The 71442-nt window shown below is 45.1% G+C and overlaps 2 protein-coding genes across 2 annotated transcripts; one reads left to right on the forward strand and one right to left on the reverse strand.

Moving 5' to 3' along the window:
• Positions 1 to 8426: 8426 nt before the first annotated feature.
• On the reverse strand, positions 8427 to 42088 carry ONECUT1 (one cut homeobox 1). The gene is made up of 2 exons (XM_025390556.1): positions 40856 to 42088; positions 8427 to 8763 (listed from the first exon to the last, which is right to left on the reverse strand). The coding sequence occupies exons 1-2, from the start codon at positions 41958 to 41960 to the stop codon at positions 8471 to 8473; spliced, it is 1398 nt and encodes a 465-aa protein (XP_025246341.1). The 5' UTR covers positions 41961 to 42088; the 3' UTR covers positions 8427 to 8470.
• A 460-nt stretch (positions 42089 to 42548) lies between these two features.
• Positions 42549 to 44755, forward strand: LOC112627488. The gene is made up of 4 exons (XM_025389813.1): positions 42549 to 42697; positions 43020 to 43223; positions 43333 to 43729; positions 44668 to 44755. Exons 1-4 carry the CDS (start codon positions 42549 to 42551, stop codon positions 44737 to 44739), a joined length of 822 nt encoding a protein of 273 aa, XP_025245598.1. The 3' UTR covers positions 44740 to 44755.
• Positions 44756 to 71442: the final 26687 nt, after the last annotated feature.

Consider the following 71442-nt stretch of genomic DNA (forward strand, 5'->3'; position numbering starts at 1 on the left):
ATCTATCTATCTATCATCTATCTATCTATCTATCTATCTATCTATCTATCTATCTATCTATCCATCCATCCATCCATCTATCAATCATCTATCTAATTTGCTGATAATGAATATAGCTAAGATTTATTGAGGATTTATATACCAGACACTGGGCTAAGCTTTACCTACTTCTAGTGTCTAATCCTCACAACCACCCTGTAACGTAGATATTTATGCCCATTTTACAGATGAAGAAACAGACTGAGGGAAGTTAAGTAATTTGCCCAAGGTCTTGCAGTTAGTAATCAGCACAGCAGGAAAGCCAAACCTGGTTTCCCTGTTGCCTGAGCCAGGCCTCTTGATCGGTTACTACATTCTACTAAAAAGGACCTTAATTTCCCTGCCCCGCCCCCCAGCTTCTGAGACACACAAATACCCACACAAGTTATTTTACTGGAGAGGCCTTTTAAGGACGATCCTCTCTAATTATAATTTTTACTTCTTCTGAGAGTCAATCAGGTTAATATAAATGGCTAATCTCTAGAAATAGAATGTTCCACTTTCATTTAAAAGCATTATTTTGCTCCACTAGACAACATCTCTTTATTTTCCCTGAATTAAACTTTCTTTGACCATGGCACTGGCTTTTGTTTTCAAGTGTGTTGTCCTCTCCGTTTCACCCTTCCTGCAAAGAAAATCGATGAGCTACTTGCTTAGAATTTCAGGTAGAATAAAAACAAAAGAAGGCAAGAATTGTCTAAATTTAAAGTGCTGGAAAATCCAACATTTTATTTACTACATTTTGGTGACTACATAAATGCTGAAACATTTTAACACTGAAAAGCATGATGGCATCATCACTTGCTTTTTTTTCTTTTTTTCTTTTTTGCTTAGCAAACACAGCAGATGATATTGCACGGCATAAAGTGAGAACAGTAGCGAAGCTTAAAAAAATGGAAAGAAACCTTAATGCAGTACAGGAGATACTCAGAAACAAACCAGAATAATGCCTAATGCATTACACATTTTTGTTGCTACACACAAAAATACAGAAGAAGCATTGGACAGAGAGAAAGAGAGAGAGACAAAATATTAGCAAACAACCATAACTGGGTACAATAATCATTTAGTCTGAAATGTAGATGCAACGTAGAAACTACCACTGTTTTCTAATTGACAAAGAAAATGACAGCAACATTTGTCTTTTATCAAAAAATCTTCTAAGCCCCTCATGGTTAGGGTTTTAATTAATTATTTAATTATGTATTCACCCTTTTTTTTTTTTTTGTCTTTTTTTTCATTGTTAAGGAAGAACTCCCTCTGCTCTTGGAAGATTTTCTACTCTACTGACCTTTTTTATTTTATTTTATTTTTACCTGATGATTGTCTTAGGCACCCTCCTTACGTAATAAACCATCAAGCTAACTTGAACAGGGAAACTGAGTCACACTCAAACAATAGCTAAGGTCAAAAGTGTAGTGAAAATAGAAAAAGGGGGAAGGGATAGGTCTAAGTGAGTGACAGATAGGCTGATTCAGACAGGACAATAAGCACAGGGAGATATGAAGACAACTACCAAAGCAAGTGGAAGACAAGGTTTTCAACTTTATTGTATTGAAAAATACTTGTCACTTGGTTCAGATAGCAAATCTAAAATGAGCCCACAATGATTATGTAATAAATGCAGAACATACCACAACAAATCGAGACTAACATGGAAACGGATGTGACCTTGTGAATACAACGCCGCTCAGCGCTTCACTGCTCAACAATTGTCCTAGGTTTCCATAACTCATCGCACAGCATTGGTATTAAAAACAAATAATTGGTCAATGCTTTCCAACAGCACACTGAGTGATCCTGCAACCCAAAGCAGATTTATTGCCCTATTAAAACACATAATGAGTATAAAAATGTTCCTAAGAAAATGTAACATTTGACCTGAAGTCTAAGCCCTCTCTTTCCTTCCCTATCACAAACACCCCTGTGGAGGGGGAAAAAAAAAATAAAAAATAAGGCAAAATTTGTATGTTGAGAGGGAAAGTATTTACATCTATGGGTTTATGACGTGTAGTCAGAGCAACTTCTTTCAGCAAAATAAAACAAAATAGTGGGCACCGACTCTTCTGAGGATGCCACTGTCAGTTGAGAATTCCGTGTGTGTGCTCATCACAAGTAGGGCCAAGTATCTGAACTGCCTCCATGAAGGGAGCTGAGGGCAGGGATCATCTCTAGTGCAGAAAAGAAACCAGTCGGAAGATGAAGAGTGAGTGGAGACAAACTCAGAGAGGCATGGAGTACATTCACCCCAGGACCCTGACATTTGAGGATGACTCCTGTGACTTTGGTAGGGATGTGTGGGGAGAGGAGGGGCAGTCGTGAGTAGCAGATTCCAAGAAACTGATGTGGAGAGGGATGTGTAACTTTGATTTTTCCCTTAAATTCTATTGATAATTGAGGCCAAGCAATCGTGTTTTGCATCTACTGTGGACTGGCCAGAGGGGAAGGGGCTGGGTCAAGCTGCTCCCCAGCCTTGACTTTCCGTCTAAGGGCATGAGGCCATTACACTCTCCTCTCAGCTTTGCAAAAGGAACTGTGTCTCCATGCCCTGCCCCCTGCCTTGAAGCAATTCAGAAACTTGGGAAAACCTAGAGGATTTCCAAATTCAAGTTAGCTTGTCTTTTTGAGTTTTTACACTCTACTTCTCATACCCGTGAGAATGGTTAAAAAAAAAAAAAAAAAAAAAAGTAGCAAAGTATCTCACAAATGCCGGTGCTTTGAAATATTTAAAAAGTCTTAAATTCTTTGGAATTTCAGGTCTTACCTGCAAAGTAATCTTTTCTAAAAAAATTAATAAATTAAAGGAAGAACACGAATAATGCCTTTCTTTCTAAATGACAAAAAGGACTATCTTGAAACACTCACTTTGGCATGTACAAGTTTCTGAGGGGGGACCTGGCAGTGTTTACAGCACACATTGAAATACCTACTAAGAAAAAGCTAAAGATACACCCTGCAGTTAAGAGAAGCTCTTGCCTTCAGCTTATCTTAGCATCGAGAACAAAAAGATTGTAACATAAAGCTTTGGCCATTTTGATTCTACTATATACATTTTAAAAACTACACAGTCATAAATTAAAGCAATGATTAAATAAGCTCATATAAAATGTAATTAAATAAAAAAAAATCACAGCACGTTATAGAGAAAAATAGGAACCAGCTTCACAAAAAAGAGATTTTATATATATATATATATATATATATGTATTTTTTTTTTTTACCCTGTGGAAACAAATTTTCTACGGAACACAAAAACTTCATAAGTAACCATCAAAACAAAAATCATTTCTTATTCCATTCTTGCTTTTTTACACAACCCTTAACTCACCGGGGGGAACATTTCCAGAAATTAAGTCTTCCTTGAGCAACAGAGCAGTTCTGCCAAGAAAATAAACCCCAAACCAAAGGGGAGGGGGGACATCCCAAACATACAAACTACAAAATAAATAAGAATTATAAAGTTTTTTTTTAAAGTAACCTTAACAATTATCAAACTAGTAAGTTCTGCCTTATCACATAGACTCTCTATACAACATAACCCTAAAACGTTATTACTATGAGGTATTTGGAGGAATTGGTAAAAGTTACGCACGGCCTGCCTGGTGGAGGGACAGGTGAAGTCAGGTGGGGGGAACTTGAGAGGGAACGAGGAGGAGGAGCTTTGGTTTATCAGCAAGAAATTGGGAAAAAAAAGTCATCCTTTGGTATCAAAGAAAGTTTCATTGCATGGTTGCACGGAAAAAGCACCACGGTGAATAATTATTCCTTTTTTTTTTTTTTCATTAGTGGCCTTTCTAAGAGGCTGAGGTATTCAAAGAGTATAAGGTGAAAGAGGTCAACAGCGGTTTAACACTTTGGTTCAAGCAAGGCACTCGTCCTAGGAGTTTACAAAGTTTGCAACATGTTTGCCTAGAGATTTACAAGTAGAACTAGCAGTAATAAGAGTAGTATTTCCTAATGTTGTTGTTGTCATTATCGTATCATTATTAAGAATGAAGACAAGTTTACACACTGAGTGAAGAGTGAGGAAGGGTGGTGGGGGAAGGGAAGGGGCGGAGTTCCCTCTGCAGACTGAGACCGTGCATGAAAATATCTTTGGTATTCTTTGGTATCATCAATGTGATTAAAATCACCAATGGAAATTGAGTGAGGTAGCGTCTTTGGTTCACACTATAAATAGTAGATCTTTACACTTTTTTTTCTTTTTTTCTTTCTTTTTTTTTTTTTTTGTTTGTTTTTTGTTTTTTTTTTTACACGTGGAAGTAGCTATTTTTTTTACCTTCTGCTTCTTTGTCCTTACTATTTAGGAAGTAGTTACCAAATGTACTGTAAAGCTAACCACACCACAGTAATAACCCAGAAGGCCAAACACGTCTCAAAACAGCCTCTGGTGTTTGAATGCACCCTAAACAACTAGATAGAAAAAGGAGAAGTGCTTTCTCTTTGTTTGCTAAATGCATAGTTTTCATCCTTTATGTACAAAGAAGGGAGGACCTTTCTTAGGGAAAATGCCTTTACAGCTCATGTGAAAATGTCCTAGGACTCTTTGGTATAGCAAAGTTTGCATTTAACCTGCAACTACGGTCATTCACCTGGGGTAGCAATGGGAGTGGAATGAATCCAAAAGTAGTGTAGTGCTTTTATATTTTCCTGGAAAAATAATTTCGCTTTTTTTTTGTGGGGGCACAGTGAGTGACATGTTCATTTAGAACTTCTGGATTTCCCACACATTTTCTTTGGTCTTTGGAGTCTATTCCAGCTGCATCCGGGGACTGGAATACTCAATTCCTGACATCCAGAGCTCTTTTACCTGAACATTTATTGACGTCTGGGGTTTTGGGGTGTCCAGATGTCACACCTCCCTGCCCTCTACAGGAAAGCTTCCAGTGATGACAGGACCTGAATGACTTATGGCCAGAAACAGACTAACTTCCATTCTACCAAAAAAAAAAAAAAAAAAAAAAAAAAGGATTACTTTAAGTGCAGTTTTGGAATAAACACACATACAAATAAAACAGTAAGATAGATACCTTTTTCTGGTGAATTTTGCAAAAGAATTGAGAAATGATGGGTGAACAAATGGCACATGATTGGCTCTGTGGAATGTAGATTAAAAAACTCAAGCCAGAAATTAATGTTACACTCAATAGGAATGGAAGCATTGTGTTTTTTTTCTATATGCCAGTTCAGGAGCAAGTAAAGAATCGGTCATACATGATGTAATAAGTGTATTGCTTGTGAGAAGCTGAGTTTTGTCCATCACGATTTCTAAAAAGCAAACGATGAGAGTATGCTTAAACAGTCGAGTAAAAAAATTGCTTTTCAGGCTCTGATTTGTGCATCTGTTTATGAGAAAATATATCTCTAAGCCCTGAAATTGCATAATGGGTGCAAATTCAATGCTGGTATGAAAGTTATCTTTGGTGTTAGCAAACAGGATAACTGGTGAGTTTCTTAAAAAACCATTATGGTGGGATACTGAAAATGAAGCAATATTCTATGAGACTGTGCCTACACAGTACCAAAATAATTGGTCAAAAATGCAACATGGGCCAGGTGCAGTGGCTCATGCCTGTAATCCCAGCACTTTGGGAGGCCGAGGCGGGTGGATTACCAGAGGTCAGGAGTTCAAGAGCAGCCTGGCCAACATGGTGAAACCCTGTCTCTACTAAAAGTACAAAAATTAGCAGGGCGTGGTGGCGCCTGTAATTGCAACTGCTTGGGAGGCTGAGGCAGGAGAATCATTTGAACCCGGGAGGTAGAGTTTGCAGTGAGCTGAGATCACGCCACTGCACTCCAGCCTGGGTGACGGAGTGAAACTCTGTCTCAAAAAAAAAAAAAAAAAAAAAAAGGTAACATGCATGTTGGATTGATTTTGGGGTTAACACATAGTAACAACAAATAAAAAACATGGTTGTCTGAATTCTGCTTTTCTTTTCTTGGAGTATTGAATTTGGTAAGATTGTGTGTAGACACAGCTTGAATTTCCCTGCATTTAGAATTATCACGTTTTAGATAAACAAGGCTTTCCTCCCTCCTAAATTATAAATACATTATGTAGCTGTATCCCCGGCTCCCTCCATTCCTGGAGAGAGAGAAAATCTTAATCAATTTTTTCCTTTTTGTTTACGTCATTGACAAGATTCTATTTTTTAGTAAATCTTGAAGGTTGGCCATTTAAACGGTCTCTTTCAATAGCTGAACTATAATTGTGCCATATTTAGAAGGGAAATTTTTAAGCTGGAATTGTGGGTGAAATTTTTTAAAAAAGACAAAACATGTCAAGGCAAATGCAGTATTTCATCAAAAGAGAAGTATATGTTGGTTTCCTCTTCTCATTCGGCAGCAGACATGAAGGAGACACAGATAGATGGCTTGTTCGTTTTGCTTCACCTCTCTAGTTGCCTGCCTGTTACAGACCTAGACAAGGTGCTGAGATTTGATGCTAAGGAGTTATGTTTTGTGTCAAGATGGTTCAGTTTTATTCTTTGGCATTTTTAATGAATCTCAATAAAACAACTTATCATTAGGATAACATTTAATTTTATAGTTCTAAGTAGGGGTGGTAATTAACTAAGAATATCCAATTCTTTACCTAATGGCATAATAGGCATCCACTTACATAAGTTACAGTCCAACTGAATTCAGAGAGAATTTTTCTGGGAATCTAGTGATTCACTGGGGTACCACTAATACAACTTCTTTTTTTTTTTTTTTTTTTGGCTTTGATTTCTACAGTTCTGGTTAAGTGATTTGGAAAAATAGAGATTTAAAATTTTGTATTTGTAAGCTCAGGTCTAGTTTTTAATCTGTCCCTGTTAGAGAGCAAAATCTATATTATAAAATTTCCAGCTTAATGCAGTAGCAAGAAAGAATGCAGAATGCTTTGGAGGCTATTCTTAGTTCAATAAATTGATTAATACCAATAGATCAAAAGTCTTGTCATCCACCAGAACACTGGCTTTTTCTATGCAGTTCCACCAATTCTACCATTTCTGCTGTTTTACTGATGTCCAAGTGATAAAATTTCTGGAATTGGCAATAAGTTAGTTTGATTACTTTTTAGGATACTTATAAGTACTGAATAGTTCATTTGAATAATAATTTTTTTTTTTACTTTATTTGTATTTGTAAAGTATTTAAAAGAGGTTTTTGGTGCCAAATGCATAAAGCAAATATAAGTCAATTAATCTAAGGATAGTTCTTCATTTAGTGACCTTTTATAAAAAGCATTACTTTGAACGAATTTTCTAATTTAGTTACTTTCCCTGTTAAACTTAGTTTTCTAGTGTAAAAATGGGGTCCTACTTTGGAAAGATCCTCAGGTTTTCTCAGCTAGGAACAGATTATGGAATCATGTCTATCTCTCTACTTTAGTGACATTTATGGATCCTGAAAAGGAGTGTGCCATCTGGATGTACACGTGTACTGCATCGACCTCTCTGCCATGATATTAATTGCTTCCCTGAAGCTACATTCTTTCTTGCCAGTTCTGAAAACTCATATTTCAAATGCTTCAAGAGTCATAAATAATAGTCATGATTCTATGTGGCATGTGTATTACAGCTAGATCAGTTCATACGTATAACTTTACATAGTATCTTGTGTAAAAATAGCTTTGGTTATTAAAATCATTGCAATAAAATACCTGCACTATAATATTAAGTGTGTTCTTTGGTACCTAGGTGATTTTTTAAATGGATGGACTCTTGTTTCATTTCTTAAAAAATATCTGAACATTCCTTAACAAACAAAGAGAATGCACTGGTTTAGGTGTCATTCAAATTTTCTTTGCTGGGTTTGAATCTGCATTTAGGTTGCGGGCCTGGCAGGTTCAAACGCTAGGCTAGACGAGCAAAATCACTAATCCAATGAACTCAGACAACCCCATACCATGTTGGTTGCACTCCTATAGCACAACCACTTCTGAAGACCAGCTCTGCCTAAGTCTCTAACCACTGGTGGTGGTGGTTGTGTGTGTGTGTGCGTGTGTGTGTACGTGCACGCACACACACATGCACACACACCCACACACAGTACTGAGACATCATACACCTTCGTGGCATGGTAGAACAGATGAGAAAGTTCGATCTTAAAAGATGTCCGCTCAATGGCTCAAAATCACTATGCTCCAAACCACTAAACAGCCAAGCACAGCGAGGATGGTCATGGATTGAAGGTGTGAGATCCAGTGGTGTTTTCCTGCTCATCATTTGTCTTGCCAAGTCGCCGCCCCGCTGAAGTGTGTGTCTCCAAACAAAGTCAGAATGCAGGTGAGCTAAGTCTTTGGTTTCTTTGGACTATAAATAACACTTTTTTTTTCTTCAAATATTTCTAAGTATAAACCTGCTATCTTGAGGTCCTGGTCTTTTAAAAATTTTTTTTTAAATTTAAAGCTTTTCCACCGAGGTTTTAGTTTGTGGTTCTTCCTTCATGCTTTGGTACAAGTGCTTGATGAAGAAGATGAGTTGCCTGAATTGGAGCTGCCCTCATCCTGCCACTTGTCCAGACTCCTCCTCCTTGCGTTCATGAAGAAGTTGCTGACAGTGCTCAACTCCAACCCCAGCTGCTGGGAAATGGTGATTTGCAATTCTTTGGATGGACGCTTATTTTCCTTGAATATTGCATGTAGAGTTCGACGCTGGACATCTGTGAAGACCAACCTGGGCTTTTTGGGTGTGTTGCCTCTATCCTTCCCATGTTCTTGTTCTTTCCTTTTACATGCTGTGAAGAAACACAGAAGATGTTAGAACAAATGATCTAGGGGAGAATCAAGAGGAAGAAAGACAGAGCTCATAAAAATTTGTTAGCCATTCCTCATGGCCTGCTTTCTGTTTGCTGACCTCTGCTTTAAGCACCATGGGGGGCTGGGAGGAAAGTGTAATACGAGAATGGAGAATTGGGATATAGGTGAAGTTCTGTGAGGCCTGGGCGTGGGTTGTGGCTTTGATGAGTATTTGCTCTTTGTCCTGGGTGAGTCAGTTAACTCCATCTGGGCCTCAGATTCCTCACCTGTAGAATGTAAGTTTCTGGCTAAATGAACTTATCACTTTGAACTTTTGTTTCTTTATCTGCAAAATGCATACAAGAATACCCACCTTGCCGTGTTGTGGTATGAAATAGTGTACGTAAAAGTTTATGCTAACTGTACAAATGCAATGCCTTGTCAGCAAGAAGCAGTTATAGCCCTCAAAGGGTTTATAGTCTGCTGCCCATAGAATATTAAGAGCCTAATCAGAGTCTGAAAACATAGTAGAAAGGAATTGCATTTGTTTCCCTTCTGATCTTTTTTATTTTCCAGGAAAATCTGTATATAAGAAAGTTCAGTATATAGTTTTTTATCATGGCCATCAGTCTTCTACCGATTTTCTAGTGGAACCGGGAACTGTGGAGGTGTGAACCACTCTTCCTCGACATTGAGACTAAACCTGCCAAGTTAGCCATGTTCATCTCTGGGTTCTCTCTGTGCCTCCTTTTTGCAAGCCATGCTCTTGGAGTCCCCCTCATCCCTTACCTGGTCTCCCACTGAGGGGCCCATTCCCTACCCATGCATGTTTGGTCCTGTATTACCAAGATGCTTTTTGGCTGCTAGAGCTGTTCTAACATATCATCCCAATGCAGCCCTCAGGCCCCAGGGTTTGGCGCCAGATCAGGGTCTCTCCTGATTTTAGATGCCATAATTCTCTTTCCATCCTAATGCGGCTCACTAGTTTCCACCTGCTAAAGGACTCTCAGGGCTGCACTGGTAACAATGCACACCGCCCCTCCGCCCAGTCTCCACCATCAATCAATCCCCACAACCATCCACAAATAACCACATAACCCAGGTGCTCTGATATGCATATGCAGCCTTAAGACAAGGCTCCTATGCCCTCACTGCCATCAGATTGCTGCCTCCTAGCCCCGTATGTAGGTGTTCTAGAGCTGCCACTGCCACCTTTATATCTGGCTGACTGTACCTCTCATCCCCACCATAGTGGAAGATGGATGGAGCATGCTTTGTGGTGGAGGGAGGGATTGCCACTCTTCCATATCGCATCCCTCCCATTGCTCTCCTGCCTGTTGCTGCCCTCTGCTTCACCACATGCCTCTGTGTATTCCAGGTTCTCAATTCCTTACCTGATGGTTCACCAGCTCTGGCTAGATTCAGCCTCTGTGCTCTCCTCAGCCTCCCCCTCCCTTTCATTCCCAGCTGGGTAGATTCTGGACTTCAGAGTTCCTGTAAAACTTTAGGTGCCCATTGGTAGAAATTAGCTCAGCAACAGATCAGCTGCAGAGCTCATAGGTGAAGGCTGGAGAGGGCTCAAGGCTTTACAGTCCAATCCAGAGGGCTCCAATTTTTTAAAACAATGTGCTACTTAGTAAAAAAAAAGTTCTGAGTATATATTCCCTTATATTATTTATTTATAAATCATATACATGTGTTAGTAGACTACTGTATTGTGCACATTATAAAACATACACAATACAAAAACATTTTTTTTTTTTGAGACAGGATCTCACCCTGTTGCCCGGGCTGGAGTGCAGTGGTGCAATCTCAGTGCACTGCAACCTCTGCCTCCCTGGGCTCAAGCGATCCTCTCACCTCAGCCTCTGGAGTAGATGGCACTACAGGTGCGTGCTGCCACACCCGGCTATTTTTTTTGTATTTTTTATAGAGATGGGGTTTCACCATGTTGCCCAGGCTGGTCTTGAGCTCCTGGGCTCAAGCAATCTGCCCACCTGGGCCTCCCATTAGAGGTGTGAGCCACTGCCCACAGCCCACAATATTAAAATTTTTAAAGGGATAAAATAAAAATAGACATGAAATTCTCTTCTAGAGATGCATCTGCTTGCCCAGGCTCCGGAGTGTATTCACCCCACTTACGGGGCCACTGATCCAACTATTAGTAAATATAGGAGTGAGAATTTCAGAATGAACATGAAGGGAGGGCTCAGTCATGAAAGAGAGATTTGTAGGCAAGGCAGGCCTTATGGCCTTTTGTAACATGTCCTGTAGGTCACTTGCTATGCTTCTTGCCCACCATGGGGGGCGGCATCAACCTAATGGGCAGGGTTATTAAATGCCCAACTCCTTCAGAGCCTCGCGTTATATACATCCTGAGCCAGGTGAGAGTCTCCAAATAGAGTTCCTCCTCACAGGGGCCTACAGCCCTCACTGGGCACCCAGATTAAGTCCCAGAAAAAAATGACTAAAGTCAACTCTAGTTAGTTTGAGTCAGCCCCTGTAGACACAGCCTCATACAATACTGATGCCGATGGCTGATTCATTGACTTAAAAATGAATACAAGGCCGGGCGCGGTGGCTCACGCCTGTAATCCCAGCACTTGGGAGGCTGAGGAGGGCTGATCATGAGGTCAGGAGATCAAGACTATCCTGGCTAACATGGTGAAACTCCGTCTCTACTAAAAATACAGAAAATTAGCTGGGCGCGGTGGCGGGCGCCTGTAGTCCCAGTTACTCGGGAGGCTGAGGCAGGAGAATGGTGTGAATCCGGGAGGTGGAGCTTGCAGTGAGCTGAGATCGTGCCTCTGCACTCCAGCCTGGGCGACAGAGCGAGACTCCATCTGAAAAAAAAAAAATAAAATAAAATAAAATAAAATAAATAATAAATAAATAAAAAGACTACAACGCAGGTTTTGCTCTTAAGGATGCCAGATTTAAGCAAATAACTGCATATAAGCAATTAACTACAAGAGTGTAAAAAGAGTGTACAGAGTCTAATGCTTGAAGATATTCAGGAAGGCATTATAGAGAAGGTGCTTCAGATGGGCCCTAAAGGATAAATGGAGGCTTGCTAGTGAGAGGAGTGGGAAGAGTGGGAAAGCTCGTTCCCTGCAGAGGGAGAAGCACTGTGAAGGATTGATAAGTATTAGTAGATTGGTATTTGTGAGGCAAGAGGGCACACAAGAAGGAAAGGCTGTGGGAGATGGCTTCGTGCTTAGACAGAGATCAGATATGAATCATCTCGTAAGTAAGGAGGAGGTATGGAGAGGTATGAGTAAGGGTGTAGTGTGATTACATTTGGGCTTAGAAAAACCCCTCTGGTGGCGTTGTGGAGGGAGAACTGGAAAGCAGCAAGATTAGGAACAAGAATGCTACAGTCGGTGCTGTGGTCTACCACCCAGATCCCCCTTCAGGACTGAGGCACTCGTTCCTCCAGCTGCTGGAAGGGTTTGGTGACAGGTGGCTCTCAGGTGAGGTCCATTCTTGGAATCGCCCTTGGCCAAAGGTTATGCCACCCTGGGGTGGGGTGGGGGTTTGCCCATATCTAGTGGAGGTGGGTGGGGGGGGGTGTAGGAGATGGGGTTATGGAAGGTGGTGGTCTAGGAGAGTGGAAATGAGTTGGTTTAAGGACCTTCAACCCAACCCCTTGCATCAAGTGAGACAACTCTAAAGAGTCATCTGGTTCAAGAGCACTCCATATAATTGGTTGAGGGTATTTTTGCACCTACATTGCTGTTCAACTCCTCCTTCTGCCCAATCTTACTTCCTTCACCACCCCCAGGGGAGTTATTCTCCTTAACTTGCTCCAAAAACCTTTCTGCTTGCGCATCTCAGAAACTCAGAGTCTGTTTTGCAGAGAAACAGACCTAAAATAGAAGTCAGAAAACCACCGTAGGGCCAGGCACAGTTGCTCATGCCTGTAATCCTAGCACTTTGGGAGGCCGAGGCAGGCAGATTACTTGAGGTCAGGAGTTTGAGACCAACCTGGCCAACACGGTGAAACCCTGTCTCTACTAAAAATACAAAAATTAGCAGGGCATGGTCGTGGGCGCCCGTAATCCCAGCTACTCGGGGGGCTGAGGCAGGAGAATTGCTTGAACCTGGGAGGCGGAGGTTGCAGTCAGCTGATATTGCACCACTGCACCCCAGCCTGGGTGATAGAGCGAGACTCCATCTCCAAAAAAGAAAAGAAAACCACTGTAATGAGGACCCATAATTAGACGATGGCAGTTGAGAATGGAGAAGAACTTCTTGGGAGGTCAAATCAAGAAGACTTACTGAGTACTTGGCTAAGAAGGTGTAGTCTGGAACACCTGCCGGGTTTCTGGTTGGATGATAGCAATGGGGCCATTAGGAAATACAGAGGGAGAATGAGTTTTATGAGGGTAGTAACCACTTCTATATGGAACAAATTGCATTGGATGTGTTTGCTGGACATTCTGTTAAAGATCTCCAATAGGTGGTTGTCCAGCAGACAGCAGGATGTATGGGATCTGGAGTTCAGGGAAGAGGTCTGGGCTAGAAATATAGACTTGGAAGTCATTAGGTCTCTAGATGGTAAATTACACAGAACACACACCCACGGGAAAGTAAATAACAGAGCACTGGGTGCAGACTTGACTTATTTATCATTCAAAAGGCAGAGCTAAGGGAAATCAGAAAGAGATATTCATCTTCCATCTAGCCAGATTATATGTTTGAATGACTTCAGTCTGGTCCTTGGCATTTGGCAGGACTGTCTGCTGAAGCTACCCCTGAGCCAGCATTTCCCAAATGGCATCAGAAGAATGATACTCTCTCAAACACGGGTTCCTTGAAAAGATGGTTTGCAGATCAAGGACATTTTAAAAAAATCTATTATATATTGCCTCTTCCTCAGGATTCATAATATATGTAAGCACACCTAATTCTGTTTCTCAAATTTGTTTGACCCCAGAACCCTTTTTGGTGGAGACTGTCAATTAATGTCTTATACAATATTAATGTTGGGGAAATGCAGTTTGGAAGTTCCTGCCCCGGGACCTCAAGTACCGTAGACGTTACAATACCAGAACCTGGGGAGTGAGGTTCTCTTGGAGCAGGGACCCTGGCTGACTCACTCTGTATCTCCAGGACACCCTGGCCTAGGGCCTGGTTGTAAGGGCAGATCAGTATCCATGTGGGTATGGGACAGAGGTATGTCTGCGAATAAGTGGATGTGATTAGATCTGGAGGAAATGCTGCCAAAGTTGGAGGTGCTGAAAAAGAAAGCAGAGATATCAGTAAAGTGGAGAGTAGACTAAAGCTTATTGAGAGTCACTGAATGACCAGAGGAGGCTAGGAGGAGCAACCTATAGAAACAAGTCATACTTCTAGAAGCTTTCACCAGACCATAGCTGTGAGAGCTGAAATTTCCACGGAGTTGATTTCAGAGTAGAGATTACCCATCGTAATTCCTACCTTACCATCGTAAGGTAGGAAACTCCCAATTGGAGGTTATGAGAGTCCATGTGAGTATATATAGTGTCTATAGACACTATATATATATATATATATATATATATATATATAGAGAGAGAGAGAGAGAGAGAGAGAGAAGGAGTATGACAAGAAGTAGTGCTGCTTGGGGAACAGCAACACACATGTTTATGTGAATATAATATTTTTTATGGAGGGGTACGGTTTCCATTAAAAATAGAGAAATACTTGTCAGTGAACTGGATTAAGTGGAAGGAGATGGCCCTTGTTGGTGAAAGATAGTACTGATGATGAAGACCCATTTTGAGTCACCTCCATGGGGGTGGGCAAGCAGACAGATCTATAGGATGCACTGGCAAAGGGCAGCAGGGGCTCGTATCAGACTTTGATGTTTATGGGTGAGGTCACCGGAAGTGAGTACTATGGAGGAGGTAGAAGTAGGCCTGAAAGATGGTAAAAGTCAGAGCATGACTTTGTGTGCCACAGGATTGGCAGACCTGTGCTGGTCTGTGAACCATTACTGACCTGCAACAAGGTCAGTACAAAAAATTGAGAATAAGCAATTAGAAATGTTTATGGCAGTTTGACATTGCTGCAACATTCAAATGTGTGATTATTTTTCTAGTAATATATTTTTTATTGTATTATCAAAATTATTCATTCAGGACAGATGGAAGTTAGAAACAAACCAACAAACTAGTCCTTCACTACCTAGAGTTTAAGAAGCCCTGTCTTAGAACACACTTTATAAAACATAGTATGTAGTAACATCTTAGGATCAGTTGTCACTCAAGCATTTGTATACCAACTTATATCCATTTTCCTGACTTAACGATACAAAGGACTTTACAACGTATAAAGTGCTGATTGAATTATGCAAAAGTCTGCCAAGAATTTGTCTGGGAATATGTGGGCACAGACATTTTGGCCTGGGAGGCATTAATAAAGCCAGATGAACTTATGATACAACTTCTTAAATGAGCCTGGACTCAGAAGATGCAAGCCCTGGCCCAGCTCCGTGGATATGCACCTGCAAATACTACCAACTTTATGAATTTGGGGATTATGTTTCCAACACAGGAAATTTGGGGGACACATTCAAACCATAAAAGATATTATCTTACTAATTCCTAGTACCATTTTGTGAGGTGAGAGAAGCCATCATATTCCATTTTGCAGCTGGGGACACTAAGCTCAAAGAAGGTGAGGGACTTGGTCAAGATCACACAACTATCAGTGGCCACAGAGCTGGGCTTGAGCTGTGTGCCGGCAGCTTATCCACTCATCTGTGGCTTGCTCTCTGTGAGTCCTTGGACTCTAGCCAAGTATTTTCTCCCTCGAAATAGCTGCCCTAGAGTATGTTGTCCTAACATCATCGCAGAGAAAGTGGGCTAGAAAGCAGTAAAGGGGAAGGGCTGAGATGTCCAGGACACCATGAAACTGCCTTGACATCTAAAGACAACTTGGCATTTTCATAAGGGCCTGCTGGAGATGCAGCATCTTCACCCTAAAGGCTGATGTAGATGCTGAAAACCGCAACCCCTCAGCAGCCTGCAGGGCCAACTGTTCTTGCACAGGTAAGCCTGTGATGTCTGAGTCACGCAAGGGGGGTCTGGCCTGGATTTAGAAGAGAAACGTCCAGGCGGCCCTCAGCCCCTTTGCTGCTCCAGTGCCTCTGGGTCAGATGGGGGTGTGCTGGTAAGGCAAGACACATCTTGAAGTTCTCAAGAGCCAGCCCAGGGCTGCTACCCAGATTCCTGATGGGCTTGGCCATGACATCCCTGCCAACCCTGCTCAGGAGAGCTTGGGGCTTCATGGGTAGGGAACAAAAATATCAAAAAGCATGTGGGCCAGAATGTGAACATTCATAGGGATAGAAAGCAGTCTGGTGGTTGCTTATGGCTAAAGGGGTGGTGGTGGGAAATGGGAGTGACTAATAGGTAAGGTGCTTCTTTTTTGGGGGCTGATGAAAATGTTCTAAAATTGACTGTGGTTGAAAAGTTCTGTGACTGACTGGATAATTTTAAATGGGTGAATTCTATGGTATGTGAATTACATCTCTATTAAGTTGTAAGAGCAGCGACAGCCAGGCATGCACACGGGGTGAGCCCTCTGCTCTCACCCCTACCTGCCACTGAGAGAGACCGTTTTCTGGGCTGTGGCAAAGGACAAGAGGTAGTTCATGTGCATTCAGCCCCGAAGACCCTCTCTTGTCAGCTGAAGCTGTTTTTCAAAGTAAACTCTTAGAGACAATATATGTGGACAAGTGAGCACACAAATAAACAGATTTCAGTAAAATGCAGTGGGGGTGGGGAGAGACACATGAAGGGGGAGCTATGCAAGTAAACGTGGCAGGACTGTTCCTGAGCCTGTATTCCAGGCCAGTACCTACACTGTGGAGATTAAAGAGCCATTGGATTGACTGAGACAGTCAGGATTAGAGCTGAATGTTATCTGCCTTGCCTTGAGTGATCTTACTGTGCTGTGTATGTTTTTATAAGCTGCATCCCCAGTTGTTTGGGGGATAAAGGAGCTCTTAAGTGGCAAATTCAGAGGGCACAGCCCAATGTGCCATTCGCAAAGCAACACCAGTGAGCTCTAACTGATATGGGCAAGGACAGCCTTTGCATGGGAAGCAAAGCCCCGCACAGATTGTCTGGAAACTGACGGCCAGCAGAGGGAAGTGGAGCCCAAACAACCCGCCGGACATGAGCTGTGTTTGCTGTCTCTGTGGGTAGCCAGAGCAACTAAGGAAACTCTTCTGGTCACACACATGGAAGGCCTAACAAGAACATGCAAAGAGTAGACATTCCCAGTGGGGAATAATCACCGTAACTCACCCTTGTGTCTTGCTTTACAGTGGTTAAAACACCTCCATAAAACCTTACCATGTGATCCCCACAAAACTCAGGTTAGGTAGAAATGGGTATTCTTTCTTTTTTTTTGTAGGTGAAACCCTGTCAGAGAGGTTAGGCAAGTTGCCTGTGGGCTGGTTAGTAGGGGACTTGGGCCTCCAGCTTCACTGGACCCTGGAAGCAGAGGGCAGCAACAGTGAACACATCATGGAAACTTTCTCCAGGATGGTGAAACGGGGGCAGAACCTGAAGCAGCGGGTGAAGTGGAGCTCAGAGGACTCACACCCAAAGAGCAGCAGCAGTTGGTCAGCCAAGCAGTTGTCAGTTGTCAGCCAGACCTGTCTTGCTGTGGCTGAAAGGACTGCAGTTTGGCCTTCCAGGAAAGTGGGCTGGATGGAAGTTGAGACAAAGGGAGTTCTGGTAGCATAGCAGACAGCACACCCATGCTGGCCTGGGAGAGGGGCTGGAGTAGCCTCATGTCAGGAAGGGTGCAGGGGAGCATGGGATGGCTGTTTCCTTGTGTGTATCAGCTTTGAGAAGAAGCTGAAGGAAGCAGCTCAGCCAATGGAAAAGGAAAGAGCGGGAGCAGAGGGCCTTGGCAAAAGCCAGGCCAGGGAAGTCACTGCAGCCTCTCCCTGCCCCTGGTCTGCTTCCCTAGCGGAGGTGTCCAGGACAGAATCCTGTCATCCCATAGTCTGCTGCCTGGAGTCCTTCCTGAGTCAGTGAATCAAATGTGGTGATGGACCTGTCTTCTCCAGGTGAAGCTCCACAGCTGCATCCCAGGAGAGATGGGAACCCTGGACAAGGTTGCCTGGGCCTGGGAGGGGTGGACAGCATCTCCTGAGCTAAGCCCCATTCATGAATCACCTTACCAGACCTCACAATAAGGGCACGAGGGAGATGCTGTTATTCTCGCTAGTCGACGAATGAGCAGCCTGAAGCTCGGCGAGGTTAAGGGACTGGCCCACATCACCCCAGCAGCAAAATGGTACAGCTGGGATTTCAGCCAGCGCAGGCCCCCATGACAGCACTGGAGGACATCGGGAAGTGTGGCCCCGCTCCTCCTCAGGCACAGACTGCGGGGAAACAGAACCATACCAGCTTTCGCTTTCTCTGACCCTGCAAACAGCTATTTTGGTGTGACTCTAGACTATCTCAGTTCTTCTCTCCACAAACATTGTCTTCCATCCCTTGTTCTGTTTTCCCTGTGATAGAGGCTAAACCTGAATTAGAATAGTAGCTGAGAATTCTCGTCGAAAGAATGCATTTAGTACCCAATGACATTGGCATCGTCCTCTTGCTGGCCATTCATGCTCACGTGCACACATTTTCCTGAGCACAGGCTCATCAGTTTTCATACTCACAGGAAGAGACACCCATCAACCCGACCCTTCCCTCCATGAAGCTCTCCCCCTGCACTGCAGCTTCAAAGGAACTGGTGGGGAGTGAGAAGCTGCAGCCTTGCACCTGCTAGTTTGGTCTGTAGCAAAGGGCAATATGGCTCTTTTCTGCAAGTTTGGCTCAAGAATTTTGATTTATATCCGTATATTGAAGGGATATCTGCACTGCCATGTTTATTGCAGCACTATTCACAATAGGCAAGATGTGGCATCAATGTAAGTGTCCATCAACAGGTGAATGGATAAAGAAAATGTGGTACATATACATATATACATATTATTCAGCCATAAAAAGGATGAAATCTTGTCATTTGCAGCAACACGGATGGAACTGGAGGGTATTACGTTCAGTGAAATAAGCCAGGCACAGAAAGGTAAATATTGCATGTTCTCACTCACAGGTAGGAGCTACAAAAAAAAACTGAACTCATGGAGATGGAGAGTAGAATGATGGTTACCAGAGGCTGGGAAGGGTAGTGGGGAGTGGGGGATAAAGAGGGGATGCTTAATGGGTACAAAAATACAGTTATATAGAATGCATAAGATCTAGTGTTAGGTGGCGCTCTAGGGCAACTACAGTTAATTATAATTTATTGTGTATTTCAAAACCGCTAAAAGAGTTGAATTGGAATGTTCCGAACATGAAAAAATGATAAATGCTTGAAGTGATGGATACCCTAGTTACCCTGATTTTATCATTACAGATTGTATGCTTGTATCAAAATATCACATGTACCCCATAAATATATACAACTATTATGCATCCATAACTAAAAATTAAAACTAAAGAAGGATTTTTCTAAATTCTTTAAGAATTCTAAATTCCTAAACTTCTGGTAATGGCTGATCAGTTGGAGTTTTATTACATCAGTACCCCTCACTTAAAAAAGACTCTCAATAGTTTGCCTCCAATAATTGGAAATCTGTGATATGGATGCTCTAGTTATAATGGTGATTCCACAAAACAGTCAAAATGAAAAGCATACCTGATGAATTACCTGCTTATTTTTACCTCATCTATGCCTATTGTGAATTGTAAGTCTTAGCTTATCGACCTCGTTTTTCTAATAGATGTATATGTTACTTTATAGTATTTACAGTAATTGAGAGTTATAAAACAGAATTTCTTTTAAAAACCTACAATCTTGAGTTTTCACTAAGTCATCAGACATTTTCTCTAATTAATTTCCAATGAGTGAAGGTTTCCTAGTTTGCTTTTCTGGAAAGTTGTCCGTAGAATCAAACTGTAAATGCTATTCTTCCCATGACACGCATTTTGTACAATTAGTTTCACAGGGGTCTCCCAAAAGCCCAAGATGAAAGCCCTTGGCGGCTGATCTCCCATGATATTCAAGGACCTTGACACTCTGGCCTCAACCACGTTTCCCATGTCACCTCCTACTACTGCCCACTCAATATCAATCACTCCTGCCACACTGCTCAGAAGTCATTCCTAGGTACGAACCTCCACACACCCACTGCTTTGCCCAAGATGTTTCCTGCATCCAGAATGTCCTTCCTTTTCTCTTTTCCATACAAAAACTCCCTATGCAATGAAGGCCAACCTCGAGCATCTTCTTTTCTGCTAAGCCTGCTCCATCCCCTCTCCCTTCTACGGAGAGTTGTTGTCTTTTGTGCCCACAGAGCACCTTCCCCACAATATAATCAGTTACCTACCCATCTCTCTCACACAGTCCGTAACACTAGACCATGGATTATTTCCTCGGCATACTCAGCACCCTTGTTGGAAAAGCAAGTTGGATGTGGCTCCATAGAAAATAGACATGCAAAAGACACAAGTCTTTTAAGTTTTGAAAATGTGTACATAGAATGAAGTTCCATGAGACAGCCTTAATACCTTTACTGGATAGTGATTTTTGCAGTCGTTTAATGGCACCATGGGGATATTTCTGAAATGTTATATCAGAAATATATGGGATATATATGGGGTATATATGGGGATATATCTGAAATGTCACTGACTGGGAAGTCAGTGAAGGTTGGCTGAGTCCTTGGTATTGCCACCACTCCTATGACTGGGTCTGAAGGGAGCTCAGGGACAGGTAAGGAGCAGGCTGGAGCAACAGAGCTGGAGGAGCAGAAGGTGCAGAGGAAATTAATTTGGAGTGGGACATTGAAATTAGCTGGGAGTAAGTAATCAGCCCCCCTTTCCCAAGGTTAGGTGCTCAGGTGGGGCCACTGAGTACCAGAGGGCAGAGGTGTACTGTCTGTGTCCGTCTTTGCTAAGTCTGGGTGGTGACTGGTCCATATCTGCCTTAAATAGAGAGGAGATAGGATCAGATTTATGGATAATGTCAGCAAATATCCAGAGAGTCTGTGTGGTAGAAACCTTAACAATAAATTCATGAGATGACCCCAGCAGAATAGTCTTGAAGAAGTTCAAATTCAAGGGATGAAAGACTCAAAGAATGTTTTGTAAATAAGGTGAAATGCTATCCCATTTTGTTTCTTTTTCTTCTGGCAACTGCCAAGCCACTGGGCTTTTTGAGTAGGACCTCTGGCTATTATAGAGCCCTGGATCCATGGGTTAGGACATCATTTCTTTCTCCTGGGCTTCAGGGCTGGCCTGCATTCTGCAATGGGAGAGACTGAAAGGACCCTCAGAAGTTTTTAGTCTTCTCTGTAAATGGGAACCACTGAGAAACTTTAAAAGCACTTGTGCCTGGGATCCTTCTCCAGAGATACTGATTTATTCAGTCTCGCAGAGGCCTAAGCCTGGGATTTTTGAAAGCTCCCTAGGTGATTCTAATACTTAGCCAAGGCTGAGAACCACTCCTCTAAATCAGTCTTCTCAAACTTAAATCACCTGGACATCTTGTTAAGAGGAAGATTGTGATTCGGCAGGCCAGGGTAGGCCCTGAGATTCTGACCAGCTAACAAGCTCCCAGGTGATGTCTAGCTGCTGGTCCAGGACCGCACTCTGAGTAACAAGGGCTGAGAGTCCCGAGCGTGAACTCCATTAAAGGTGTGGCCCAAATATATCACCATCGCCTGGGAGCACAAAGGGGTGGCTTGTTCACAATGCACATTTTGGAACCTCATCCTATACCTACTGTCTCTGAGAGTGAGGTTCGCAAGCAGATATTTTGTTTTCTAATTAATTTTTTAACGTGGAAAAAAATGAACTTTAATATGGCTTAAAAATACCACAAACCAAATCCAAAGACAAAAATTGAGAAGCAGTTGTAAAATACACAATAATTTATTTATACAAATCACTCAGAAATAAAAGAACATCCACGGCAAAGGATATGAACTCTCTGTCAGTTTATGAGAGAGAACATTTATTTTGATTTTTCGTCTATCAGATTGGCAAAGATTTAAAACCTTAGTAATCCTCAATGCTGACAAGAATAAAGAGCAATAGGCACTTTTGATGGGAACATTAGTTGGAACAACTGTTCTGAAACACAATCTACATTTACATCAATATTAAAATATATTTACTTTTGGTCAAGTAATTAACAATTCTAGGAATTTATTCTAAGGCTATCTTCAGGCAAGTGCTCAAAAATATACGTACACATTCATCATAGATCCTTTTATAGTGGTAAAAACTATAGGGAGTTAATTCATGAATTATGGTAAATTTGTGTTTGCAAAGACTTGCTTACCTATGACTACATCCCCAGAATCTAGTTCAGTGCTTGGTCTATATATGAACGTTTATTGAATAAATGAACAAATAAATATAGTAGAAAATTCTATAGCCATTAAGAATAATGATGTAGATATATATTTATTGCAGTGGAAAACTATTCATCCTATCTTACAAAAAGGACAAGCAGACGACAAAACTGCGTAGATAGAATCATCTCATTTTTGCATAAAAAGCAAGTGTGTGTGTGTGTGTGTGTGTGTGTGTATCTATGGAAAAAAGTTTAGAAGAATATATACCAAAATATAAATTGTGATTCTTCCTAAATGGTGAGATTATAGATGTTGTTTGCATTCTTATTTATGCTGTTAAGTAACGTCTGGATTTTTTTTTACACTGAGCAGGTATTAATAGATGTAATTTTGATAATCACAATTTAAAAAAAAAATTTTGTTCCATAGGTTATTGAGGTACAGGTGGTGTTTGGTTACATAAGTAAGTTCCTTAGTGGTGATTTGTGAGAGTTTGGTGCATCCATCACAAGCAGATATTTTAAACAAGCTTCCCAGTAATTTGAATGCCCAATAAATTGGAGAGCCACTTGCTCCTAGGACTGTATTTTAGACCTTTCCAAGATCAAAGGAATTGCTCCATACTTTGGCAAAAACGCAGGCTGACTAAATCAGAATTTTAGGAGTGGCCTGGGAATCTGTGCTTTGAGAAGTATACCAGGTAATTCCTGTGATTTCAGGTCCAGGAAAGCCTGCTTTGTGGGGTCTTTCTGTGGGATTGGGCAAGGCCCAGGTAACCATCCTCTCTCCCCACAGTGAAATTGTGCTTGTCAAACCCAGCTGCATTGATTGTCATAGACAGTCTGGCAGAGGAAAAAAAAAGCGAGATGTGTGTGAAGTGTCCACGGAGTTCATTGCTGGAGGCAGAGGGTTTTGTTCTGTGATTATGATGAAAGAGGAAGTTGGGTGAGAATGGAGGAAAAGATCACAGTAATGACTGTGAGTTTTTAGCACTAATTGACAGGGCCTCCTTCATCTTGACTTGTCCGAATTTACTGCCAAGTGCCTAACATGGGAGGGAGGGAGCTGTGGGACTGAAGGGCATCCCTGTGGGCAAGTAAGGGTATCTCATGCCCAGAAAGAGGAAGAACAAGGTTTCTGTGCCACCCCTTATTATCCACCGGGCTGGCACCAAGAGATGAACTAAAGAACTAGAGGTTTTTTGTTGTTTTTGTTTTAATTTCTGCACCTCCACACCCATGCTGTGACAGGACCCCTATTAGTTTGTACTGGGCTTGTTTTAGGGTTGTTACATTTAGAGCATGTTTAAAGTGTTATTTTACATAATAACACGTGGCAGGAGTGCACACACACATACACATAAAATATATTTTGGAGTGTGCTTATCAAACTGTAACATGCATTAGAATCACTTCCAGGCTTGTTAAAACGTAACAAGCCAGAGTTTCCAGCCAGTTTCTGATTCCATAGGATTTCTAACAAGCTCCCAAGTGATGCTGGGGTGTGGATATGGCGGATGGGGTGGGGAGAGAGAACTGCAAAAGAATCTTAACTAAAGCAGTTTTAAACAGGTTTGTTTAGTTTATGGGTATGGGCAAAGCAATTTTGAAATGATTTTAGATGTATTACAGGATTGCGCAAATGAGTAAATGTGTGTGAGAGACAGACAGAGAGAGAGAAAGAGAGAGGGAGAGAGGTAGGTTACTGGGTACCAGAGTCCTCACTGTGCAGGAAAAGACATGTAAATAGGGAATGGGGGAAGGCAGGAAAAAATCCTCTGAGGGTATATTGCAATTGGAGGTGGAGGTACTAGTATGAACTAATGAGTTTAGAAGTACGTACATGAGCATATATATAAGCATGTTTATGTGTACATGGATATTATGTATGTATGAATGTGTATACGTATATTTGTATGTGTGTGTAAATAAATGTATATGTATCCGTTTCCTGGCTTTGTCTGAAAGGGTAGAAAACCAAAGTTACCCTAATAGCCATGAGCACACTTAGCGCCCAGGCCATCTTGGACTCTAACATTGTTCCCTACCAGGATAAACCAGGGCTCATCAAAGAAGTGGTACATTCTAGGATTGGGGCAGAATATGTACCAAATGAGCTTGGAACATCTTATGATGCCAGAAAGTTAAAAAGAAAATGTGAGCATGTCACAGGGACACAGGAGTCAGAATGAAAGGGCTCTCATCAGTCAAATCTGGGACAATTTAGCACCAAAAGAGTTAAATACAGTAATGAATTGTAAACTGGAAAAAAAAGGAACGCCTGAGTCCACTCCAATAATAAATGGATAGTGAGAGAGAAGGAAGGCTCTTGTTTACTGTAGAAAGCTAAAGGCTGACCGTTAAACATGGCAGGAGTCCTAGAGAGGGAAAATCATTTTAAAACCATGATGACAAAGATTAGATCAGGCAAGAATCAATAGCAGCTAAATCTATGGGGAATTTTGATGAAGGGTAGGACATTTGCATGATCTTTAAGCATTTCCCCATAGCCTGCTTATAAGTTGTAAGGAAGGAAATAAAACAGTGATTATACAGTAGAGAAATCAGACAATACCTTGATCACCTTGATTGAGTGATCAAAATTAACTCACCAATTAAGTGAGGGACAGACAGACACTGTGGGCTTTCAGATGTGATCCCCCGAAAAAACGACACTGTCATCTATGCAGCTTTCTGGGTAAGAAAGCACAACCTCGAACTAATCATGAGGAAACATCAGGTAAACATGAAAAGAGAACAATCTTATTTTAAAAGAGCATGTCAATATTGTAAAAGGCAAAGACAGTGGAAATGTTTCATATTAAAAGCAGCAAAAGAGATGTGACTACTAACCTCAAGACTGAATCCTGCATTGGAGGAAAACAATGCTAGAAAGGACACGACTGGGTCAATTCACAAAACTGAACTGTGGCTATCTAAGAGAATATCCCTATTCTTAGGAAATATATTCAAGTATTTAGGGGTAAGGGGCCATGACATATGCAACTTACCCTCAAATGGCTCAGTGAAGAAAGGCTGTGCATGAGAGAATGAAGGCAAGAGCACACATGCCAATAATAAAGCAAATGGGATAAAATGTTAACAATTGGTCAATTGCTCAATGTTAATGGGGTAAAGAGTATACCGATGTTTTCTGTAGGATTTTAATTTTGCAACTATTTATAAATTTGAAATAATTTCCAAATAAAAATGTTAAATATCATGTTTTTGAATGTTTAATGACATTAAGTTAAATTGTAAATTCAGTTTTTTCAATTTTGTGAAAAATAAAAGTTTTAGATGTATTTTGTACGTGTACTTTTAAAAAGCTAGAAGGAAACAAACCAATATATAAGTAGCTATTATCTCTCGGTTGTGGGATTATGGGTGTTTTGATTCTGTTTTATTGTTTATAATGTTTCATATTTTCCAAAGCTTCTACATGGAGAATGTATTCCTTTAATAATGTGAGAAATAATTTCTCAAATAATAGCTTAAGAAAAATTATTTTTGAAAGAGGAAAAAAACTATTCGATAGAGTTTCATGTATGCTTTTGCTGACTGCTGTGCCATTAGTTAATAAAGGCAAAAACAAAACAAAATGAAAAACCCTGGAAAACACCTGAAACATCCAATGATAGGAAAGGTTGTTGGAAAGACTATGTAAATGAAGATATTTCTAAAATATTATAAAATCAAAAAAATTTGATTCCCAACCAATTTATGGACCAAGTGCCTAAAAATAGGGGAATGGTTAAATAAATTATAGCATAGCATAGCTCTGAAATAGAAGATTTGTAGAATATTTTCTAATATAGACTGCTCCAGGAACAAAGGGATAGCTTTTGCCTCTTCCTCTGCTACCTTGCAAATATCCTCTCTCTCTATCTATATGTTGAATAAATGAATGCTATTCATGATGTATTTGGGAAAGGACAGGGATGATGGAATTACCAAAGTTTTTTTTTTTATTGTCTCCATTATTCTTTTATGTATTTTCAAATACTCTACCATAAATTTAATAACAGGATTTTTTAATTTAAAAAGTTGCAAAATAGTAGTATGTACCATCCCACAGGGAAAAGATTAGAAGGATACACACACACACACACACACACACACACACACACACACACACAGGGTTATCTGTATGGGGTGCTGTGGGTGATTCTTGTTTTTTTTTTTTTTCTTTATTAGTATTTTACCCTGCAGCTCCAGCTCAAAGGATGTATATAATACTAATACTTTTACAACAAGAAATGAAGTTACTTATTTATTTTATTATTTTATTTTTTTGAGACAGAGTTTCTCTCTTGTTGCCCAGGCTGGAGTGCAATGGCACGATCTTGGCTCATTGCAACCTCCCCCTCCAGGGTTCAAATGAGTCTCCTGCCTCAGCCTCCCAAATAGCTTGGACTATAGGCAAACGCCACCATGCTCAGCTAATTTTGTATTTTTAGTAGGGACGGGGTTTCACCATGTTGCTCGGGCTGGTCTTGAAATCCTGACCTCAGGTGATCCACCCACCTGGGCCTCCCAAAGTGCTGGGATTACAGGCGTGAGCCACCCTCACCTGGCCAGAAGTTACTTTTTAAAAAAGCATTGGAATTAAAAAATAAATTAAGAAATAAGATACAAGGTGCTTGAACATGGTAAGTATCAAACGAATGTTAAAAAAATTTACTAAGGCTATGTCATGACAAAAGCAGACTTCAAAGAAATACATATAAATGGTACAATAATTAACTTTTTGGAAAAAATCTCCACCCTTGTATTGAAGGTAGTGCTCTAAAATGATATTGTAGTTGCGTCTGAGTGTAGTTATTACTTTAAAAGAGGAAACTGTATGGTAGATTGAATGTTTTATAAGCTTGCATTTTGAACATCTTTCACACATTGAATTGTCTTTCATAAAAGAGCTAGAATAAGAGGTTGAGGTGGGCAGATCACCTGAGGTCAGGAGTTCCAGACTAGGCTGGCCAACATGGCGAAACCCTGTCTCTACTAAAAATACAAAACATAGCTGGGTGCAGTGGTATTCACCTGTAATCCCAGTTACTCTGGAGACTGAGGCAAGAGAATCATTTGAACCCAGGAGGCGGAGGTTGTAGTGAGCCGAGATTGCGCCACTGCACTCCAGCCTGGGTGACAGAGCAAGACTGTCTCAAAAAGAAAAATAGAGCTAGAATAAGGGGACCACCATTGAAGCACTTGGGAGCATTTTCAACCTACCTAGAGGGGTAGTCACCCTGTGCTACTTCTCTTTTAATTTCATTACTCAGATAATTGCACTGGGCAGCATATTCCAGGGAGGCAATTTTCTGGCAAAATAATTAAAAGAAGTAAGAGCCATTTAGTACTTTCCCTAGAAAGTTATCTTTTGGGAGATGGGAGAGGCCCTTGATTATTTTTAAAGAGGAACACACACACACACAAACACACACACACACACACACTTAAAAAGCCATAGACTATCTTAAGAATATACAAGAAACTGGTAACAGGGGTTTCTTCTAAGGGAGGGGGACTTGGGGACTTAGGGAACACTGTTGGGAGGAAAACTTGTTTTTTTCCGTATACATTTTCATGCTGTCCAACTTAAAAAAAGTGATATGCATATAGTATATGTTCAAAATATTTATTAATTAAAAACAATTCTTTTAAAAAATCTGTTGTTCATGGAACAGCTGTGAAAATAACTAGATTGGAGGAAAGCAAAATGTGTTTTCATATGAAAATATGCTTGCCTTTAAACTGATTAGTTTCCATCACAGTCAGATTTGTAAGTGACTCAAACCAGGACTTTCCAACATTTGTCTGCCCCACCCACATGTCTATGCTTCTGTCTACTCTGCTGTGTTCTTTGTTTATAGATAGACAGCTCTTGAGCTACCATTACTGGGGAGTTACTTTTGTTTCTCTAACAGCAGGGATGGATTTGGGCTAACTCCTTCCACTGGTTCTTCAGGGCTCCTTGTACCCAGGGAGGTGGCTGGCTGGAATGCGAATAACTACCATTGCCCACCTACACCAGGAAGTGAAAACTGGACCCAAAGGACCCACAGTCTTCACCTCATTAGCATCGTGCTCACATCGTGTCTCTCCCAGTAAGTAACAGGTTCCGGTGAGACAGAAACAATCTAACTGATTGGATACCTCAAATCTGTACAGAAGCCAGACAGCCCGCCTATCGTAGCAATGTGTTTGAGAGGGTGGGCTATTCTGAAACATTCCATCTTTATATTGACATCCACATAGCCACTCTGCAGTGAAAGGTATATCCAAGCACCCAGCTTCCCATGCCAGAAGCAAGGAGACTGTTCCATTTCCATTTTCACTCTCCACCATGTCTACTTGACTTTAGAAATAGCTTTCAAATTTTGCCACCCAGTTTCTCCACCTTTGCTGACAATGACATATAATCAGACCCTCAGAATCTATTGCTACTTCTAGTTAGTCCCCTGCGACTTTTCTTCCCATTATCTCCATCTCCAGCATGCTTTCAAAAACACAAATCTGATCATTTCACTCCACGACAGGTCACAACTTCCTTTGGGCTGTACAAACACACCAGGTCCTTTGTCATCTCCTTTCAGTCTTCTTTCCAGTTTTCCTGCCTGCTCCCATAGAACTTTATTCCTACCCAGATCAGAGACGTTGTCAGTATTTATTTTCCTGCATGCTTCCTCCCTGTGAGCTCCTCCAGGATACAATAGATACCTCATTCCTCTTTTGTGCCCCCGTACTCAGCGTAGTGCCTGGCACATAGGAGGCACCCGATCAGTGTTTGGGTGAATGAAGGAAAATATACCTTTTGAGTGACATAACATGGCCATGAGTGGTGCTTCTCAGACTTTAATGGACACAAGAATTTCCTGGGGGTCTTGTTGAAATGCAGATTCAGGTTCAGTAGGTCTAGGGTGGAACCTGAGGGTCTACAGTTCTTACAAGTTCCCACGTGAGGTCGATGCTGCTGTTCAGGGAGCCACACTTTGAGTAGTGAGGACCTATAGAACGTTAATAACTTTTTTAGATGGAGGAGCAAGTTGAATCAATCATTTCTCTAAGGATTTGAGGTTTGAGTGAACTTTTGATTTCAAAAAGATCAAAAGAAGTAAAAGATTTTATAAACACACACAAACACACAGTTATACACAGAGTAAGCTACGGAGCTATAGGTTATTCCAGAAATAAATAAGAAAAGGGAGGAAAAGTAAGAGTCGTCTGCCCTTAAATTCTCAATGCCATTATTCTAATTCACCACTTGAATTTATATTAGAATCATCTGGGAAACTTTTTAAGCGGCACATATTCTCCCCCTTTCTCCCCCTCCAATCTGATTTGCTCTTCTAGAGGAATGTGAAACCCTCAGTCCATGGCTTCCCACCACTGAAAACCACAGCTTTGGAGAATGCTTTTGTAATTGATGGCAATGTTTTGTGTCACTCAGCTGTGCTGGGGAAGAAACAAGCTTTTAGCTTCATAGTAATTCCAACCTAAGAACTCTTCTGCAAAAGGCATTTAGCCAGGGCCCCCACGCATGTTGTTGTTCCCTCTGCCTGGAAACCTCTTCCTCCATTTCTGTCCCAAGTCCTACTCATCCTCCAGATCTTCAAAACTGTCCCTTCATCACACCTTAAACTTGTCTTTCCTGGAAAACACACACACACACACACACACACACGAAACATGTAAACAGCTATTTGTTCTCTTCCCTGCTAGACTGTGAGTTCCAAAGAAAAAGCGTGTTATACATTCCATTCCCAGTCCTGAGCACGGAACTTGCTACAGCAGGAGCTCAAATGAGTGAAAAAATTAACTCTTCTTTCCATATTTAACGAAATTCTCTCTTTTACTTATTTTATCCTCCTGTCCAACGTTGGCTGAATATAATTCCTATGAGAGCTGACATTTAGTATGGAGCTAGAACCTGCTTAAATGACAATAGAGTATGTCTTGAGGTTTGCTTGGTCTGAATTGCTTGGGTTGGGGAATCAGACAAAAACAATGTTTTCACCTCCCCAATGTTAAAAACGAATAATAATCACTGCCTACCAAACAATATGTATCGTATATGTAAGATATGAAGCACAGTAACAAAATGAGCAGCTATGAGCCCACCACTCAACAAAAGAACTAGAACATTAGTTGCCTTGTGAAGCTACTTGGTGTTCTTGCCTCTTATCTTCCTGCCTTCCCCTATCAGAGGTAACTACTCCTTTAAATTTATGTTTACTACTCATTTTTTAAAAAAAATAGTTTTTCTATATCATGATTTATTTATGCATTCCTTGTCAGTGAACGTTTAGACTTTTTCTGTTTTTCTGCTCTTAGGAACAATGCTGACATGAACAGTCTTTGTGTGTCTCTAAGAGCATTTATGAATTTACCTATAAAATATGCCAAAGGGTAGAATTGCTAGATATACGTAGGTGCAGGTTGAGAAGATGATGCCAAGTTATTGACACTATTTTTTTTTGTAGTCAAGGTGCCAATTTACTTTCCTTTCCACCAGCAGTGGTTAAGAGTTCCTAATGACCCATATCCTTGCCAACACATTTGTCTTACTAGAACACAAGCAATGGAATCTCAAGCTGCAGCACTTTGGAGCCAGAAGGCAGAGCTCCTGCCTGGATAGGTTAATTTACTCCTGACCACCTGACAAGGGACTGGTCCCCTGAGCCTTACATGTTGTTGAGTCCTGAAACTGCAGACACGGCACTAAACTTAGAAGAGACCAGGGTCCCAACTAAGCTTCCCCCATGGATAGATACACAGTCAACATAGAAGGCAATCAATCATAGAATGTGACACCTGGAAGGGACCCTAAAGCCAAATCCTTCATTCCACATTTATTGAGACTGAGGCCCAGAAAGGTTAAATTACTTGACAAAATCTAAGAGCTAATTACTACAGGAATCTTTCTCCTGGGCACTTGATTCTTAATCCAGAGAGGGTTTTTTTTTGTAATTGAAGATGGTATAATATGATCCATTACATTAACAATGACTCTGTAAATATTCAAATAACTGACTAGTTTATTTTATTTATTTATTTATTTATTTTGCGATGGAGTCTCACTCTGTCGCCTAGGCTGGAGTGCAGTGGTGCGATCTTGGCTCACTACAACCTCTGCCTCCCAGGTTCAAGTGATTCCCCTGCCTCAGCCTGCTGAGTAGCTGGGACTACAGGCGCAGGCCACCACACCTGGGTTACTTTTTTTTTTTCTTGTATTTTAGTACAGACAGGGCTTCACCCTGTTGACCAGGATGGTCTCAATCTCATGACCTCGTGATCTGCCCGCCTCAGCCTCCCAAAGTGCTGGGATTACAGGCATGAGCCACTGTGCCCAGCCGACCAGTTTATTTAAAAAGAAAATACTTGTTTAACTTAAGTGATGTAAATTTGATAACTTTCATTTCTTTGGTTATAAACAGGGGTGATATTATTCGATGGGATAAATAAATCACAATTACAGCTTCAATATACAAATTTAACTATACTAAGAGATACTGGTCTCCTGGGGGAAAAACAGTCCCCAATTATCTGATTGATCATTCTTGTCCTTGGATCATTCCCCATAACCACCAGGCAAAGACTAGTCACTTCCTTAAAAAGCCATTTTTGTGAGTAAGGAAAACTTTAAATTCATTTAGTTTAAAATCATCTTCCCCTTAGGAGCACTCATAATTAGGCTATACTAAGATTCTGGGAATGACCTATGGAGATTATTGCAAAAGAGCTTCAGTGACTTGATGGTTTCTAATCCACATGTGAATGTGGGAAAATGCTGAAAAGAGAGCAATCTGCAGCAGAGGTACTTAGCGCTCTTTGGAGTGTGCATAACAACCGTGTGTGGTATAAGTCCAGGGCAGAGGCATCTGTCTCCATCCATCTGACAGTGAATGTGGAGCTGGGGAGGCGAAGGAGTCCCTCCTAACAGGGTGGGTGTTGGTGTGAACAAAGGGGGCTTTCGAAGCCTGTAGTGGAAATTTTCCTTCTGGAGCTGTGTCCTTCAGGAATTCTCTTCCTCCCTATCCCTTCCCATCTGCCTGGTCCTCCCTACACCAAGTCGCCTTTTACCATTTAAACATATCTTTTGGTTTAACAACGTCTGCAGGAAGATGCTAAAATCTTTCTGTGAGGCAGCCCTTTTTTAATGTCAGGATGAAACTCAGGAGCTGTTTATTACTCTGGGGTAGGGGGCTTGGAGGGAAAGAACACCAAGCAATTTTGTGCAGGAATGCTGACCAAACAGTACTGAGGTACTTCTGGTTCCAGTTTTCCCCCGAGCAGTCATTTTAATCAGCACTTCCCCTTTTAATGAGCTGGTAGTGCCATTACATAATCACCCAGCTCACTGGATTAATGATGAAAAGAGGAACTGATTTTTCCAGTTGCATCATTTGAAGTAAATGTTAACTTTCTTTCTGAGTCCTTAGTTAACCGCATTAGTGTGACAAATATGTCTTTGTCTAGCATAAGTAATTAGAATTTAATCACTTTAACTGCATCTTAATTACCCCAAATGAATTGAAAAGACATTTAATAGCAAAGATTAAATTGCCTTAATGAACGATTTTTGTGACTCCATCAATACTCGAATCGCGTTAGCCACTCCTCTCACGCACTTCAGTCGTAGAAGCTGCAGCGAACGCAGAGGTCACTAGGTGGCGCGCTTCGCTCGTTTGTTTATTTAATTTTCCCCATTGATCCGTTTTAGAAGACAACAGGAAAGAAAGCAAAAAGCATATAGTTTATTGCGTTCCTTCGATAACCTCTCTTTGGGACTATGAGATCATCACCAGATGTGAAAACGAAAGCAGTGATTTCAGAAACCGTCGATTCTGAGTATCCCACGGCGGCATATGCAAAGGAAGATGAGAAACACATGGAGACTGGAAACACGCAGTGTTTGACAGAAATTGCAAGATGCCCTCTAGACAACTGCCAGCCTATATACTGAGTTTTGGTCAATTTATTACTTTTTAGTGCAGAGCCCTAAAATACGAGTTACGGACAAGCTTTGAAATAGCAAGGCAGGCACTGACGTGGAGCCAAGAAGTGTAATTGCTGTCCAAGTGCAGATCAGAATGCCAATGCCTGAAGGTATGGGAAGATCTGGGCCCTTGGGGCCCCTTCCAAGGCAAGGGACAAAATGGACCAGTTCCACCTACAGGCACATCTAATGAGATGGGTCTTGTCCATCAATAATTGTTTAAGTGAACAAATGGATGGGGAGACTGGGATTCCACATCTACCTCTGGCACTTCCTTGCATTTTCTGGCTGCTTCTTCAAAAAAAGAATAATAAAAAATCTCTTTTACAAGTCTTGAGTATAAAAGAAATAAGTTTTCTTAAGTGACTCTCTTTGAGAGTCCGAAATGAAAGACACACTTTCTCTATTTTCAAGAGCTTTATTATGTAGAGACTTTCGAATCAGTTATTTCCACATTCTTGCTCCACTAACCTGGTGCATCTGTCTTGGCAACAGAAGCATGGGATGGAGGATAAAAGGTTCTGGGCTTTGAACTGGGAAAGCTGAGCTCAGGGCATCACTGTTTTTCAGAGGTGTTATCACAAGTAAATTATTTAGCTTCACTGAAGAGACCAACAGGGAAAAAAGTGGTAACTACCACATAGACTAATGGTTCCCAAACTTGGCTGCACATCAAAATCGCCTGGGAGTTTATAAAAATCCCAATGCCCATGTCACGTCCTGTACCAATTACATACAAATATCTGAAGCTGCAGCCAGGCATCAGTTTTTTAAAGGTCTGTAAGTGATTCCAATGTATAGTAAGATTTGGGAACCACTGGTATAAATGGTGAGCCTTCAAAGAGAACATCTATGTTCCTATCACAGTACCCAACAAATAGAATGTGCACAAAAAACTTAAGCTTCTTCCTTATCAGTTACTATGACAAATGAGATGGGTTGTACTTTAGGGTCTAGTTCTGTCCAGCTGTTGTCTTATTAAATTGCCTCATCTAAAAGAGAAGAATATTTCTTTTTTTTCTTCAACTTTTATTTTGAGTTCTAAGGTACATGCGCAGGATGTGCAGGTTTGTTACATAGATAAACATGTGCCATGGTGGTTTACTGCACAGATCAACCCATCATCTTGGTACTAAGCCCAGCATCCATTAGCTATTAAGAGAAGAAAATTTCTAGAAGTTAATTTGTTCCAATTTTATGATACTGTAATATCTCTTGGAAGAGACAAATGTGGATGCTTCTATAGCAAGACCCTGTGATAAATAATTTTTATGTTTGTATCAAAATAATCAGACTGTCTTGTGATTGGTCTAGTTGCCTCGCCCAATCTTATTACCTCAGGAGGAAATTAAGCTTCATTAGTATTAACATACTTATGCTAAAATAAGAACCTATACAAACCTATTGATAGAAGGTAGGAATTTATGATTGTGCACTAAATCCATTCACATAGGAAATACTTTTTTTTCTTTTACTGGACTCTATGAGACTGACATTTTTCATGTAGAAATAATGTGGCTTGCTTCTCCCAAAGATGCTTATCCATCTTATTTAAATAGAGACACAATGAGAATATTATTTAATAAATATTTGTTAAATGTTTTCTCCAGCATTATAATAAATGCACCCTCTAACAATCACAACTTCAGTAACACCTTCCTTCTGTTGCTACCTTAGGTTGGGGGCCGTTCAATTTTACCAAGAGTGTGGAAATTCTGCTGTTTTAATGGGGACTGAAATGAAACTAGTCATTTTTCATTCAACCCATCAAGACTCCTAGATTGATTTAAAATATTAAATCAGTGTTTAAACATTCCAATATATGGACTTTACAAAGAGCACGAGCAATGTCACTTGAGGAACAAGGCCTCAAGCTGAGGAGCAGGATACTGGAGAACCTCCTTCTTAATTACCCACTTGTATTAGACTTGAGGATTTTCTGTCTTACAAGAAAATCAGAAATAAATTTTATTGGTATGCTCTGTAAGAACGATTTCTTCTGATAACTTGGGGTAGCAGCATTTGTTTGATTAGCCGAATTTGCCATGAATGTGGAAATAATGACATCAAAACAGCTCGAGTAACAACCTCCTTAAAGACCTCGTAGATTAGAGATGACTATAGATTTTCCCCAGCGCGGATCAAAGGGACTGAATTGAACGTTTTAGCTTAATGATCCAACCCCTGTCACACCCACAGGGACGCGAATTCCGATTTTATAAGCAGGTGTGCACGTGCCCTCAGATACTCACACAAAGCCGCGTGGAGGGACAAAAAGATCAACCACCCGATGGACGAGGATAGGTTTGATCTTTTCGATTACCTCACTGTGCCAGTGTATATTCCTGACTGGGCCCTACGCCATTATAAACTTCGGAACTTTAGCTGTTAATTTTTGTTTTCTTACTATGACTTCCGAAAGACATTCTATCCGCCTACCAGGGGCAAAGAGAAATGGGACCAGGCGACAGGGCGGTGGGACCCTGTCCAGGGTCCTGACGCCGCGTCAGGGCTCCAGGCCAGTCGGCCTCCGAAGGCCCTTTCACCCACCCCACACGAGAGGAAACAAAGACTTCCCAGCTCAAGGCCTCAAGGCTGCCTCCTGACTCGGGCCAGTTTGCAGGAAGAGGAAACAACAAAACAAAGGAACCGCCAATCTGCCGGGTATTATATCCCTCAGCTCCAACCTCCGACTTCGGACCGCCAGGGTCACCTTCTCTACTCTGACCCCGCTTTTCTTAAATGAAAACATGCCAACAAAAGCATGCTTTGGATACAAAATCCAAGTACTCATCTTGTTTGGGGAGGTTAGAGCTGGGGTGTACTTCGGGGGATGAAAATTTTGTTTTCATGAATTGGGTAACACCCAGGCATTGTTGGGGACCTCGACATACCCTCTAGATAGCCTTCTCTTCCTCCTTCACACTTTCTTTCTATCAAAATAGTTATTGTTTTGAAATTCACTAGGACAACGACGTTCTAAAAACAAAGACGCAGCAAGCATCCCTTTTCTCTCCGCCGCGGGCTGAACCACTGACGCTCGTGGGGCGCCCGGCCCCGACTGCCCGCAGGGGGCGCGCGCCGCTCCCCTAGCACAGCCCGGCTACCCCAAGAAAGGGAGCCGAATGGAGGGAAGCAGGGAGCGCGGAGGGCTCGAGGCTTGCAGATAAGGAGAGGCGCATCCTGGGATTTGAGTCCTCTGCTGCTACAACACAACCGTGCTATTGTTGGCACTGTCCGACCCAAGTGTCGGTTGTAAGCGGAGATGTCGGGGCTGGGTCTCTAGCAACCCCTGTGCCCTGGGTCAGGCGGGTCGCCCAACTACCGGGATCCCTCTCCGGATGCTTCCAAGGCTATATGGGCTGCACCCCCAGACGGGATAGCCACATACCTCCGAACAGGTAGTGGAGTTTGTCTCTGGCAGGCATCCTAGCTGCGCTGACACCAAGGTCGCCACACAACAGCCATCAGCCCCTCTCAAGCCCCAGAAGTAGGTTTCCCCTGCTTCAGTGGTTGCCACGAGCCCACTTCTTATCTCCAAGGGCACCCCCCTCTCCTCAGCCCGGTTTATGCCCGTTACACTGAGAGAATTACATAGAGGGAACTATGGTCCCACACCCTCGGGGGGACAGACACCGGCCGTGAGACAGGCACCACGCAGAGCCTTCTGGTGACTGTCCGCAAGAGCAAGACCTTTTGGTTTTACAATCTGCTGGTGTGTGTGTGTGTGTGTGTGAGGGTCCCCAGCCGACTACTGGGACGCACTGCCACTTTTCGGCCTGGCAGGCTCTGGGACTCCTTGGTCTCCGCAGCCATCCCAGGCCTTCGGAGGAGGCGCTCCCCGCTGGCGGCGCCCCTCGCCCCGGGCTCCTAGGCGGACACGGTCGGTCGCGCCCTGCCGGCCCTTTGTTCGCGCCGCAGCGGGCTGGGAGCAGCTGCGCGGCACCAGACCCGCAGGGCCAAGACGCGAAGCGTGAGGAAATCGCTGCGCTTGACGCCTTCTCCCCCAACTCTTGGGCCCAGAAACCCTTCCAGCTCCTGCGTCCCACACGCCCAGTCCTGGCTTCTCTCCCGGCCCAGTAGTCTTCAAGGATTGAAGGGCGCTGCCTAGGGCCCCGCACTCCTGCCTGGCTCCCAAGGCCCAGAAAAGCGGGGGGACATTTGAAATGTCACCCCTGGGATAAATATTAACAAAAAAGCAAATGGACTTGTGCGGGGGCCAGTTATCAATCAACCAGGCCGCAAGGCCACTCAGGGCAAACACAGCCCAGGTTGGGCTGGGCGAGACTTTCTCATGGCCGCCTCCCGACCGAACCCCTCCCCCCGGCTCAGGTCCTCCTTCAGGTCTTTCTGGGGCAAACACCGGACGGGAAGGGGGCGCAGTCCGGGTGCTGGAGGCCCCGCCAACGCCCCCGCGGGGTTTGGAGGTTTCCTCCCCTCCAAGTCGGACAGGATCGGAGTGCCCAACACCCACCCCCGCCCGAACCTCGGGCCTGCGCCCGGCCTTCTTCTGGGTCCGCGGTGCTGCGCTTGCTGGTGGTTGTGTGTCGCAGTCTCTTTCTGAGCCGGCAGCCCCCGCCGTGTGGCCGAAGCTCTCTGGAATCTTTAATTGGAAACTAATCTTGCGTCTTGATAGGCGCCCACGTCAGAGGCGCGCCACCCACCCACCCGCCCGCCTCATCCAGGAGGAGACGCGGCGAGAACCCTGTCGCTCTGCTCTTTAATGGGGCAGCAGCAAGTAGTACATGGAGGGAACATATATTGATTTTTAAAAGGTAGTTAATTTGGTGGGAATTTTCTCCTGTCGCCCTTCTTCCACCAGCCGCTGTTATTTCGTGACCGGAAGGCGCCTTCTCAAACACAGCGCCACGAGCAGAGGGTTTTGACCCTCTGCAACAGGCGGCTGGCACCTGGAGGCCAGAGGGGCGTGGAGAAGCCACCGCTCTCCCGCTGCGGAGCGAAGGAACCTGGCTCAGTGAGCCCTGACCTCGCAAGGTGGTTGGAAAGAGACTGGGGGAGGGTCTCTGAGCGCAACAGCAAGGAAAGCTGCCAGGGGCTCCTCCCCACATGGGAGCTGGTAGTGGGGGGCACGCACTAATGTCCTGTAGGAACGGCCAAGGCGCTCTGCAATTCGTTTTAAGGTTCTTGCACTCGGCCCGCTAGAGATCATTTGGAAAGTTCAGAAAATAACCCCACTCTTTTTACAATATGGAAATGTTAATGAGAAGGCTCGTTCTTCAGTAACTTAAAAATAGATTGTGAAGAGACTGTTCCTGGTTCCTTGCAGGAGGCCCTCCTGGACCAACACAGCGCCCTCAATCCTAGCCCTTTCCACCATCACTTTTAAGTTAAGGAAACAAAAATGTAATAGACATGCTTCCTCAGGGTCTCAGGACACAGTGGGCTGGGTGTTTGGTGCCAAATGTCTGCCCTGCTGGAGTCTCCAATGTTTCACTTTTTCGAGGAAAAGGTCATGGGTCTGGGGCCGAGGGCTGCATGGTTCTCCACAGGTTGCTGGGTGCCCAGGCAGGCGCTCCTTCGATAGCCTTCTGGGTGCCACGAACACCTGCCAGGCACTAGGTTTGCGCCTCCAGCGTGCGGGTCCCAGCCCTCAGGCTCCCTCCCCCTCCACAGTGCCGTCCCCTGAGCTCGGCTCTGTAGCTCTCCACGCTTGGAGGTCAGAGGGCGCTCCTGCGGCCAGGTTTCCATGGCTCAGAGGTCGTCTCTGAACAGAATGTGTCCGTCTGTCCTTCCAGGGGGCGACAGCAGGCAGTGGGGGGAGGAGGGACATTGAAGTCCAGAGCAAGAGCCTCCAGGGGGCGGGGGTGGGGGATGGGGACCGAGTTTTCCTGGAGGGGTAGCCTTCTCCATTTCTATCTTCTTCTCACATTCCCTTGCCCCACTCGTTGGCTTCAGCGGGCACTGCCTGGGTAAGAGGCCCTGAAGCCCGGCTCTGGGGTGGTGTGGGTGTGTGAAAAGGCACTACCTTGGGCTCTGGAGAGACGAAGCTGTCAAGGCGAGGAGCAGCCCCTTCGCCCACTCCCTCCGGAACCTCAGCTGCTTGCGGACAGCCCACGGGTGGATATATGGAGATATTTCACTCTCTAGCACAAGGGCTAGAGAGTGGAAACCCAGGAGCCTGCGATTCGCTGGGGCGCCCAGCAGGAACCTGCATGAGGACTTTGCCTGGGGCGAACGAAGGCAGGGCTGGGCTGGAAAACCTGGCAGGGCAGAGTCTCAGCCAGCGCGGCGCTTTGGGACCGGAGGCCTGGAGGGCCCAAACCCAAAGAACGCTTTGGGTCGCTTCGGGGCACGAATCACAGGCTGGTCGGCACCTGCCACCCCCTAGCTTCTCATTGGCAGGCACGAGTTGGGGGAGGGGGCTTTGGCCTCACGCTTTGATTTGAGACTGTGAAACGGCTCAGTGCCCCCGGCTCAGAGCGGATTGACTGTCTCTCGTTCTCCAGGGACGAATTAATGGAGAACGATCAGTTAATTAACAAACCCTCATTCCGGCTTTTACCTTTTCTCTTCGCCAAGGCTCAGGCCCCGGCGCCGGGCTGAGAAGGAGGTGGGGGTTAGGGAGTTGGGGCGGGGGGAAGGGGGCATGAACCAGGAGTCAATCAACTTGGCAACCGCCGCCCGGATCTCATCAAACCCTAGCCACCCTCCGCTGTCCTCAGCTCTACCTCCCCTCATGTTCTCCACCCTCAAGGGTCGCCGAATCCTCCTGAAATCCCCGGTGGGGTTCGGGCTGGGCTCAGCCGTCTTCTCCGCCTATCCGCGGTCTAGGGGAGCCAGGCGCGGTGTCTGCGCGGCGCCAAGGAGACCTTCCCGCTGAACTCAGAAACACCCGGGGTTTGGGGTTTTGGGCAGGAGACCTCTGCTCGCAGACTTGGGGGTCATTTACACACTCCCACCCCCAAATCCCCCTCCCGCACGGGGATTCAGACTAAAATCGCGAAGAGGAATCAAAAAACAAAATGCAAAGTCCTCAGGGAGTCGGCAGCGAAGGCGGTCCCCGGACTTGGCTATTGCTTTGCAACTCTCACTGGGACCTTGGGACGGTCAGCCTCCCTCTCCTTTCCACAGCCAATTCCATGCGCAGAGAGCGTCCTAACCCTTACACCTCGTCTGTGCTACATACCCATCGCCCAGTGGCTTTGAAACTTTTTGCCCATACTCTTAGATTGAGATCACTCCAGCCAGCGCCAAAAGAATGAGCGCGGGAGGGGATCACAGCAGCCAGTTCAGCTAAACCTCAACGCAGCTCCGGCACGCTCCAGCCCAGCGCCTGGGATGTGTCAGAGGTACCTGCGAGGAACATTTGCGTGCGATTCCACGCACGCGTTGCCTCCCTCTTCCCAAAACCGGATCGCTGAACTGAGAGGTGGCGCAGAGTGTCTCACCAGGTGCGGGGATTTCTCTCCGCCTCAGGCCGTACGAGCTTCCCTCGCTGTACCTGAGCGCAAATGCGCCTCTTCAGTCGCCAAGGGCCCGCCGCTTAGCTCTCGGAGCCTTCCACAGCCCAACACACTGAGCCCTAGAGTAGGAAATTTGCTCCCACAGCCCTGTGCTGGCCCTTCCAGGCACAGGGAGTACCCCTTCTGGGGGTAGGGGTGGGCGGAATGAAGCGCACCCAGCCCTCTCTCCTACCCTCCCTCCTTTGGTCCCTTCGGCTTTCGTGTACCTTATCTCCCGCGCGCCCAGCTCCTCGGCCGGCTCACCTGCTAAGCGGAGCGCGGACATGCGCTGGAACTCCGGCTCCTGTAGCCACTTCCACATCCTCCGGAAGGTCTCCCGGCCGGATTTGAGTTTGCTCCAGGGTTTGGGGTTGCGCAGCAGGTCCGAGAGGGTCCCCTGGGAGCGGCAGAGCACCCTCTGCGCGAAGATGGCCTGTGGGATGCTGTAGCGCTTGAGCTCGGTGGTGATACGCTGCGCCACCTCTTTGGTATTGATCTCTTCCATCTGCCCTGAATTACTTCCATTGCTGACCTGCGCGCCGGTCACCGAAGGGTTGGGCTCCCGGGCTGTGCCCAGGAGCTGCCCATGGCCCTGGGTGTTCAGGTGGGCGTGGGGATGGTGCGGAGGAAGGCCGTTGATGGGCACCATGCCGGCCGAGGTGGGCGTGAGGTGCTGCTCCCCGTGGCGGCCGAGCATGGCCGGGTGGTGGGCTTCGAAGCCGTTGGGGGTGAGCATCTTGTCGGTGGGCATGGCGGCCCCCGGGTGGGCATAGTGGGGGAGCCCTTGCTGGGAGTTGTGGATGCTGCCCAGACCGGAGCTGGAGAGGGGCGAGAGGCTCTGGCCCATGCCGGCCACGTCCTTGTGGTAGGGGGTATAGAGGTTATTCATGGAGGCCAGCCCGCGCTCATCCCTCATGAGCGTGAAGCTACCGCTCACGTTGCCCGCCAGGCGCTGGTGGTGGTGCGGGTGGTGGTGGTGATGGTGGTGGTGGTGATGGTGGGGGAACTTGTCCGATACTGTGGAGATGGGCGGCAGCGGCTGCAGAGGGGTCAAGGTGGTGTAGGTGGTGGGCATGCTCATACCTGGGGGAGTCTCGCAGGCCATGGTCATGGTGGGGTGCAGGGGACCGGCCAGGCTGTGCTCGGGGGCCCGGTGGTGGTGGTGGTAATCGCTGCCGCCGCTGCCGCCGTCCAGCAGGGACGCCATGCCCATGGAGCGCGGGTGCGCGGGGGGCAGGTGGCTGCCGCGGTGCGCCACGGAGCTGCGCGCGTGGGGGCTGCCGCCCAGCAGGTCGGCAGGGGCGGGCACCGGCTCATGGCTCACCCCGTGCAGCTCGCCGATCGCTTCCATGGTCAGCTGCGCGTTCATCGTGATCCGGGCGAGCAGGCGGCGGACACAACATCGATGTGGCCAGGCAGAGGCGGCGAGGGGCGCACGGAGTCCGGTCTTCACATCGGCTGCTGGCGACTGTTGCCTTCCTTCCTCTCACTGTGGGGCTCTGTCTCTGTCTCTCTCTCTCCGTGTGTGTGTGTCTGTGTGTGCGCGCGTGTGTGTGTGTGTGTCTCCTTCCCTCTTACCCCCCACCTTCCCCTCTGCGTCCTCGGCTTTTTTTTTTTTTAATATTAATTTCCAAAAAGGATCAGCGCCGTTGGGAGAGCGCAGTGCTCCAGCCCGCCCGCCCCGGCCACCTCTCGCCCCTCTCTTTCTTAAAATTCTGAGGCCCCCGGCTCCCCTGCCGCGGCCCGCGCGCCTGCCGCGGCTGCTGCCTGCCAGCGCCGCTGGCCAGCTTGAGCCATGGCTCTGTTACTGTTGCAGACTCTGTGGCCGCGGTTCGGTAGCCGCCGCTGCAGCCGCCGCCGCGGCCCGCCCTCACGCTCGCCAGGGGCAGCGCGCATGCGCAAGGCCAGGCCCCGCCCCCTCAGTCCCCGCAAGCCCAGCCCTTGACGTCCCGTACAAATGAAGGAGGGGGGCGCAGCGCCTTCCCAGCGGCGCCGGATGGCCAGGGAGCTGCGCGCACGTTCGAAAGATTGGCGCAGAGCGCGACCTGGGGCCGCCGCTGCAATCCCAGGAGACTCGCGCCTGGCTGGCTCGCCTCCCTTGCTTGGGTGGGCTCTCTCCTCCCAGCCCCGGGACGCTCCTGTCCGGCTCCTAGCGGCTGGTGTGCTATGCTTGGGGAGACATCGCTCCTCTCTCTCCAGTTGCTGCTTCCCGGTGCAGGTCGCCCTGGGAGCTGGGGACTGTGTTATCACCCCGTCGGCTCTGGCCCACTAAGCTTTATTTCCCGGGGGGCTGCTGGGAGTGCGTTTTCCCACCCCTGAATACACGACCTATTGGGAGGGGTGGGGGTTGGGGTGGGGTGGGGTGCAAATTGCTTAAAGAGCTGGGTCCGTTTGGCGGCCGTTGACCCGGCACCCTTCGTTCTCCCAGATACATATTTGCCCACCCTTTCTCATCCATGCCCTGGCGAGAGGAGCACTCAGTGCCTAGAGTCCCAGTTAGGACCATACCTCACTGTCCCCCGCCGCCTGGCTCCTTCTCCCGCTCAGCTCATAATTACGGCTATGCGTCCGCTTCGCCAATGACTCGGCCTGTGGAGGGGGGCGAGGGAGAGCGGAGGGAGTGCCCTGGTGGGTACCCGTGTTAACTTCCGGGTGCTGGTGGGGCAGTGGAGGCTCAGGCGGTTCCTCCGGTTACTCCCAAGGCCCTCCTGCTAAAGCACCCAGAGGCGGTTGCTTTCCAGAAGTACTGACGCAGGCAGGGTGGACGCCGGCGCGCGGGTCTCCGCTTGGCTCGTAGGGACGCCCTTTTCCCGGCGTCCCCGAGAGAAGCCTCCAGATTTGAAAATCAATTCAGCTTCGGGAGTAATTTCGCCCTTCCCACAGTCACACTCCAATCCGGAATCGAACCTGGTCTTTGGGCCTGGTGGGGACGCTTGCGTAGGCCCCCAGTTTGAGACGTACACCCGGCCGCCACATGCCGCGGCTTTCTTTCATTTACAAAAGAAAGAAAAAAAAATCCGCAACAAAAGGCAGAGCCGTGTCCGCTTAGGTGCTTTCATCCCTCGGAGAAAGGACAGATGTGCCCATTGTCCAGCCCGTGGCAGTTATGGCCGGGTCAGCGCCGAGCCTCAGCCCCAGGCAAGCGGTGGTTACAATGAGAATAGCCTCTCAGAGCCGGGGTATCTGGACTCAGATATGGAATAAAGTGTGTGTAGCCTGTGCTGGGCCAGACTCAGACTGTAGGTTTGCTTGCTGGGGCTCCAAATTGCAGCCCACCCGTGGTGTTTCCACTGCAAATGCTCCTAAGCCCTCAGAGAGGCCAAGGCTGTGGCAGTGGTGGTAGTTGGGTTCCCAAGGCAAAAGTTTGGACTGGCCAACCCTTTGGGAAAAGTCCCCACCGGCTCAGGAATGAGTAGGCCTATCTCTTTGCCCAGGTCCTTGCTACCACTAGGACAACATCCTAATCCAGGTAGGTCAAGTTCAGTGGATACAGTCAACATGACTTCCTTGAAAGCGCCATGTCTTGGGACTGGTTAATCTGGCTAGTTTTATCACCAGAGACACTCCCATCCTGTCCAAACTGCATATTGAGGCCCTGCAAATAATTCAACTCAATGGATTTCATGTCTACTTGCATAAAGAACATTTTGGAATTTAGGAACTCCCACAGAAGAAAATATATTTTGGGTAAAATACACCGATGTAAAGAAACTCAGAAAACACAATTAACTCTTTAAACTTGTATCTATATCTACCTATTCATACATGCGTACACACAAGCACAAAACATATATTTCCTGCCTAGTAGATTACATTATGTTGGTGGAAAGCTGCATCTTTGGTTTTTAATTGTTTCTATTCTCATTTCCCACAGCATAAGAGACCAAACAATGGGTTAAAGTAGCAGGCAGTCTTTCACCTAAACAGTTGTCTCCCGCCCCCCAATATTTTAATCCCACTGAAATGATTGATTTGCCCTTATGACAACTCTCTTCCCAAAAGGCAGTTTGTTAAAAGAAAGAAAGAAGTAAATACCACCAAGTGCACAAATTGTTCATGGTTTTCTCTTTGTGTAGCTAATTAGGAACTTGATCTTGGAAACCCTCCTTTACATGAGGCACTCAGCTGAGCCTCTGGAGTCCACCTGAAGAAGGCTGGCATCAGGTGAGCTCAACTTTCCCCCTCCCCCAAGGGCATTTATGAAAGGGGGGCTGGCTCTGTGTTGGTCCCTAAAGAAGGAGCCAAGGAAAAGACCTGAAGAAGCACCATATGTGTTGGGCTTGCTCAGTAATTTTTGATTTTTTTCTAAAACATTAAAAAAATTGTATGTGCAGGATTTGCTTTGGTTTGCAAATCTCTCTAATCTTTCTTGGCTATTCACACCGTTTATCTAACCATTGTTCTTCCCTAATTGACTGAGTTACAGTGGTTTCTCAGTCAGAAACAACACATTACTGTATTCTTATTTGACCTCTCAAAAGTTTTCTTCTTACCAAGAATGTGATGGGTAGGAAGAATGCTCTTCTTAGGCCTAGTTAAGGTGAGTTTGTATGTATGGAGGGAGGAGGGGCACCAGAGAGATTGTTAACTGCTGGAAGGCTGGGACTTCTTTTTGTCATTTTGTCCCTTTCCTTCTTTCCCCCTTCCGGTGACCAGAACAAAGCCTGGCACCCATTAGGTACACCACGGGGATTGAAGGAATTAGAGCCCACAGAGGAGTCCCTGGAAACTTGGTAGGTGTAGGTCAATGTGTGTGATTGAGGGGGAGAACTTGTTTTTAGCTGCTTAGATTTTGAGTAGCTGCAGGAAATTTAAAGAAAAAACAGTGTCAACCACTAGCAGAAAATTACATACATGTATATATGTAAGAAAAAAGGAAATAAGACTATGACTGGATGCTTGTTGCTGACAATATTTTCAGCGTGAAAACAAGGAATTGAGGATGTTTATTTTGTAAACGTCAGGAGGAGAACCTGGGATATGGGATGGACAGGGGCAATCCTTCTTATGCTGGGTAGGCTAGAGCTTACCAGGCAGCCCTATCAGGTTCAGCAAAGAAAAAGTGCAAAGAGAATAAAACCATTCCTCCAAATGCTGGCCACATGAGCTTCTCTGAAAACCTTCCATCAGTTTCAGAATTAATGCTTTAATTATTTTTGTGAGTAGTAGAGATGTAACATATGGCCCAGTCCCAGTTCTCAGGACCATTCCAAAGAAATGTTTCTAGCTCCTCCGAACCATGAAATGTCTACTTCCCATTTTTTGGACCCACAAAGAGCGAGATCCTGGGTGTCAGGGCAAATTCTTCTACCCAGGGATCCAGGGGGAGGCTGACTCCTTGGCTAGAACCCCAGGACATGCTCACTAGCATTTCTGATGCCTGTAGCTAGTCTAACTTTAAACTCTTGGGAAGGAACCATTTCTCTGGTGTCTGGCTACAGTAGAGCACTAGATAACTGGAAAGTGAAGGATTTGGTCCCGGGTGCTTCCTGGCAAGCTCTCCGGTTCCACTTCCACAGAAATGTTATTCAGAAAATTGCTGTAGGCTTAGAGTAGAACACCAAGAAATTCAGAATGGGGTGGCCTGGTGATTCACTATTGAAAACCATTTTAAAAAATCACTCAATGTCTTCTCTCCACTCTCTGGGGACCACGGAAGTGGTAACTAATTATGCTGGCACCTTGCTTCAATGTTTGATACTCTGTTTAGCTTATTTTATTCATACGTTCGGTACCATTTTTCTTTCTCAAGTTACAGTTTTTGTCCAAGAAAATATTTTAAATTGGGTTTTTTTTTTTTTTTTTTTTTGCACTTTACTCTGTTTTATCTACTTCTTGCCCTTCCATATCCCAAAGAGAAGATGCTCTGGCAAAGGGCTGTCAGCTCATGCCATCCGCAACCGACTCCAGGTTCTGGAAGTTGCCGAGGGCTGCCTGGGCGGCCGTCCAAGGACACCAGACCACTCCGCTCGTATCTCTGCTTACTTCCTGCGCTCAGGAAAAAAACGCTTGCTCTCCTGGGTCCTCCGGTAAACTAGAGGCGGATTCTTCTGGGTTGGAATCCGTTTTGGCGGTCGCCTACTTCCGCGAGGGCTTTTTCACGGCTTCAAGCCAAGGGCGCTGAAGGGAGAAAGGATATACTGACGCCGTAGGGCTGAGGGAGGGGTTCCAGGCTCCTGGGGTGTTCTCCCGCAGCAGGACCCCGCGCTGGCCGCGGCCAGCCCAGTTCCGGAGGAGCTGGCCTCGTCCAGCCAACAGTGCAGTAGGTTTTCTTTCTTGGTCATAGCTTCATATAATTGAAATAGTCTACCAAGGACACCAGCTCAGGCCACGAGGGCGTTGAATTGTCCGGATTTGGGGTGGCGGTTCATGCTCCTCTTCTGGTGCCTTCCCCGCTGGGGCTCTGAGTTCCATTAGCCACGCGCTAGGGTAGAGAGTGCCAAGTTTAGGGGCTGGAGAGGACAAGGGGAAGGACGAGAGAACTCTTGCACTGACTGATGTCGTTCCAAGCGACCCGAAAACGGGGGGACGGAGGGCAAAGTCGGCCCAGGACGATCTTCAGGCGCAGCATTCTCTAGTCCTGGAGCTGGCTCCAGGGAAGGGCGGAAGCCGAGGGTCGCTGGCCATCCGGGAGCCTCAGATCCACGGGACTTGGATCAGCCACCCCACCCTACGGCGACTGAGGACTGGGAGGCCGAACTTGCCGCCCACTTAGCTAATGCCGGGTAATGCCGGCCCCGGCCCAAGAGCAGCAGCTGCACTTGGGAAGGAAAACTCTTTAAACAAATCATTTTGGTGTCTAATCAATTAGTGTTTGCGCAGTCAAGTACCGTAGATTTAACAGAATAATCGTTACTGCCCTTGTCTTTATTTGACCCGCAGACACCTAGAAGATTTAAAAATGAAACGCCGGTGTTCCGGGCTCCCAACCCCTTGCCTTAGACTCCCTCCGGGGCCTGCTAGGCCGGGTCGGGGCTCTTGCTTTCTCCAGGCCTAACCTCCTCTTTGCCTCCCTCTTCAGTCCTCCTTCCCCTTCATACTTTTCCACACTTTACCTTGTTTTCTCCGAGTCTCGGTCTCCTCATCCCCCAGTTCTTTACCCCCGTGGCTGGCACGAGAACCGGCTTCTGATTGTCGGACACCCAGGACTCTGGGCGAGCGCACCTGCCTTTTGGACTAAGAGCCATCTGGGCGTAGAATTAGGGAGTCGCCAAGCGCCCAGTTGTCTTTTCCCTGGACCCTCACTCTCTTACCCCTTCCTGAACCAGCCCAAGACCCGAGGGGATCCTATGCGAGCTCTTCAGCTTCTGTGGAGCTTGGAAAATACCTTTACCTGCCGGCGGGGTCTGCCTGAGTCTCTCCCCGTAAATGCAGTGACCCAGGGTGCAGGATGGGGGTTGAGAGGAAAAGCTGAGAGTATAGCCTTGGTCCCTAAAACCCGTTTGTGGGGCGCGGGGGAATTGGGTCTAAGGGCGGGAGGGAGGACGTTGTGGGGGAGAATTCGTGGGGGGCTTCCCAGCTGATTGTTTTGTGGTGACTGCACTCGCTGATGCATGCTTCTCTGGGCCAGGTTAGCTTCCAAGGTCCAGGGGTTGCAGCTAGGAGGTTCTCCAGGTGCTTCTGAATAGCTGCTCCTGCGCCTCCCTCCTCACCCGGTGTCTTTTTCAGGCCTAACAGGTGTGGACGCCTGTGTATGTGTAGACAGTCTGGTTGTGCGCCATGCCTGGTCCTCAGGCCACCACGACTGGGCTGCAGGAGCCCCCCAGCCCTGAATCGAGGCTCCACAGGGTTGGAAGGATGTTTACCAGGGCCAAGAGACCTGGAGGTGGGACTGCGGAAGTTTGGGCCACCCCAGTGGCCAAGAACATCTCCACTCCTTAATTCCGGTAATCATTTAGCTCAGCAGGGAGAACGAGGTTGGAGGCTGATGCACCTGGGTAGTGCCTTGGTTAAATAAGAGGCTGTAATTCTAAAAGGGGGTGAGGGGGAGTGTGCTGGAGGTAAAACTACATCTTCCTTTCCACATTTGGGGCTCTGGTTGCCCCAAATTGAGCCTGGAATGTTTATGCGCCCCCAGAACTGCCTCACAGTCCCTGGTCTCCATCACCCACCTGAGAAACTTCGCTCTCAACAATAGATGATTATAATGTATTTGACTAATGCCTGTATTTTCCTGTTTAACATACATTAATCTGAGTAACAAAAAAATCAATATTGCTAACAACATTGCAAACAAATCCTCACACAAAAACCTCCTCCGATTTTCAGTCACTCCTACCCCCTTGAATTTTGTTATTCACCTTTAGTCTACTGGCAGCCCCTGGCTAGTCTGGAATCCAATCCTGGCTGGCTGTCAACAGCCCTTCTCTAAAACTCCCGAATTTTTTTTTCTTTTTCTTTCTTTCTTTCATTTTATTTTTTTTCAGCCATGAGTGGAATCTGGGACATTCAAAATGCCATCCTCCTTTCTCTTGGGCCATTTGAAGACCTCGAGTTTACCTCAAACTTCGTCCCTTCCAGCACCAGCGAATGCCCAAAGTCACTGGCCAATGACTTAGGCTTTTGTTTTCCTTCCCTAACAATCTCCCCTGTGTGACAGCCACCAGCACCTCCCTAGGGCAGGAGACCCCACACTCTGCTCTCACGTAGCTGCCACCTGCAGCTAATCTCAGCTGGCAGTTATTGTTGAAAGTTTATGATTCTGATTTTGATTATTTTAAAAAATTGGTGTTTTCCACCTGGAAGGAACAGACCGGAAGGGCTGGCTAATGAAGGAACTTAGGTTTGCAAAACACTGTGAATAATTTAGTATTGTATTTCAAGGAAAAAAATATAGCTTTCTTAAATCATCCCCACAATATAAATTGCAGACTTATAGTATGGTCCTGGTAAGTCTAAATTTTTAAAGGAGCAATATTCAAAGAGACATAGATGTCTGTATTAATTATTTATTCGCTGGTGCCTTCCTTCGTTTCTAACTTATTATTAATTAGGCGCCTCTAGTCTTTCGCAGAGCGCTCCACTGAGCCGGTTGCAGCTTTAAATATGAATTAAAAGCAAATCCAAGCTACTGTAATGCGAAAATTATTCCGTGTCTTGCATGGCAGAGATGAATAGCTGCGTGGATCAATACCGTGAAACTCGGCTCCCAACGACAGGGTTATTGATAGCTTATATTAATGATGTTAATGATGGAAAAAGGAAAACAACGGCCTACCCGACTTAGAAACTTTTTAGCCGCTGAAACCCCGCAATAAAAACGGGAAGGGGGCAGGAATCGGGCTTAAGTGTAATAAGAAAATTATTTATGAAACCGGATAAATGACTTCAGAGCCTTGATGCATTTGAACCTAACGCTCTCGGCTCCTGGCGGCCCCGGCTCCAGCTGGGGAGACCGCGAAAACCCCAAGCCACGGAGAGCTGGGGGGCGGGGGGCGCTCCGCTTGCCTATGCAGCCTCCGGCTTGCCGCCCCTCTTCCTCCGTCCCCGCCGGAAGAGCCCTCTGGGGCGCTGGTCGCAGAAGCTTTGGGAAGTTGGTGGAATGGGGTAGGGACAGGGTTGGTCCCTGCTGTCCAGGCGGGGACAGAAAGCCTGGTTAGTGGTGACCAGCGGTCTGGGATTTGGGTTCGTTTTCTTCACGGGTTCTCTTGGCACCTGCTCAAATGCTGTGGCCTCGTCGGGGGCCCAGGTCGGACTCTGCACTGTGGCCTCCTGCCCATCTGGCCAAGGCTTTCGGGATCCCCCAAATGCAAAAGGTGCCTGGTGCCTGAGCAGGAGAGGAAAGGCTTTATATGAAAAGAAACCGTTCTAAACACGGTAGGAAAACTGGAAAAGGCGCTCACCCTCCTCCCCCGTCCCCCGTGCCTCCGTGGGTTCTTTACCAGGCCCAGGATTTAATTGGGCCTTGGCATAAGGCTCCCAGCAAGCGCAGGACATTCCAGGCTAGCTGTTCCCGGGCTAGAGGAGAGTGAGCGCTCAGGTCTGGGCCCAGTTCTCCTGTAATTCCGCACAGGCGCCGCCCCCACTTACACGCTGGCCCCAAATATCGACCCACTCTCCGTTTTCCCCTAGTTGAGGGCCACTGAGAGGGAGGAGGAGAAACGGAGGGGGTGGGGGAGAGAAAGGTTAAATCCGGAGGACCGCGGGAAAGGTCGAGCCCGAGGGTCAATCTCAGGCCCGAGGTCCCATCCCCCACTGCTGGGGGTAGAGCCGCCAGGTCCCCTCCCCCGAGCTAGGGTCCTGGGTCCTTGGAGGCGAAGCTGGGTGAGGGAGTGGGGCGACTCTTGGCCGCGGTGGGATGGGGGCGGTGCGGCAATGCTAGGGTAGCCGGTGGTGTCCCGGCCTGGCGGTACGGTCCGGGGTGCCCTGAGTTCAGTCTTTCGGATTGGTGTGGGAAGTTGAGGGGCTTTTAATTTACGCCCGGACTGTCATTTGTTCTGTGCCTCAGAAGGGAGGAGAGGCCGTCTAGTACTGCACGCAAAGGCCCAGGTGGTCCACCAGGGCAATTACAATTTCCTAGAAAAGACCGGATAATTTTGTGTTTTTTTATTAGGTCTTTTAAGATCTGTTTTTCTTCCTTCTCTCCCTCCAGTCTTCCTTTCTCTCTCTTCCTTTTCCTACCTCCCTTCCTTTCTCTCTCCTTGGTTCCCTCCCTCCATTCCTTTCTTCCTTCTCTACCACTCCTTTCTTATTTTCTTCTCCCTTTCCCCTCTCCCTCCTTTTTTCTTTCTTTTTCTCCACCCCTATCTTATTCTTTCCTTCTCCCTAGCTTTCTTCTCTCATCCCCTCCCTCCTTCTCTACCGGGGAGCCTCGTGCAGGTCTCTGCACCTCCAGACTTTCATATGAAAGGTGCCAGTCCATTTGACACAACAAACTAATCCTGTTTCTGAAGAAAAGGAGAAAGAAAGGAGAGCGCCAGGTAAGCCTCAGGATGCAGAGGCGGTACCTAAGCTCCTGGGACCTTCTGGCAGTAACTGGCCTTTCCTAATGTTTCTCAGCTAGGCTTTAGTCCTTACCCCGTGCAGGGTCCTGCCCCTTTCCTGAGCCTGGTACATTTCTGACATCCGTGGAGGATGCATTCCTCTTGCTAAGTAATATTCCCGTGGTGCCATCTGGGCCCCTGACATCAGCAAGATTTGGGGGTTGTTTTTATTTTTATTTACTTGATTTTATTTTGAGAAAAACTTAAACCTGTCAATCTCAAATGCTGTAACCCCTAAAGGCACCGTCAAAGCCTTACATCTAGTCTAGGGCACCGGGGAGGCCCATTCAAATCACTGTCTCAGACAAAATCCAAACTTCCTGCCACTCAGGAAGAATCCCTTGTCAGCTATCTGGCTTCAAAGTCCACAACATGTTTCAGATAAGCACCAGCCTGCATAGAGGCAGCCCCATTGCCACACTGTCTACAAGAAAACAGCCGTTCTTCAGAAAGGAAACACAACAGCCACTACAAAAAATCACTGGATTCTGGAAAATAATCAATATCAAAATTAGATTTATTGTCTGCTTATGTGATTAAAAATGACAAAGTGTTGCCTTTTATTTTCATAAAAAGAGAGAAAGCTGAACAAAATAATTTACTATCGAGTTCCGCTCCTTTCATTTGCCTGGCAAAACCTGGAGGAGGCCTGTAGGGTGGTTGTGGAGAGCAGTGGCAGAGCCAGAAGCCCACTGCCCAGGAGTGAGCTCGCTGTCAGAGGACGTGTGTGCTACTGTGTCTGAGAATAATTTCCTAATCCAAACCAAGCTGGTTCAGCTGGGCAGGTCTCAGTTCTGTCTGGCTCCAAAGAAATACTGGGTAATCTGTCCCTTGCTCATAATTTTTTGATTCAAACCCAGACTCCAGGTCCCGTTCTTCCAAATAACTTTCAAGATGACACTGCTGTATTGGTTTCCCTCACAGTCTTACTGGTTCGCTTAGCCACAGCCTCCCAGATCCGCATCCAGCCTTCCATCCTGCGAAGAGCTACGCCGTCCGTGTGTGTGTGTGTGTGTGTGTGTGTGTGTGTGTGTGTGTGTGTGTCCGACTGCTTGGCCCGGGCCGGGCTCTCTTTCCTGGGAGGTTCGCAGGGTTTCAGTCTAGGCTGGAATCACTCAAACTGGGTTTCCGAAACCTCTGTGGGTTGGATTTTTCCAGTGTGGCAAGCAGAGAGTGCATTCGAGGAAAACGACTTCATTGGGAACGGGCTGATTACACGGACGATGGGGTTATTTATCTACGTTAAAAACAAAAAAGGAAAAACTAAAAAAATCCAGTGTGTATCTCATTTTACACTCCCCTTCCCCTCCCCAGGCCGGATCAGACTACCCGCGTGTTTCCGATGCTGCTGCTGCTGCTCTTGGATTACGGTACAGCGTGCGCAGCCAGGGCTCCCATTCATCCGCTGCCTTCCTCCGGAACAAAGTGGCTCCCCATTGCGCCAGGGGTCTCGGAGCGAGGCCCGCGAGAGTGCAAATAGCTTCACTCACACTTAACAGCACCACTGGAAAAATAACTACCAAGCCGGGTCCCTGAGAGCCCCTAAATGAGCCTTCGGATTTGGAACTGGTGTTGTTCGGCGGGTTGCACACGCCAGGGACTAATTTGTACAGGCGTTAATTGGTCCTCCATTTGTTCTGAAACCAAACCGAGAGGGTTCATCTCCTGGTATTGGTGCAAATGAAACCCAACCAAACCATCTCGTCCATAGAATCCCCAGGGGCATGGCTCCTGCAAGGTCGTCCTGGCCTCTTCTTGGGGTCCAGGGCTTAAGGAGAAGCGGACATGGTCCCTTGTTACTTGTAAATGTGACAGGCCCCGCTGCACGCCAATGCTGGACTAGCAGTGGCCCAAGACCCGCCAGCTCAGCCGCCGCCTGCTGTTGGGTTCGACTTTTGTCTCTCTTCGCCCTTGTCGTGCGGGGCCAGAACGCCCTTGAGTCAGGGCGCCTTTTCCCCAGATGCTGGAAGGGAGGCGGCAAGGGAGCGTGGGTTCCAACAGACAGGCCTGACCTGGCCGCCTCTGGGATGGTGAAGGCAGCCCGAGGGTCGGGCGTCGGGTGGCCCCTGCTGTGGGGCAGCTCCAGCTCCTTTCTGTGTCAAGGTAGATTCCTCCACTAGCTTCCCGGGGAAGAAACCCAGCCTTTCCTATTGCCCTGCGGGGCCCTCTCTAGCCTTGTCTCCCAACCCGCCTCCCTCTGCAGACTCTAGCGCCCCGGAGCTGTCGGGCCAAGGGTCAAAGGTCAGGCCTTCTCTAGGCCCAGACTTCCTTTTCGCTTGGGCTAGTGTGAGTGCACGAGTCGCCCAGGCCTGTCATTCCCGCTGGACGCCCATTCTCCAGAGAGAACAGGCGCATATCTCAGAGCTTAACCTTCACTTCCCAACTTAGCTCTCTGATTATCTTGATGGGGGTGGAGCAGTTTAATTTAGGAAATTATATCCAGACCGTAAAGTCACTTATTTGGACATTTTAGGAGGTTGTTTTTTGTTTTTGTTTTTGTTTTTTTGTTTTTTTTTTAGATTTTAATGATTTCTGTAAGCTTAAGCAAGTCGAGGTGGCTTTGACCACAGGACTGAGGAGTAGTCTCCCATTGCTTAATTTCATTGCCCCAACCTGGCCAGAGCTGGAAAGAAGTTGCCAGAAGGGATACAGTAAAAGCAAAGGAATGCCCAGTCCTTCAAATAGACAGTTCTGTTCCAAAGGGGCTGACCTATTGCCTGAGTGGGGGCAAGGCTGGGAGAGTAAAAAGCAGATTTCTATGCATGTTCATGTGGCCCAATGTAATGAACACATCTCTATCAATTTCTGGAGGCAGAAGGCTCAATTTATTTTGGTTTTAGTCGTGGAAAGTCCTCAGCCTTAGCTCTGACTGATGACAGAGCAGCCGAGTAGTTAGAATTCTTTCTCCAGCGAAAGCGATGGTCAATAGAATTCTCAGTATCAAATGAGCAATAATTTGCTGTGGCTACATGCTGGATAATGAAAGATGTTAGCGGGATCAATAAAAAATGAAAACACTTTTACTTACATCTTGAGTTACTGTTTTAAGAGAGCAAGAGATGTAACAAACCCAAAGCCAGGTTCAGAGCCACCCAATACCCCTCAAAACCCCAAGGTAGAGAGTTTTGTCACCACTTGACTGACCCTTCCAGAATGCCAGGCCTCCACCTTCTGCCTCAGGAGAGTAGATGATTTACATCAAATTAACCCTGTAGAGACCAGTAATAATTTAACTGCCAGGGTTTAAAATTTTTCTTTTGTTTCCTAAAGCCGGGAATACATTTTAAATTGTTTTCCACCAGGATTAAAGGTCACATAACTGGTTGCAGTTTACCAAAAAAGTATGCAAGTGTCCCAAAGCTGATTTGTCCTTTGAAATGCCTCAAAATGTGCATCTGACCCAGATGCCTAAGAGGGCAAAAGAATAGAGTTAATTCCTTTGAATTTGTTCTGTGTTGTCATTAAATCTGTAAAGATCAGACCCTAAACTCGATTTTTCCAGACAAGTTAATTCCCCCATCTTCTTTCATAATCATTTCATGTTTAATTTGTTTTCAATTTGGATTGGGTTTATTTGCACTTTCCAGTTTGCTTTTCTCACCACTCAATCCCAAACGTTTTCTTACATATCTGGTTGTTAAGGAACATACTGTGAAACAGAGACACATTCTACATTTTTAAAAGATACCAAGACGTAAAAGATGAGAAAAACATTCCGGGTGCTCTGCATAAACCACACGCAACGGAAAAGCTCACCGCCAGACAGCTGCCAGCAATCGAACCGATACAAGTAAAGCACATTTGAAAATGTGTTTGGCTGTTTTTGTAGGTTTAAGAAGACTACATTTTTCTGACCACTTCAAAAAAACAAACACGAATTCAGCCGCTGCTTTAATGCCCTCTGACCAGAGGAGCTGATTTTGCCACCGAGTTATCGGTCAGTGCTGCAAAGTCAGTGGCCTGTGTTTATAGCAGGTTTAGCTTGGATTTGGCGAGACAGCCAGCAAACCTGGGAGATTATGAAACCATGAACAAGCCCAGGGAAGTGTAGTCAAGTTTCAGTTTGGGGATTTCTCCGAGTGAGGGAATCCGGCGAGCTCCATTTCTACAAGGCTAACAAACGCAGGTGCCGTTTGGCGGCCGCACGCTGCCTGGCAGGAGAAACGCACAAACCGCAGACGCGTGCTCGCGTAGTGGCCACTAGCTCGGGGCACGCCCGTGTTATTTACACCCTGCTAGAGGGGGCCCCCTCTCATTTGTTACTTTAAGCTCGCGGGGAGGAACTGTTAGCTGCCGTGGCGGGACTGGCAGGCTGGGAGGAGGCGCCCCCGTTCGGCTCCCGGGGCCGTGACGCGGCCACTGCCCTCCGCCCCTGGCTTCCACCCTGTCTGCATGGCCACAAGCGCGGCGGTGGACCAGCGTGGCCAGGCCCCCGGAGCCCTTGCTCCGGTCTACCGCCCCCTACTTCTCCCCCCCCCCCAACGCCCCCGCTCCTCCATACGCCTGTGAGACTGGCTTACCCTGGTGGGCGAGTCGCGGCGCATTAGCGGATTTCATGGCAAGTTGCTTCTGTGACATGAGATCAGGTTCGCGTTCGAGGATTTGCCCCCTAGGAGGGAAGGAAAGGAGAGTCAATCTGCATAATTTCAAATGAGAAATAAATAGAGAAACAGGGAACTGAATTTCAAGCCCCCTAATTCCTCCCTCCCCCCGAACCTATAAGTCACCCCGCACCCCCACAACACGCCCCGTGCACAGGAAAAAAAAAGTAATCCGCACACTTCGCAGGTGATACCTTTTATTGTGCTCATTTTAAAGACAGAGACAGGATGGCCTCCTGCCCGAAGACTTTCTCTGCAGCCGGGGCCTGGGGCAGGAGGGTCAGACGGGCAGCATCCGGGCCCGCGGATTCCCGCAAGGTCGCGGGGTGAGAGGTGCGGGGAGGATAGACGTCAGGCTCGGCGCCCAATGGCCCCTCTAGGCGCGCAGGGTCTGGGCCAGACGCACAAGCCCAAATTCCCTCCAGCTCCTTCGGCTCCATCTTTAAGTCCAGGCAAAGATCAATTCCCTCTCTCTCTTGCACACACACATTTGCAGCCATAAATAAACAGCTCCCAGCTAAATCAGGAACCGGAGAGGAGAAAGGGAAAAAGAAAGGAGAAAAGAGAAGGATTGAGAACCCGAGCGCGAGTCTCGCCTCTCCCGGGCGCCGAGTGGCTCTTTTTGGTCAGGCCAGCCTCGCATTTGGGGATGCAACTTGCATTTGAATAGCTGCCTGGGCTTGTTATGGACCCGGGAAAGCTCTGAAAGGGAATCACTATGCAAATTGTCCCAGTTACAATCGAAAGGTTCGATCTCCAGGAGCTGCCTGACGGAAGTTGATGTCAGCTATCTATGCATTAGGGTTGCATTACCGCCTTCGTCTGCCTCCTCGCCACCCCCGCTCGCGCCTGCAGGGGCGGCTTTTTTTTTTTTTTTTTTTGCTTATGTGTACATTTTCCCTCAGTAATTAAAAAAAAAAAAAGAAAAAAAGAAAAAAAAAGAAAATAAAAGACTGAAGGTGGTGGCGTAGTTCGCTAGGGCCTGGGAGGCCCACGGGCGGAGAGGGGAGGAGGTGTGGACGGGAGGGTGTGTGTGTGTGTTGGGGGGGGGGTCGTTCTTTTGCAGCAGGTGTTGATGGTGCGTTTGAAATCAAACATTTAGATTTTTTTTTTTTTTCACTTTGTCGGACGAGGCGGAGGCGTCGGCGGCTGGGGGTTGGGGCGGCGATGTCTGCCTCCGCCCGCCTGCTTGATCCTACAATGCCGGCTGCGGATCAATACCCGCTCACTGTAATCCCAGTAATTGTAGGGCTCGCAGCTTTTATTTTAAAGAAATAGGACACTAGGGCGCCGGCAGGCGGCTGAGGCAGAACGGTTGGGCTGCGGTGCCTCCGGGGGCCTTTTGGGGCGCGCATCTTTTACCCCAGAGCTCAGAAAGCTCCGGGCAGCCGGGTGGTGGCGGGATGGCCAGTAGCCAGGGCCCACCTGGCGGCCCGCCGGGACGTGGAGGCCCACGTGGGTTCCGGCCGGGCATGGCACTGGCGAGAAGGCGCTGCTGGGCGCGTAGGGTAGGCAGCACGCGGAATCTGGCCTTTTCCCGACCTGCGCGCGGGTCCTGGCTGGAGGCCCAGGTCCAGGATGGGCGTCTTGGGCTTGGGCGCCGACTGTGAGCGGTCTTGGCCCCAGACCACGACGCGTGGGGACCCAGGATGCTGGAACTCATGCTTTCGGCCTAGAAAGACAGAGGTTTTGTCCCCTTTCTGCCGCCTTCCAGGGCCAGAGGCCGGGCCAGGTTCCTGGGTGGCCTAGCTCTGGCCTAGTCTGCGTCTGGCCCTCGGTCTGGGAATTGGCAGGGACGCTAGGACCCAGTGATCGCCAGCGCGGCCTCTTAGGCCGGGGTTTCCTCCAGGTGCTCTTGCCGGGCGTTAGCCCGACGTCCGCAGACCCAGTCGCGCCCGCGGGCCGGGCCAGCTCCGCATGGCGCCTGCTACCTCTGCCGCCCGCCCCTTGCTGGCAGAGCCCGGGCAGGACTGCCGGGGCCTGGGGCCGCAGCCCCCGTGCCGCTGGCCGCCCGCAGCTTCTGGCGCCCCCGAAAATGACCATCTGTCATTCAATTAAGGTTTCAGGGCAGCTGATGGGGGAGCCAGGGTCAGCGACCCCAGGACAAAACGGCCTGCTGCCTCGGATAGGAGAAGTTCAAATGTTAAATGCAGAACATTGTGCCCTCTCCCAGTCCGGGGCCCCACCCGGCCGCAGGTCCGGCCGGTGGACAGCAGCGGGGTGAAGGGCAGCGGTCATTAGCACTTAGATTTCAGCTCTGGGCCCAGCTCCTTCTGTTGGGCTATTTTGACCAGAGAACCTTTAACCCTTTCACGCCAGCCCTCCCTCTAGAGAAGGCCAGATTGTCCAAAGGGGGAAAGTAAGAGAGGGAACTTAGATGCACCTCTATAAAGAGGGTTCAAAAAATTTTTTTTGTTCTCCTTTCTTCATAGGAATAGCAGACAAAATACCTACAAGATAGAAAAACGTTCATGATAGCCAAAACAAACGAAAAGTCCTCAGAAAGTTTTACTTTTAAATTTTTAGTTTTGGGGAAAGGAGTGCGTTTATTAAATATGACCGTGAAACTGCTGGGCCAGTGTGGAGAGACTCTGTAAAATATTCCCGACTTTTTCCCATAACTGTGTTTACCCAAATGTGTGTGAATGGTGATGAGACTCTGCTAGCTACAGACAACTCCATTTATGTGTTGGTGATGAAGTCTCCATTGCAGCCAGTCTCATTTACAGTTGAAAATAAGTTAGACAGTTGGCTTTTCCCTTTTGAGACATTCCTATAATAAAATGAGGTAAAAGTAATTGTAACTAATGGAATTCATAAAGTACATTCATTAAGCATGTATGTAATGCCCACATGCTGTGGGCATTTAGGTATTAATATGCTTGGCTTTTCCGCACTAATCTGAGGAGAAACAGCCACACACCTAGCAGTTTTCAGTGGAAGATCCAACTAGTCCTCTTAATTATTAACCAGGAAGCCTGAAAACAGCTATATTAGGAAGATATCATTTCGAGGCTTGGAAATCTAAGTCCTTCAGCAGGCTAGTTAGCAATAGAGGAAGAACTCAGAGCTTCTAGCTTCCAGTGCCTGGTTCTAAACATTAAATCTAGTCCTTCCTTTTTGGAAGTAACTATCAAGCAATCAATTAATCAATCAGGCATTCAGCATTGAAGCACCTTAGAAAAATTTTCATTGGATAACAATGAATAATGCATGGCCCTCCAGTATATTGACTGTGGTAAATGGTCTTTAAGGTGAGGTGCTGCAACAAGTACCTTTAAATAAAATCAAATAAAAAGTTTACCACAATCATAATAAATTGTTCAGTCATCTTCTTATTGACCCACGTAGTGTCTTTCTTCAGGGGCATTTGGAGTTATTTTTTTCCCCCTCACAAACAGACCAGAACAAATTGATGAATTGAGCTTTCACTATGCTAATTTAGACATTATAAATATTTAATTAACATCCCTAATAGCCAGCCATAAAGCCCCCCTCCCTACTGCTTTACACTCTTCTTAATCTAAAGTAAATGCTTTTCCCATTAATAGACTGATGCCATATTAGCGCTTCCTCGGTAAAAGAGCCCCATTTAGTCCAAAAGGAGGGAGCATTGAGTAGTCTGCATTAGGCAGGGATTTATTCCTGTTTGTAAAGGATCCTGGGAGCCGTTACACATCTCTACAAATTCTACCTTTCTTGGTTCTTGCTTAAGTGAGACCATTCTAAGAAGGGGGGAGCCTCTCAATTTCATTTTTTGAGACACTTTCAAGGTTGTAGTAGAATGGAACTATTTATTTTAGTAAACCCTAGAAGTGGGTCATAGACAATGGATAGCAAATTTCTAACCAGGGACTGTGCGAGTCTTTTCAGCAAAAGTTATGCAGTGAAAAGAATTTCGAACCAGGAGTCAAAGAACCTACGTTCAAATCCTATGGCACCCGCTAGCAGTGGGACTCTTGGGCAAGGGATTTAGCCCTTCAGAACTGCAGTTTTCTCTTTTAAAATGGAGATAATGTCTATGCCATAGAGTAAAAGATTGAATGCGAGAATGTATGTGAAATTGCTTGGCATATAGTAGACAATAAACATTAGGTTAATTCCTAAATGACTGCCCCAAATTCATGAATCCTTCTCTCCCTTTATATTTATTCTTGTCATCCTTAAAATACCCTGTTATCATAATCTAACGTTGCAATAACACTTTATATTTGCAAGCATTGTTTGTCTTATTAATCCTTTGATTTAGTTTCTATAATGTAAAATAGGGAGAAACTTGAAGACCTAAACTCTGAGCAAGAGATGGTTTAAAAACAGATACTGGAACTTAGATGCTCAAAAGCTCTGAGTCATAAACTCTGATGACTGAAATGTCCTTCCACAACAGTCCTTGTGTGGTTTAGAAAGATTCCAGAAGCTACATTATATTTCCCTGGGGGCAGGAATCAGGTCAGAACTGAGAGTTCAAGAAATTAGAAGCTCTCCAGGCTGATCTAACTCTGGAACTAGAATCTGCAGATGCTGAACATTCAATAGCTGAAAAAAGGAAAAGAAGCTTCAGACAATTTAAATGTAAAACACTGGAATGATAAGCCATTTTATTCTGAGAATATTTCTCCATCTGAGAGAAACAGACTTAACTTGTGGGATGTTGCTGGTTACAGAGAGAGTAGAAACTCTGAGTTATTCTTTGTGTTTGCCAGCACAAAATAAATACCACTTAATGTAATATACTCATTAATACTGAGAAGAGATATATTTATCTGGATAGAGTAAATATCCTAGTAAAATCACATAGTTTTGATTTTTGGTGGAAATCGAATTTTCCTTTTCCTTTTTGGTTAGCAGTGGAAAGGCCCAGATAGAAAAAATAACGGGAAAAGGGCAAGAAATTGGCTGGAACTACTTCCTAAGTAACAGGGAGTGGCAGGAGGTGTGAGGCGACAGACAGCAGAGACTGTCCTTGGATAGCTCCCCCTCTCTTTCATGCTCTGCTCTTCCACTCTTCTGCTCTCTCTTACTCTCTCATTTTTTCTTTCTTTCTTTTTTTTTTGAGACGGAGTCTCGGTCTGTCGCCCAGGCTGGAGTGCAGTGGCCGGATCTCAGCTCACTGCAAGCTCCGCCTCCCGGGTTTACGCCATTCTCCTGCCTGAGCCTCCCGAGTAACTGAGACTACAGGCGCCCGCCACCTCGCCTGGCTAGTTTTTTGTATTTTTTAGTAGAGACGGGGTTTCACCGTGTTAGCCAGGATGGTCTCGATCACCCGACCTCGTGATCCGCGCGTCTTGGCCTCCCAAAGTGCTGGGATTACAGGCTTGAGGCACCGTGCCCAGCCGGAATCTGTAATTTCTAAGTAATGAGCAAATGAACTGCCAAGTCAACATCCATATTCCTGTTCTTCCATATTAACAAAACTCCTGTATTGTTGGATGTAGCCATGTGCCCAGATATGCAACTGTTATCTCCTAGTCTCTCTTGCAGAAAGATGTTGTGGCCCATGAAAGGTAAGCAGGTGTATTGTGAGAATTCCAGAAAAGTACTTTAAAGGAGTACGAATCAGCTAGAATGTGTGACTTGGTCCTTGCCCCTTTCTTCATCCTGATATCTGGATCATGGGTTTGATGACTGGAGCCTCAGTGACCATCTTACAAGTAAGAGATGATTTTCAGGGTAAAAGCTATGTGCTAAAGATGGCCCAGCAGAAACATAGAAAGAGCCTCATTCCTGATGACTATGGAGCCATCATTTCAGCCCTTGGCGTATATCTCTGGATTTTTTTCATGAGAGAGACACAGGCCTCTATTTATCTAGGTCTTTTTTCAGTGTGTTACTGGAAGTTGAATATATTTCTAAGTGATACAACCCCTACAAACTTTGAAAGTAGATTCTAAATTCTGGAAATCCTGGAAGGAGTGTGTTTATATTATTAATAACTCAATCAAAAGAATATATTTCCTCTTTGCTTCATTAGGTATTTTAATATAGTTTTGTACTTTAAAAAAACTTAGGTCAGGCCTGGTGGCTCACACCTGTAATCTCAGCACTTTGGGAGGCCGAGGCAGGTGGATCACCTGAGGTCAGGGGTTCAAGACAAGCCTGGCCAACGTGGTGAAACCCTGTCTCTACTAAAAATGCAAAAATTAGCTTGGTGTGGTGGCATGTGCCTGTAATTCCAGTTACTCGGGAGGCAGAGGTAGGAGAATCACTTGAACCCGGAAGGCAGAGATTGCCATGATCTGAGATCACGCCACTGCACTCCAGCCTGAGAGACAGAGTGAGACTCCATTTAAAAAAAAAAAAAATTGTAGGGCTAGGGTTTCACTCTGTCACCCAGGCTGGACTGCAGTGGCATGATCACAGCTTACTGTAGCCTCAAAGTCCTGGGCTCAAGCCATCCTCCCACCACAACCTCCCACATAGCTGAGACTACAGGCATACACCACCATGCCCAGCTAATTTTTAAATTTTTGTCTGTAGAGACAAAGTCTCCCTATGTTGCCCTGCTGGTTTTGAACTCCTAGCCTCAAGTGATCCTCCCACCTTGGCTTCACAAAGCCCTGGGTTTATAGGCGTGAGCCACTGTAGTTTGAATATGTTCCCTAAAGTTCATGTGTTGGAAACTTAATTCCCAATAAAACAGCGTTGTAGGGAAGGTCTAATGGAAAGTGTTAGGTAACGAGGGCTCTGCCCTCATAAATGGATTAATGTTGTTATCATGAGAATAAGTTTGTTATAAAATTACGTTTGTCCCCCCCACCCCTTGCTCCTGCTCTTGCCCTTCTGCCTTTTGCCAGGAGATGATGCAGTAAGAAGGCTCTTACTAGATGCCAGTGCCATGCTCTTGGAATTCCCAGTCTCCAGGACTATGAGCAAAATAAATTTCTCTTCTTTAAAAATTACCCCGTCTCTGTTTTCCGATATAGCAGTACAAAAGGACTAAGACATCACGTCTGACTGAGCATTTACATTTTCAAGTATATATTCTTAAAATATAAATTGCTTTTTATTTCTTCCTTACATCTCTGTTAGAGCCTTATAAAATATGTGCATCAGAGGGTTATATTATCAATGAATTTTACTTTAGGATAGCAAAGGAGACATAAGAAAATTTCTCTTAATAAAGAGGGTATTGGGTGTAATTGGGCTGAGCAATGCTCTTTAGATCTATGCTACACAAAACGTCTGCTGACCCAGACTGACCCAGGCTGCTCACTAAGGCAGGTCTGCATCCAGGTGGGGGTAAAGGTGATGAAGACTGTTATGTATCCATTGAAAAGAATGGAAGTGCTTAGTGGAGAGGGTGCTCTAAATGATCTTGTCCACAAGGCATGCAATTAAGGTTTTCTTTCTTTTCTTTTTTTTTGAGATGGAGTCTCGCTCTGTTGCCCAGGCTGGAGTGTAATGGCATGATCTTGGCTCACTGCAACCTCCGCCTCCCAGGTTCTAGTGATTCTCCTGCCTCAGCCTCCTAAGTGGCTGGGATTACAGGCACGCACCACCATGCCCAGCTAAGTTTTTTTTGTACTTCTGGTAGAGAAGGGGTTTCACCATGTTGGCCAGCCTGTTCTCAAACTCCTGACCTTGTGATCTGCCTGCCTTGGCCTCCTAAAGTGCTGAGATTACAGGCGTGAGCCACTGCGCCTGGCAAGGTTTTCTCTTGTGCTTGAATTTGATTTATCTATTTCTATGTTCCTTTGAAACTTATAACATTATTTTTTCTGTTGTGATATACCCTCTTCCATTTTAGATTTATTGATATAAAATAGTGAAATCCCCAAATCTGTAGAAAGCTGTAGGAAGCTGTGTTCACATGCCTTTTTCTGTTATTGTTGTTCTTATTTCAGTACCAGGGAGTTTGGCCTCAAACCATTGACTTTTATTGTCATTACCAAGTGTAGTGTCTAGTCGTATATTACAGTGGGTAGTGTCGTATGGCTCATTTGATTAAAAACAAAGTCATCCTCCTAAAAACAATATTGAATATGTAAAAATACTGAATCTATCCTTTGAAATATGCATTCTTTCTCCTTTGTGTTTTAGGAATCCGAAACTCATTGTCACTGCAATTGTAGTGCCTGGAAGCAGATTAAAAGCAGAGTAAATAGTATAAGGAGATAGAGAGAAAGATAGTCACATTGAAATAGTAATAGAAATAGAACTAATACTGTAAGTCAAAAACAAAATTAAACATCTGATGCTTCTTAAACTTGTGTTATAAAATCTGTCATTTTAAACAGGATCCAAAGTAAAATTCCAGCAACTTTTAGGGATTATAAAGAGTGAATCTTATAAGCCTTAGATTTTTCTTAGAAAACCTGGTGTGAGGAGATGGCTCAGCAGGTGGAGCTCTGGATTTTTACCCCCATTCAAACCAGAGTACTTCTATTTTATAAAATATTTTATAAAATATTTTGGGCATGAATTTATTTGGGTATATACTTTCCCCCCGAAGCAATAGGAAATCAGTTTAGTACTATTTTGGTTGAACTGAAATGGTTGTAAGTCATCAGTATTTTCTGCATGTCTGGGTAATTTAGTTCTCCCAAGTTTTAGGAAAGTCTGTGGTTACTAGCAAATGAGAAAGTACAATGAAAATTCTCTTTTACAAAGTAATTTTAGCATCCATGCAAAAATAAATCTTGACCCATATTGGTAAACATATTCCACTTGATTTTCTGAATTTCTATTTTTGTTTTGAATTGTTAAAGATTCCTAATTAGACATTTGACACTAGGAAAAACTAGTGATAGTTTCTTATTGACCCAGGTGGTTTATGTATTTCAAGACCTTCTTTGCCATAATGACAATGCAAATAAAATTTTTCTCAGTGGAGATAATCCTGAATGGGAATAATATCACAATTTTCAGGGATATTAGAGGATGACACAGACATTTAAAGCACGGTTTAAAAATGAATTTAAGAGATGTAACATTCTAGGTTCTTAAGAGTTTTTGCAAAATGGGGCATATATTTGATGCTGACTTAATATAACTCTGTAGGATGAATTGTACCCTGATATTCCATTAATGCTTAATTCACACTTAAGTTGAGGTAGACATGGCCATTTTATGCATTATGACCTCTCTGCATATTTCAGTTTTCCAATTGTCAGAAAAGAAAAATGGTATCTGCCAGTTTCCTATTTTATCTATGAGGCAAAAATAAAGGAATATAAATGTTAGATTTAAATAAAAGGACAGAGATGGAAGGTATTAGGATAATCATTTCTTTTGGATGTAGACAGTATACCACCCTCCTTCTGCTGATTCCAGCAAAGTTGAAATATATTTGCTCAAAATCAATAAACGTGTCTGTTAATTCGATGGTTAAAGCATAGTAGTTGAGGGCTACAGTGGCACAAGACAGGAATGGAGAGTTGGCAGAGGCTGGACAAGATGGCATCATGTGGGCCATGATAAAAACATTGGTGTTGTAGTCCGAATCCAACAGAAGCCCTTGAAGCCTTTTTTTTTTTTTTTTTTTAAACTCTTGGTTTATTCACTGAATTATATTTTTCATTGAAAATATTAGGTAAAATTGTAACACCTTAAAAAATCTGAAATTTGCTGTATGTTACAATCATCAAAGGTTTTAAGATTTTCTTTCTTTCTTTTTTTAAATTATATTTTAAGTTCTGGGATACATGTGCAGAATGTGTAGGTTTGTTACATAGGTATACACGTGCCACGGTGGTTTGCTGCACCCATCAACGCATCATCTACATTAGGTATTTCTCCTAATGGTATCCCTCCCCTAGTCCCCTACCCCCTGACAGGCCCTGCTGTGTAATGTTCCCCTCTCTGTGTCCATGTGTTCTCATTGTTCAACTCCCACTTATGAGTGAGAACATGCAGTATTTGGTTTTCTGTTCCAGTGTTAGTTTACTGAGAATGATGGTTTCCAGCTTCATCCATGTTCCTGCAAAGGACATGAATTCATCCTTTTTTATGGCCACATAGTATTCCGTGGTATATATGTGCCACATTTTCTTTATTCAGTCTATCATTGATGGGCATTTGGGTTGGTTCCAAGTCTTTGCTATTGTGAATACTGCTGCAATAAACATATGTGTGCATGTGTCTTTATAGTAGAATGATTTATAATCCTTTGGGTATGTATCCAGTAATGGAATTGCTGGGTCAAATGGTATTTCTGGTTCTAGATCCTTGAGGTACCGCCACACTGTCTTCCACAATGGTTGAACTAATTTACACTCCCACCAACAGTGTAAAAGCATTCCTCCCGGGACACAGTGGCTCATGCCTGTAATCCTGGCACTTTGGGAGGCCGAGGCAGGCTGAGGTTGGGAGTTCGAGACCAGCCTGACCAACAAGGAGAAAGCCCGTCTCTACTAAAAATTCAAAATTAGCCAGGCATGTTGGTGCATGCCTGTAATCCCAGCTACTCAGGAAAGCTGAGGCAGGAGAATCACTTGAACCCAGGAGGTGGAGGTTGCAGTGAGCTGAGATTGCACCATTATACTCCAGCCTGGGCAACAAGAGTGAAACTCCATCTCAAAAACAACAACAACAACAACAACAACAACAACCACCACAAAAAAGTGTTCCTATTTCTCCACATCCTCTCCAGTATCTGTTGTTTCCTGACTTTTTAATTATCACCATTCTAACTGGCATGAGATGGTCTCATTGTGGTTTTGATTTGCATTTCTCTAATGACCAGTGATGATGAGCTTTCTTTGATATGTTTGTTGACTGCACAAATGTCTTCTTTTGAGAAGTGTCTGTTCATATCCTTCACCCATTTTTTGATGGGGTTATTTGTTTTTTTCTTGCAAATTTGTTTAAGTTTCTTGTAGATTCTAGATATTAGCCCTTTGTCAGATGGATAGATTGCAAACATTTTCTCCCATTTTGTAGGTTGCCTGTCCACTCTGCTGATAGTTTCTTTTGCTGTGCAGAAGCTCTTTAGTTTAATTAGATCCCATTTGTCAGTTTTGACTTTTGTTGCCATTGGTTTTGGTGTTTTAGTAATGAAGTCTTTGCCCATGCCTATGTCCTGAATGGTATTGCCTAGGTTTTCTTCTAGGGTTTTTATGGTTTTAGGTCTTACATTTAAGTCTTTAATCCATCTTGAGTTAGTTTTTGTATAAGGTGTAAGGAAGGGGTCCAGTTTCAGTTTTCTGTATATGGCTAGACAGTTTTCCCAGCATCATTTATTAAATAGGGAATCTTTTCCCCATTGCTTGTGTGTGTCAAGTTTGTCAGAGATCAGATGGTTGTAGACATGTGGCGTTATTTCTGAGGATCTCTGTTCTGTTCCATTGGTCTATATATCTGTTTTGATACCAGTACCATGCTGTTTTGGTTACTGTAGCCTTGCAGTATAGTTAGAAGTCAGGTAGCAGGATGCCTCCAGCTTTTTTCTTTTTTCTTAGGATTGTTTTGGCTATATGGGCTCTTTTTTGGTTCCATATGAAATTTAAAGTATTTTTTTTTCTAATTCTGTGAAGAAAGTCAATAATAGCTTGATGGGGATAGCATTGAATCTATACATTACTTTGGGCAGTATGGCCATTTTCACAACATTGATTCTTCCTATCTATGAGCATGGAATGTTTTTCCATTTGTTTGTGTCCTCTCTTATTTCCTTGAGCAGTGGTTTATAGTTCTTGAAGAGGTCCTTCACATTCCTTGTAAGTTGTATTCCTAAATATTTTATTCTCTTTTTAGCAATTGTGAATGGGAGTTCACTCATTATTTGGCTCTCTGTCTATTATTGGTGTATAGAAATGCCTGTGATTTTTGCACATTGATTTTGTATTCTTAGACTTTGCTGAAGTTCCTTATCAGCTGAAGGAGATTTTAGGCTGAGATGTTGGGGTTTTCTAAATATACAATCATGTCATCTGCAAACAGAGACAATTTGACTTCTTCTCTTCCTAATTGAATACTCTTTATTTCTTTCTCTTGCCTGATTGCCCTGGCCAGAACTTCCAATACTATGTTGAATAGGAGTGGTGAGAGAGGGCATCCTTGTCTTGTGCTGGTTTTCAGAGGGAATGCTTCCAGTTTTTGCCCATTCAGTATAATATTGGCTGTGGGTTTGTCATAAATAGCTCTTATTATTTTGAGACACATTCCATCAATACCTAGTTTTTTGAGAGTTTTTAGCATAAAGCGGTATTGAATTTTATTGAAGGCCTTTTCTGCATCTATTGAGATAATCGTGTGGTTTTTGTCATTGGTTCTGTTTATGTGATGCATTACGTTTATTGATTTGGGTATGTTGAACCAACCTTGCATCCTAGGGATGAAGCCAACTTGATCGTGGTGGATAAGCTTTTTGATGTGCTGCTGGATTCGGTTTGCCAGTATTTTATTGAGGATTTTCCCATTGATATTTATCAGGGATATTGGCCTGAAATGTTCTTTTTTTGTTGTGTCTCTGCCAGGTTTTGGTATCAGGATGATGCTGGCCTCATAAAATGAGCTAGGGAGGATTCCCTCTTTTTCTGTTGATTGGAATAGTTTCAGAAGGAGTGGTACCAGCTCCTCTTTGTACCTCTGGTAGAACTAGGCTTTGTACCTCTGAATCCGTCTGGTCCTGGGCTTTTTTTTTTTTTTTTTGCTTGGTAGGCTATTAATTACTGCTTCAATTTCAGAACTTGTTTTTGGTCTATTCAGGGATTCAACTTCTTCTTGGTTTAGTCTTGGAAGGGTGTATGTGTCCAGGAATTTATCCATTCCTTCTAGATTTTCTAGTTTATTTGTGTTTACAGTATTCTCTGATGGCAGTTTGTAATTGTGTTTAAAAAGACTTTTGGGCTGTTCCCTGCGGAATGAATGTGGAGGTTCAAGGGTGGGAAGCTTTCAGGGGGTGACTGCAGCTTTAGGTGAGGAAGGATGGTTCGGACTAAGGTAATGGCAGTGGAGAGGCAGAAAATGGAGATTTTTGGAATATGATTCAGAAGTGGAGCTGATAGCAATTGTTGATGAATTGGAAATGTGGCAGTGAGGGAAAACAATTTAAAAGATAACTATTAGATGGTTGACTGAAACCACCAGACGGATAGTGGTGCCATTTTACAGAGATGAGGAGACTGGGGGAGGAGCAGGGTATTCTTTTGAGAAGGGGAGAGAGGAGGAAATAGTCCCCATTTCACATTTTACATTTGAGGAGCATTTTATATGTCCTCATTTCTTCCTGTGAGAGATGATAAAAGACAGTGAAGCCATCATGGGTCAGTTTACTGCTGTGAAACCAGTGAAATGGATATAGCGAATTATGAAATCACTGTGTGGTATACTGTATCTAATTTGTTTTTCTGAGGATCCTACATTGAAAAGCATTTGTTTATTGTTTTTAGGAATTTCTTTAAAATGCTGAATGTGTCAGTTTGATCAGACTCTGACAGGGAAGAGAGTGGCCTGTACTCAGAAAACCCTAAGAGCACACTCATGTGAGAGGAAATTGCTGCTGGAACATAACTATAGATTTACTCTTCCCGTGGTGACTGTGAAGGAGGCAATACCAATGCACAGTGGCAAAGAAATGGTTTCCCAAAGTCATTTGCTTTCTGATAAAGATCTTTTATCAGTCAGGTAGATTATCTGTTGTAACAAACTAACCTCAAAAATTACAATAGCTTACCCCAATAGAAGTTTACTTTTTTTGTTCAAGCAAAGCCTAACATGGTTAGTTTTTGGTTGCTGGGTAGCCTTCACTGTGGTCACTCAGGGACACAGGCACTTTCCAGCCTGGTGTCCTCTGATGGAGCTTCTGCACTGACTTGGAAGATAGGGAAGAGAATGAATGGGAGGTTTTATGGGCCAGGTCCAGGAATGCCACATATCACTTCCATTAGACAGCCACATCGAACTGCAAGGGAGGAGAGGGAAAGGAGTTTAGCTTTGTTTCTAGGAGGAAAAGGGAAAAATGGTGAGCATTAGATACAGGTCTTTTGTTTTTTTTTCTTGAGACAGGTTCTTGCTTTGTTGCCCAGGTTGGAGTGCAGTGGCCTGATTATGGCTCAGTGCAACCTCGACCTCCTAGGTTCAAATGATCCTCTCACCTCAGCCTCTTGAGTAGCTGGGACTACAGGTGCACACCATCACGCCAAGCTAATTTTACAATTTTTTGTAGAAGCAGGGCCTCACTATTTGCCCAGGCTGGTATGGAAACTCCTGGACTCAAATGATCCTTCCACCTTGGCCTCCCAAAGCTTTGGGATTACAGACATGAGCCACTGCCCCTAGGCAGATATACATCCTTTGCTTCTGAAAGACCCTACTCTTGAGTTCTTAGTTCATCCTGTAACCTTTTCTGAAGCCATCTTGGATTTAGAAGAAAGGCAGTAGAGAATACTCACACTTGCCAAAGTTTCTCTCCAAGCTTGCCTTTTGAAAGTTGGAAATTAACCTTCAATTCTTTTGTCTAATAAAAATCATGTCTTAACTCCCAAACAAGCTGTTCCACTTGTTTACTGTATCTTGCTTAATAGAATTACTATTTGCTGAATCTTCTATTTGAAACATTTTTAAGATGACAAAGTTCAATAATTTTTGACTTGCAAAAAGGGCAAGTTTATATTGCTCGCCCTAATTGAAGTTTCAGATGTAGCCTAAATACCTTCCCTTTCTTCTGACCATTAATTGGTCTCCAAGTGTGGGTCATTCTTCTGAAACAAACGGGCAAAGGACTTGAATAGACACTTTTCCAAAAAAGATATTAAAGTGGCCAATAAACACATGAAAAGGTGCTCAACATAATTTGTCATTAGGAAAATGTAAACCCAAATTGCAATGAGATGCTACTTCACCCACTAGGAAGGCTATAAGGAAAAAGATGGACAATAACAAGTGTTGGAGAGGATGTGGAGAAACTGGAACCTCATGCATTGCTGGTGGGAATGCAAAATGGTGCAGCTGCTTTGGAAAACAGTTGGGCATTCCCTTAAAAAGTCAGTTATCATATGACCCACCAAATCTACTTCTCGGTGTATATCCAAGAGAACTGAAAACACATGTTTATACAAAAATCTGTACGTGAGTGTTGTCAGCAGTAATATTCATAAAAGCCTAGTATGCACCTATAGCCCAGCTACTTGGGAGGCTGAGGCAGGAGAATCGCTTGAACCCAGGAGGCGGAGGTTGCAGAGAGCTGAGATCCCGCCACTGCACTCCAGCCTGGCGACAGAGCAAGACTCTGTCTCAAAAAAAAAAAAATAAAAAAATTAAAAAAAACAAGCCCAAAAGTAGAAACAACCCACATGTTTGTCAACTGATCAAAGGATAAACAAAACAT

The sequence above is a fragment of the Theropithecus gelada genome, chromosome 7a, assembly GCF_003255815.1.
Source record: "Theropithecus gelada isolate Dixy chromosome 7a, Tgel_1.0, whole genome shotgun sequence".
Taxonomy (NCBI): Eukaryota; Metazoa; Chordata; class Mammalia; order Primates; family Cercopithecidae; genus Theropithecus; species Theropithecus gelada.

Excerpts from the sequence above, each read along its gene's own strand:
- LOC112627488 (XM_025389813.1), top strand. The coding sequence starts at position 42,549 with ATGAAGGAGGGGGGCGCAGCGCCTTCCCAGCGGCGCCGGATGGCCAGG. Across the intron at positions 43,224-43,332 it reads CGGAGGGAGTGCCCTGGTGG|AAGTACTGACGCAGGCAGGG; the intron begins GTACCCGTGTTA and ends GTTGCTTTCCAG. Across the intron at positions 43,730-44,667 it reads GCGCCGAGCCTCAGCCCCAG|CTAATTAGGAACTTGATCTT; the intron begins GCAAGCGGTGGT and ends CTCTTTGTGTAG.
- ONECUT1 (XM_025390556.1), bottom strand. The coding sequence starts at position 41,960 with ATGAACGCGCAGCTGACCATGGAAGCGATCGGCGAGCTGCACGGGGTG. Across the intron at positions 8,764-40,855 it reads GTCCGCGCTCCGCTTAGCAG|CATGTAAAAGGAAAGAACAA; the intron begins GTGAGCCGGCCG and ends GTTTCTTCACAG.